Below are 72,089 nucleotides of genomic sequence, written 5' to 3' on the forward strand. Positions count from 1 at the left end.
TAATTGTGTCAGCTAACGACCTCAGTGAAATATTTTCTACTTTTCTTGAATCGGGCGAGCTGGAGTCATTCAAAACTGAAGTATCCGATGCCAATATAATCGCCATAGCTCCCCCCCCCTCCGTTTGACCTTCTTCCTTTTTCTAGCCATTCTTAACATTAAATACAACGTCAAAAAGGGGTTTAAGGGGGACCAAAAATTGCAATTCGTCTACCTTGAAAAGCTTTGTCTAAACTTTAAATATAGCCACGGCAAACAGCTTTAATCAATCTCAGTCCAGCAGCTACTATTCAAAAAGCTTCATTTTTTTTCTTTTTTTTTCAATTTGCCACAGAAAATTCACTATAATTTTCAATCTTCGAATCATTCTTGGCTAATTAATGAACAAAAATACATCAAGGCAGGTAACAAACGCGCGTTAGGCTATTGTTAGCCGGCCACCTTCCCCTCTCCCTTACTGTGGCATTACCGCTGATCTATCTAATAATCCTCGTATTACTTCTTATAAAAAACGGTGCATGAAACGAGAGTGGAGCAAAGCCAATTGGCCCTTATATACTTCTGCCCTAACAGCTCTGTTGTCCTGCTTCGAGGTCCCTTTTAATCTACTGTGCACGAGCGTTTTTCGCCACAAGCCAGAGTGCAACTGAATGAAGCTGAGAATGTGGCTGTCCCCCTTGTCCGGGTTAAACTCAAAATTATAAGTCCAATTTTGAAAGAAGACCGGTCTTAAAGCCGCCAAAAATCGTACTAAACTCTGGCTTCACATCTACATTGAGTGTGGGTGATCCTTGCGAGGCAATGTGTTTAATATAAAAAGTAAGACAAAAGTGGAGTTTAAACGGTACCTTGGTTTGGTTCGATATAATGGTGCCGAGTTCCCTAAAAGTGCAGCACAACGAAAAGAAGTCTTTCATAAGTCTAAATTTGATTCATTAGGGACCAGTGATGTTATCCCAGATTCGTCTCGGTTTTGGGATTATAAAAATATTTTTTTTAGATTGAATATTGCGTCCATTATCATTTTCAGTGCTTAGTTTTAAAATTTTTGCCATTTAAAGTTTTGCAACGTCATGTTATTCCTGTATCAACTAAAAGTATTTTAAATTGTATGCTTAAACTTAAGTCTAAATCCAGTCATCTTGATGGGAATAGCACTCATCATTTACGTTGTAATTGTCCGGCACTAGTCGCTCAGCTCCAGTTACTTTTTCAGTTCTGTTTATGTTTGTCAATGGGGCCTGATTCCCTCCTTTGCAGAACCGTAACTTCTATTCTGAAACGTGGAAGATATTCCTTTGATTGTAGTTCACATAGGCTAATCACTTTTGCTTGTAATATTAGTAAAATTTTTGAATATTTTTTGTTCCCATATACTACTGAGCGAACTGCGAAAGACTGAAACCAATTTGGGTTTCAACCTTGTATTGGGTGCCATTATACGCATAAGCTTTTAGCTTAGATTCTTATGATGCCCAGTCCAAAGGTTATGAATTACATATTTGCGCTTTGGATTTGTCTAAAGCATTTGCCATGTACAAGTGTATTACTCTGTCAGAGTTTGGAGTGAACCCTTCTGTCATACATGTACTTAAATTTTGGTATAGTATTCGTTTCTTCGTTTAAAAATCTGGTACAGGGTACTACGGTAATATACGTAGATAACTGCTGATGATTTTACTGCTGATGATGAACACTGTATATGTGTTCGAAATATCCAGTTAAATAATTTTATATCTATTCACTGTCAATAAAAAGGTTTCATCCCTATTTTGAACTGTTTTACTTACGGTAATATACCAGTTCAATCTGGAGTACGACAGGGTGGAGTGCTATTACCTTATCTATGTAATGTTTGTGCATTCAAAATGCGTGATCAGAACTAGCACTAGCAGGACGACCTGCTAGTTTTAAGCCGAACCAAGTCTATTTTGTCATTATCTGTGCAACGTATATCAATGACGTTTCGGGATATTGGTCTGTTTTTGAATGTTGATAAATACAAATATTTGGTTTTCAATCCCACATCATCACCTCATAATTTGTCCTGTAGATCTTCAGTAATTCGCAATGTTACGAGTTTACGATGGTTAGGGATTATTATTTATTTTATACTCCCTTTTTTGCGACTATGAGTTCTGAGAGACGTTAAAGAAAAGCTGAATTTGCAAAAATTGTACCTAACCATGGAAAATGTTAACGCCGAGATTCGGCTAAAATGTATTCCACATACTGTTACCATTTTGTCTTGTTTTCAAGTGGAATGTATTTGTTACTGAATGAGAATCATTTGCGCCAGATCCATATTGCTTATTTTAGATATTGTAAATTTTAACTGTACCTTCCCACTTCATATCGTAATGCACGTATTATTGAGAAGTATAGTGATACCGACATTATCCAATAGTTTGAGTTGCTTGGTGCTAATATAACAAGACATGCCTTTGTCCGAAACTTAACGTTATCCGTTGTTTTTGTCTGTGATTAAAGTTAAAGTTATCTATATTTCTGTTTATTTGATTTTTCTTCCTTTTGTTGTAATTTACTCCGCTTGTTTTTTTTTTTTTTTTTTTAATTGGGTCATAAACAAATTATTGTTATTATTCCCCTTCGAAAGCTTATGCGACTGCTCTTTCTGTAAAGAATCTTAAATGCCTCCAGGGTATAACTTACAACCCTTGCTCTAGGGGCTGGGGGAGGGGTTGTCATCCTCAAAGACGTAATTTCTGGACTTTTCAACTACGCAATACAAAATGGCTATCTCAGAATTTTTGCTGGAAGTGTTTGGGGAAATGATGAATGATGAGGTATGAATTCTGCCTCTTTTTGGAGTCTCTGTTCATAGATCTTTGTCTCATAACAGAAATTTGATGTGTTTTTTAAATGAAAGTTCACGTGTATATATACGAATAGAAAATGAATTTCATCGACACAGCAAGTTTTCATGCCTAAATTTATTTTAAATGGCTGAACTTTATTGTAGGTAAATTTCAAATAGTAACTCCCTGCGCAACAAGTTCACTGTTAAATTTTGTCAAAATTTTCTTAAATTTCAAGCAAAAGCTGTATGTCTGCTTCCTTTTTATTAAGCCGACGGATGAGGAGGTATTTTTGTCAGTATAATTTCTCATTTTCTATATTTATCACTATAATATCAAGAAGAGTTTCTTGACTCTTAACTTTGTCTAACAACCTTTGAAATGCAAAGAATTTACACTTAAGGTCATTAATTCATTTAAATATGCTCAGAGAGCACTCAGGTCTGCGCTTTACTTCTGAATGTAAAGTTTATAATGCTGCTCTATAAATTGCTCTATGTTTCCTAGAATTAAAATTTTTTGTCTTTTCTCCCCTCTCCCAACAAAAAGAAAAGAACCTTCTCTATCTGGCTATTTTATAGATTTCGAATAATCCGTGGCTAGTTCGTAATCAAGTAATTTTGAGTTTTAGTATTAAGGGCTTCTGTCTTTTGCGCAGGCCAGCTAAAGGTTTTAATTAAATCATTAGCTACGATTGGCATGGCTAGTCCCAACCATAACCCAAAGGCTCAGGATACTTTTCTCAAAGAGATTTAGTTTTATAACATCATTTTTTGGCTTTGCTTCAAATAAATCTTAGTTGTTATTTTTTATCTTAAGAGTTCACTACTTAATATTGTATGCTTCCAATTCACACGACGTAAGTCAGTAGGAGACAGTCTTTGCGGAATAAGTGTGTTTTTATAAATTCCTTTTGGAAATTGTATTGCATATACATGAAAAATAAAGTTGTTGTTTAAATGTAAGCTTCGAAACAATTCACTTGAACCTCCAAATGCCTGCTCCAACTACTTCTAAAAAAAAATTATTAATAGTGCTAAATGTTATTGAGACTTCAAAATAAGTTTCATCGTCATTTGTGAAACTGTTGGATTTCTATATATTTTTTTTTTACCCTATCTTCTTTTAAATCCGGTATTAGATTTTGCAAGTTTAGAAGGGAGCAGGGGTGAGTAGGAAGAGCCGTATAAGTGATGGCCGCCCTATAGGCCTTAAACTGCTGGGAACAGGCAGCTCAAATACCCGCACTTCCCACAGCCTATCATTAGATTTAATTGATTTAATAGAAAGAAGACGTTGTTTGCCAAAGGGAGGATATTTTTACTTCTAGGGGCTGCTTTACAAAAGAGGATGAAGGATTGCTGACCATCTTTAAATACTATTTTGGAGTCAAAAGGTGAAAGGACTAAATGGTACTCCATATACCCTTATATACATTTTACAACTGGGACTGGATGTACATAGAGACTTGAAGGTAAGTTTCTTCGTCTTTTGTGAAACTGTTGGGTTTCTATACAACTTGGTTGTAGTTTTGTAAATCTATCTTCTTTGCAATTCGGTATTTTTCTAATTTTTTATCTAAAAAATTAAATCCTTTTATTCTATGAATACGTTTTTTGCTCTGAACAAAATTTTTTGCTTGTTTTTTTTCACGCACTTATGCAATATTACTCATTTTATTCTCGACTGACAGGGTTAGGATACATAATAAAAAAAATTGATCACGATATCCTATAAAGTTTATAAGAACTGGATAGAAGCAAAACATTTACAAAATAAAATGTATTTCGCTGCTCTTTGAAAAAGAAAATGGATCAGTGAATAAAATATTATGCTTTAAAATCTTCTGAAATCGCTTTTGCTTGCCCTTTCTTATATTATTAGCATGATTCAGTTGTTTCAAATTTGCGCATAAAACCTTAAAAAAAGGCTACTATGAGCCAAACTTGTCAAACAAATCTTTTGAAACATTTGGTACAAAGGAACAAATTCAGTCTGTCATCTATCATAGAGGGGAACACAAACCCATTGAGTTGAATTGAAATTCAGCCTGTCATATGGAAATTAAATTGACTTACTTGACTTAATGCTCCTGCCGAAATGCTTCCGGCGTCGAGAGTGATGCTACATGGTGCCTCCATTTGGACCGGTCTCTTGCAAGGATGTGGACATCCTCCTGAATATTTGCCGTGACTAAGAAGGCACCTGTTGTGTCCTTCCATCTGGTTGGGGGACGACCTCTTGGGCGTTTCCCGCCGTGCAGCACGGGATCAAAGTCAGAAATCGTTCGTGCGGGAGTGTCGGGGGGCATGCGAAGGAGATGTCCGTACCAGCGTAGTGTTCGTTGGGCAAGTTGGACTGAGAAGGGCGTTTGACCAGTTAACGCCAGGAGGTTCTCGTTGCTAACAAAATCGTGCCAACATAGTCCTTAAATGCGGCGAAGGTGTTTTGTTTGAGCTATATTTACGGTGCTAAGCACAGACCGAGTGGCTGGCCAAGTTTCGGCTCCGTAAAGAAGCACGAATTCCACCGAAGCATTATATATGCGCATCTTGGTCCTACGATTGATAGAAGGTTTCCTCCAAAGGGCACTTAGTCTTCCCACTACTGCTGAGGCTTTGGCAATTTGGTGCATTAGATCTTTGAGGATTGATCCGTCATTTGAGAGGATAGAGCCAAGGTATGTAAATTCCTCAACAATTTCAGCTGGTTTGTCACCGACCATTAGGACTGGCGGGGGGCGCGGTGAATTACGGGGTTCATTAAACATTACTTTTGTCTTCTGCCAATTAATCGACAGCCCTATCTTTAAGGCTTCATCAGCAAGGATTTGTAGGGCTTCTGTGAGCTTCGACGGTGAATCGGAGACAAGAGCAAGGTCATCAGCATAGTCAGCGTCTGAAAGTACTCTATCACCGTAATGCAACCCAAACTGGAGGCGGTTTATGGTCTGATTCATAATGTAGTCGATGACACAATTAAGTAGTTCTGGGACAGCAGCACAACCCTGACGGACTCCAGTAATGATTTCAAAAGATGAGCTGTATCTGCCATTGACCTGCAAGCAGCTCTCAGTCCCTTTGTGGAGCCGCTCGAAAATGTTGCAGTACTTCACTGGTAGTCCCGTTGTTTTCAATATGAGCCAGAGTGATTGCCGGTCGACAGAATCGAAAGCAGCCTTGAAATCCACAAAGGCAACATATACTTTTTGTTGAAATTCTCGAGTTTTTTCTATCAGCTGCCGCATTGTGAATATTTGCTCCACGGTGGACCTTCCTGGCATGAAGCCAGCCTGTTGGATTCTTTGTTGGCTTCTGAGGAAAGTGGTACAGCGGTCCAGGAGGATCATAACAATGAGCTTCCCGGGCACAGAGAGGAGTGTGATGCCACGATAGTTAGAGCAGATTCTGCGACTGCCTTTCCGTTTCCAGAGAGGCAGGATGATGGCCGCTCGCCAGTCTTTTGGAATACATTCTGTACGAAATACTATGGAAAACAGTACTTGGAGCCAGAGAAGGGTCGCTGACCCATCATATTTCAGCAGTTCTGCAGGGATACCACAGACTCCTGGGGCTCGGTTGTTTTTCATCCGTTTCAGAGGATTCAAGATTTCTGTAGAGGTGAAGGGGTGGTGCACACTTTCACACGGGGCCTCAGGGGTGTTGGATGCAACTTGAAGAAGGTCAGGGTCGGGTTGGCTAACATAGTCCAGGGTTAGAAGTGAAGAGAAGTGATCCTTCCAGGTGGACAGTTGAGCGTTGAAATTAAATTATTTTTTTTTTTAACTGAATATAAGGAGTGACATTAAAACATAAAATGAACAAAATTACTCCGTATATGAAAGGGGCTGTTTCCTCCTCAACGCCCCGCTTTTTACGCTAAAGTTTGACTCTTTCTCTCAATCTACTTTTCAAAACAGTAAAAAACTTTAAAGTAAAGAGTGGGGCGTTGAGGAGGTAACAGCCCCTTTCATATACAGAGTAATTTCTGTTCGTTTTAAGTTTTAATGTCGCTTCTTAGTTTTAGTTAAAAAACTTGTTTTTTTATTTAGTTTCTGAACGTTTTTGAATTAATGCATGTTTTGATTTTGGCTCTCCGCACATGAATAATTAAAACGAAATTTGTTTTTGGCCTAATGGCTTTCTAATAGTTTTGATAGGACGATTTTGAGAAAAAAGGAGCGGAGGAGGAGGCCTAGTTGTCCTTCAATTTTTTGGTTACTTGAAAAGGCAACTAGAACTTTAATTTTTTACGGACGTTTTTATTACAAAAAAAATATTTGTAACTTACGAATTAACTTACGTCACAAACTTCTATATTCGAATGTTTTTATTACTTATATAAGGGGTTTCTCCCCCTCGTCAATACCTTACTCTTTAGGCTAAAGATTAAATTTTGTCCCAATTCCTTAAGAATGACCCCTGAATCACAAATGCCGTATAATAAATAGTTGAAATTACTAAAAATAGTTTAGCGCAAAGAGCGAGGACTTAGGAAGAGGTGAACCCCACATAAGTTTTAATGCTGCTCCTTACTTTCAGTTGAAAAAACTTGTTCATATTTTTTTTATCGTTTTTCATTGTTTTTTTTTAAATAATGCCAGAAAATCCTGCGCCCTTTCATGGAAATTCTCTTCCCCCATGACAAATTCCTCCATGGAAAGATCTCCCACATAAACCCTTCCCCTCAACCAAAAAAATCTCCCTGAAAGCGTCTGTACACTTCCCAATAACCATTACTATATGTAAACACTGGTCAAAGTTTGTAACTTGCATCCCCTCCCACGGGGACTATGGGGGAGGAAGTCGCCCCCACTGACATAGTTATTAGGTTTGTCGACTATGCTGAAATGGCCATCTCAGAATTTTGATCTGGTGACTTAGGGAGAAAATGAGCGTGGGAAGGGGCCTAGACGCCCTTGAATTTTTTTGGTCACTTAAAAATGGCACTAGAACTTTTAATTTTCATTAGAATGAGCCCTCTCACGACCTTCTAGGACCACTGGGTCGACACGATCACCCCTGAAAAAAAAAACAAAAAAAAAAACAGACAAACAAATATAAACGTATCTGTGGTCCGCCTTCTGGCAAAAAATTCCAAATTCCTGATTTTCGTTAAAATTTTATGACTTTTAAAGAGGTGTTTTCCCCTATTTTCTAAAATAAAGCAAATTTTCTCAGGCTCGTAACTTTTGGTGGGTGAGACTAAACTTGATGAAACTGATATATTTGAAATCAGCAGTATAATGGGATTCTTTTTAAGTAACTATTGGTATCAAAATTCCGTTAATTAGAGTTTCGGTTACTATTGAGCCGGGTCGCTCCTTATTACAGTTTGTTACCAAGAACTGTTTGAACAACTTTTTGGAATTTTGAGAATTATCATTTTACTTCTCTTACTTTTTTTTTTCAGAAAATTAGAGTTCAGTCTGCTCTGAAGAAGGGTCTAAGGTCTTTGATCAGACTATCATTAAAGTCTTCTATTCAATACCATATTTGGTGGAAAAAATGTAAACCCTTTTGATTTAATTCAGATATCTCTAGGATCTTAGCACTTTCATTTAGCAAAAAAGAAAAACATAATGATGTAAGGTCAATTAAGTAGCATCTTTGCAGATTGATCATTCGAAGAACAAAATCGGCGTAATTTCGTCAGAATCCTCGTGGCGGGGTGGGGGGGAGGGCAAAGTTGGATCCAATCATTTTCCTTAATCAAAAGAAACTAACAGTGAAAACTGTAAAATGAGTCTTATATAACCATCAAGGCAAAGACATACTAAAGCACACTGGCCTGTTTCTCTTAGCACTTTAATCATACAGGGTTATCTTAATTTTGGCAATATTTTCGCAGAAAATAAACTTCAGCTGGAAGGGGGTAAACTTGGGTCTTGAGGGGGCAGTTTTCCCTGCCTTATTGCAAATTACATTCCTGAAGATCAAAACAATTACTATAGAGTTCGAAAATAATCATTGATTATGAAGGTGTTTTCTTTCTTTCCCATCATTTTTGGCTCTTAGATTTATCACAAGTTTCACATTTTTTCTGCTTTTTTTTAAATACTCTAAAAATTCGCCGTGCCATCTCAGAGGACGTCGTGATAGCAAACTAAGAAGAATAGATAAAAACACAAAAAAGCTGATGAAGAGTGTAAAGAAAGTTTATACCCTATCTGACAGTAACTTTTTGTTATAAAATAAGCCTACAACTATCATAAACTTGAAGAAATATATTTTATTTTCTTTATAGGCAAGGAGCTCAATTTTTAGTTTGTATCCTGGACTAATGAATACTCTAATATTGTTAACCTATTTGCTTTCAGGACAAAATATCTTTTTGTTATTTAAAAAAATATGTGGATATGCTAAGGTGTATAATATGGCATAAGTCATATAAGAAAAGCAAAGAAATATACCATTAGCCTAGTTTCATCATTCAATACTTTTCAAGAATGATAACCACTGCTGTTGCAATTATTTCCAGTCCTTTTCCCCCTTTTGAGACCAAACACAGGTCTAGACTAACTGGAAAATAGGCTGATTTATTTTTTAAAATCAACTATATTTTGTAAGTAGGCTATCTATGGCCTACCAACAGACAATTCAGATAGCTAAGAAACAAATTTACCTCTTGAATCAAAATTTCATTTTAAGTCTAAATACAAGAGATAGATAATATGGGCTATATACTTGGGCAAAGTTTGAAAGGATAGGCTAGTTAAAATTAAATTTTCAACAGAAAAGAATATCATAGGCCTATTTGGATTCAGGATAAAATTCCAATTATAGGAGTAAGTTTGTTTCTTAGCTATCTGTATATTCTATTAATATAGATGTTTACCCTATTTTGGGGCAAAGGTCTAAATTAGAGGGTATTGAGAAGGAAACAACTCTTACTTCTTAATATGCATTATGGCTAACACATGTTGAATTTAGCTTCACTATACATTACCCCCAACCCCTTTATATGCAAATATATAGCCTAGCCCAAATTGTATATTTCCAATATATATATAAGTGGTGGGTGATTTTAACCTACCTTCCATTGATTAGACAAATCAAATAACCTCACTTTCTAATCAATCATTTGAGCATCATTTCCTTCAAAAATTGCAGGACACGTACCTATGCCAACACATTCAGGAGCCTACATAATTTTGGGATGATTTGACTCCTTCTGTCCTTGACTTGGTAATAACAAAATCTCCTGATGATGTTAGAAATATTGGAATTCTACCTCCATTAGGAAAAAGTAATCACACCATTCTTAAACTGTTGTTAAAATCTTCAGGTGATGATTCTACTCCTCAAAAACAGACCCTTAAGTATAATTACACTAAAGGTGATTATGAGTCTTTCAGAAATTTCATTTTATCATTATGTATCACAGAACAGTTGAGGGAAAATAAATACAATGTTTATGAGGTATTTGAGCTGATTCATGAAGCTTTGGTAGTGGGTCAAGCCAAGTTTATTCTGACTATAGTTTATATTCAGCTCTACAGAAATAGACAAAATCTTCCTTGAGAAATTCTACAAGCTATAAGCAAAAAATTTATCAGTAGCATGAGCATATTAAAATAAGAAGCACTGAGTCATGGATAAGATATAAAAGAGCAAGAAATGGAGCAACTAGGCTTCTTTGGTCAAATCATGAGGCACTTGAATCTTCTATCATTGCATCTGCTCAAAGTTGCTCAAAAAGGTTTTGGAAAAATATAAGAAAAAACCAGACTTCACAGTCCCCATCCTCAACTTTATTCACTGACCCTGAAACACAGACAAATATAGACAATGATAATGAAAAAGCTGAACATTTTAATAAACTTTTCTCATCTGTTTTTACACAACTTCACAGTGATACTCCTATTGATCCTATTTTTTCTACTGATTTCACAATAGATTTTGATGATTCTGACTTTGATGATCAACAAGTGTTTGAGGTACTGAAGCATCTTGACACAAATAAATCACCAGACATTCATGAATTTTCAAACCATATGATCCAAGAGCTTGCAATAGTACTCACTGAACCACTGACATATTTGTATAATCTGTGTCTGGCATCTGGTACTTGCCCTTTGGCATGGAAAAAAGGAGTAATTAAACCCCTGTATAAAAGTGGCATGAAAACACAATTTAAAAACTATAGACCAATATCAAACACTTCAATTTTTTCCAGAATTATGGAAAAACTAATTGTCAAGAGAATACAAAATTGTTTCAAATCAAATCTTCTTTGGCATCCATTTCAACATGGTTTCCATAAAAAACGTTCATGTAATACACAGCTTTTGGAAGTAATTACTGACTTCCATAGAATTGCAGATGAAAGTCTCATGTTTGATTGCATTTATATAGATTTTTCTAAGGCCTTTGATAAAATTTCCATTCTGCCTTTACTTCAAAAGTGTGAGGTATATCACCTTGGTGCCAGAACGTTGAATTGGATTGGTGATTATCTAACAGGCAGGACACAGAAAGTGATTGTAGGTGATGCTTTGTCCTCTGCTGAGATGGTTTTCAGTGGTGTTCCACAAGGTAGTTGCCTTGGTCCAGTACTTTTCTGCCTTTTCATCAATAACTTGCTTCTTGTTGTCCACCATTCCACAGTTAAAATGTTTGCAGATGACATGAAGCTTTCCCACTCCTTGATAAATTCAGATGAAGCTTTGTTGCTTCAAAAAGACTTGGATGCAGTGCACAATTGGTGTAATGTTGACTCCATGTTTGTCAACGAAAATAAGTGTAGGGTCGTCCATTACTTTGACAAAGTAGAACAAAGTTACCAATACCATCTTGCTGGAGATTCAATTTTACCTGTTGAAAATGTCTGTGACCTTGGTGTTCATTTTAATTCTATTCTTAGCTTTGACAGGCATGTCTCTGAAGTAACTCGTAAGGCAAACTATCAGCTATTATGTCTTAGATGGAATTTCCATAAGTTTAATCTCTGTTCATTCATTGCCATTATAAATCAACAGTTCGACCCATACTTGAATACAATTCGTCAGTATGGTATCCATTGAATAAAAAAGACAGAGCAAGGGTTGAAAAAATACAGCAAAGAGCAACTAAGCTTGTACCTTATTCAAAACATTTGCCATATGAAAATAGACTGCACAGGCTAGGATTACCAAGCCTTCAATTCTGAAGGGATAGGACAGACATTATTAACACATTCCATATAATCAAAGGCATTGATAATATAAGTACATCACAGTTCTTCACATTTAATGACACTAACAGGACCCATTATCACCCACATAAATTGCACCCCTGACTTTCAAAAAGGAAAATAGGCCAACATTCATTTTATAGCAGGGTGTGGAAGCCATGGAATGACCCTCTACCTAAAACATTTCTAACAGATTCAAAACAAAACTAGCAGAAACAAATTTTCAAAGTAAATCATTTTTAAATAATTTATAGTATTATTTGTCAGTGTTTGTTGTAGTTGTTATTTTCATTGATTTGTATGTGTGTATTATGTTGTCAGTATTGTCATAATTTCTATTTATTATGTTTAGTGCGACAAGCTTCAAAGCTTACTGTATTTGGTATTAACAAATAAATAAAATAGGCTACATTACACCATTAGTGAAATTATGACATTTCACATAGGCTAACTGACTCACCAATAAAGTGAATATACCACTTGATGCCTTTTTTCTGTTCTTTAATAATTGCTCTACTGCAAATTCAAATTTAAGCACTTTTGAGCTCTTGAAATGATGAATTTTCAAATAATTATGATAGTCATATAACTGACTTGCCAATTAAGTGAACATACCACTCAATGCCTTTTTTTATGTTCTTTACAAATATAATAATCATCCCTACTGCAAATTCACATTTAAGGAATTTTGAGCTCTTAAAAATGATGAATTATCAATTAAAGAACAAGTTATTGCTTGTTTTCAACAAAATAATACTATGTTTTTTCAGTGCTGTCTTTTCTTGGTTGTTTTTGAAAAAACAATGCTACCTTTTTTTACCTTAAATTGCATTTACAGCAAGATAAGATGGACTGCATCCTCCTGTAGAACATCTTGCCATTGAAATGGTAAGGTGACACAATTAGTGGGTCTGATGGAGTGTGGTGTCCCACTGGTACTTCCATTCTGCATTACTCCACTCCAAATCAACTACCTTATTAAAGAATTAATTGATTCACCACTGACAGTCTCATTGGAAAGACTGTTCCAAGTTGGGACAGCGTGTACTGAGAAAAAGTTCATCCTCTCTCTACATCTGGAGGGCTCCTGTTGCAGCTTCAATGAATGGTCTCTTGTCATGGTGGCAAGGGAGGGAATAAAAATGGAGTTAGCCATGGTAGTTTGGTGCATTTTCTTGACAAAAATGACATCTCCTCTGTGCTGCCAGTAAACTAATGTGGGTATCTTCAGGCAGTGCAGACATCCAGGGTAGGGAATCTGTTGGTGTGGGGCACAAAGCTTAGTTGCTCTTCTCTGTATGCTCTCTAGGGCTGCCACATCTCCCTTGTATTGAGGATTTGTAATGGGGCAGTGAATTGTTCATAACAAGGCTAGGTCAGGTTGGGTTAGGTTAAAAAGTACTTAAATTTTAATTTGCAGTAGAGGCAATTATTATATTTGTAAAGAACATAAAAAAGGCATCAAGTGGTATGTTTACTTTATTGGTAAGGCAGTTATATGAACTGTCATAAATTTACCACACCATCTATCATTCTTGTTTTTCTTGTTCTTGTTTTGTTACTATTGATTGAATATATTGGTACAAGGGATAAAACAAGAGAAACATTGGCAAAATGTATTGGATATATAATTTGGGCTATATATTTGTATTTTAGGAGGGGGGTTAAAGGATAGTTGAGCTATAGTCAAAATGTTTCAGCTGAAGTTATTCTGCATATTATGAAGTAAGATTTTTTTAATGGTTGCTTCTCAATAACCCCTAACCCTGACCTTCTCTTCATTTGTTAGGGTAAGACCCCCAGTGCTCAGCCAGTGCCTAATCTTAGTCAGATATACTGATTAAAATTATCTGTTCTATAAATTGACAGCAGGCTTCTAATTACCTTATATCGCAGCTTGGAGCAACCTAAGGATTTCTCCTTGTTGAGCTCCAGAGTTGATGATTGGAGTTGAATTCAGGATTTTTTAATGATCATGTGCACTGTGCTGATCCATAGCACCCAAATTGAGTTAACACTCTCTAGAGGACCACTCAGCATCCAGTCTTTGTTTAAAGATGTCCATAGATTTAGTGGCAACAGTTTTTTCTGGGAGTTTATTCCAAGCGTTTATGATTCTTGAAGAAAAGAATTGAGCACAGAATCTGGATAGGGTAGGCTGCTTAATAAGTTTCAACTGATGACCTTTATTTCTTTAGTTAGGACCAACAGTAGGAAATAATGCTGAGAGCATATTAACACTCATTAACTTATAGGTTAAAATGGCATAATCTCTATTTATCCCATGTACAGGTGTTGGTAGTTTCAGCTTTGCTAGTCTTGTAGAGTACAAATGTTCTGGGATGTCAGGTATCACTTTGGTTTGTCATGTCTCTGCACATCTTCCAACATATTAATGTCTTTTTTAAAATAAGGGGAGGCTAGATACATTCCAAATTCAAGCTTAGGGTGCACAAGCATGAGTGCTGAATTTTAATTCAATATCAATAGTGATTCCAAGATCTTGCTCAGTATTTACTGTGGAAAGTGGGTGACCTGAGAGACAATAAGATCAGAAAGGGTTCACATCTAATCTTGGATATAATGTGTATTGCAGTTAGACAATTTGTGATTGGTTGATGATTAGGACTAGACGAGTTGGCTGACTATAATCTTGGAAAGCATTGGGTCTTTTAAAATTTGAGTTTAGACAAAAGTTAGCTCTACACCCTAGTCTACATAAGTATAATTCTCTTTTATGGCACTTGTCTTGTATTGAGTCCAACCAAGGTAGGTTGACTGTGTCTGTCATTAATATGTGTTGTTCAAGCTTTATCCTGTGTCATAGATTAGACAGCGTTTTTTAAGATTAGGCTCAAGCTTGAAATGTCTGACCAATGATTAGGGTCCACTTTTGGCTATCAGTATGTTTAAAGTTGTGTGTTGTGTATGGCTAAGATATTCAAGCTAGTCACATTTACATTAAAAAGATGTTGACACATCCAATGGTGCAATAATCAAATTTTTAGGTAGCATGATAGAGATATTAAAATGGTTTAGCTTTTAAGGAGCGGATTAGTTTGTCAACTACTGGGTATCTTACCCTATTTTGAATGTGTTTTTGATAAGAAATATAGACCTACATAAAAGATGGACAAGGCTAATAGCAAGCCCACAAAATCTGCATACTTTTGTAGGCTAGGTAAACTTTTAGGGTAAATTTTCCAAATAACTCACTAGTGAAATAGCTAAGAAATAGACATACCTGTAGAATAAGAATTTCATCCTGAATTTAAATATGAAATCCATTCGTATCTGAAATGAACTTTACTTCCACCCCCTAATTTTTAAATCGTAAAGGTCTAGAGTAGGGACTTTTAAGAAAGAAACAAATTGAGAAAACCGTTTTTGCTTCATAACATGCAAAATAATTGGCAGAAAGAGGGGTTGTGGCAAAGCCACAATCCCTCTTTCTTATATTTATTTACCATCCATTTCCAACTTTGATGATTTAGCCTGTATTTTTTATTCCTGGAGAAAATCTTTCAATCCCATTCACATACAGAGAATTCTTCAGTGTGCTTTAATTCCTATGCGTACAAATGCATACTAGTCTCACCATAAAGAGAAGTGACATTAGATGATTTTTGACATGGGGGCTGAAAATCAAGAAGACTGCATCATTAAGAAAAAAAAATCTAAATGTTACTAGGCCTTTTGACACATCTTAGGACCCCCCACTCCGCCTTCAACCCCCTTCTGCAGGGTAGTATTTTAGACCAAATGGCCAGAAGCTAAAGCTTTTTTTTCCAGGACTTGACATGCAGTCATATGTCGTTATCAAAAATTCAAATGGTGAAATGTCATCTGAAAAGTATCAGTATCCTGAAACAATTCAGTTCACCTCAATTCCAGTGAGAAGTGCCAACAATAATGAGCTTTTTGAATATGGTAAAAGTCTTTTAGAAGCAGCAGGCAGTGGAAATGTGCAAAGGATTAAGAGTCTCCTTGAAATGGGAGCACCAATTAGCACTGACTGGGTAATAACAATTTTCATAATATAGCACTGAAAATTATATATGTAAATGTACAAATCTTTAAATTAGCCAACCATTAGCCTATTATAAGCCTAGGAGCCCAGCTGGAGATAAGGAAGCATGTTAAGAAAACAATTCTTAAACCATAAAATGCAGAATAATCACAACTAACAAATTTTGCAGGGGGAGAATCTTTACTTCTTTCCATGTTTCTGTGGTTTTTCTAAGAAATTCATGTATTTCTTTGAATCTATATATTTACAGAGTATATATTCCCATCACCCTAATCAGCAAATATATACCCAGAATTGTATCCTGAATCTAAACATGACGTTCATTTGCATCACAAATGAACTTTTACTCCCATATGGTGGATGTCCTTCCTGTTGCATAGGCGCTCAGTCAAGAAAAAACTAGCTTCTCCAGCTAAACTAGATATTAATTGCAAAGAATCTAAAAATCTTTTAAATAATCTATCAGAGGCAAAACAAGGGTACTGTCACCCGCATGAAAAGAACGATTGGCGGAAAGATGACATCTGTATGTGTTACAGACCAGTCGAATGCATCAGCTGATAGCAAGAAGGACCTTTAAAATTAGCTATGAAAAACTTAAAATCGACTTCAACTCACAACAAGCAAACAAAAAGTGTCCATTAACATTTTGTTTTGGCACTTAGTGAAGGAAAAGAAGTTGTTGCTCAGAAACTCGATCGAGCTTTTTCTAGACGGAATTCCTAAAAATGAGAATTTTTGTGAATAGTAGCAGCATCTAAAGCTTATGTGCTCCTTCACTTAAGAAAAGAAGTCGGAGACAACTCATTGCAAACAAAAATTCAAGAAAATACAGAAAAATCCGACACACAGTTGAAACGATTACCGGAAGAAAAGAGGGTATCTTGTGGTAATTACGAAAAAGGCTACCGTTAGCACGGTTATTACTATAGATATTATCACAACCATGCAAAAAACGGGATCGCGTTCATCCTACCACTTTAGAAAACACGAGAGACAGGGACGGATTGTAAATAATAAAGGTACCTCATATAGGTTTTCACTGTCTCTGCTGAGATGGAAAAAGAAGGAATATTACCCCCAAAAATTTTAGATTTGGAACCACAAAACATGAGTGGGACAGAAGGTTACAGAAACATCTTTTTTGAACAATTGTTGTGCTATATACAAAACACAGAAAAATTAGAAAATATATGTTTCGTTTAAAGCTTCGCTCTTTCTTGTTTTTTTTTTTTTTTTTCTTTTGATTGACAGGGTCAATTTGTAATTGAAAAATAGACAATTGAATTGGCAGATTCTGATTTACCAAAAAAACTTAAAATGATCGATTTTATTTATAATACAACTTAAGTTAAGAAATTAGCTTTTAAGTTATTAACAGCCAGTCTGTCATGAGGCTGATGCTTCAATGTTTAAAAGGTGCTAATCTAATAAACTGAGATCATAATAAAAAGCTATAGCCTACCAAAAGTCTAATATAACCGCAAAAGAGGTAAAATTAGCCACAGCTGGTATCGAATAATATTGATTTTGGACAATAAAAGGGCAATTTAAGAAAACCGAGAGATGAAGAAGAGACAAAAACAAAGAATAAGAAAACAAACATTTGCACTGACAATTTACGGTAACCAGGGGACCCGGTTAGTAACGACGAAGACCACACTGCCTTTCCATCACAAACACCAAAAACAAGAAGAACAATAGGGAATTTTTTAAGACAGTCGGAAACAAATTAGAATGAATATTTCGGCCCTATGTCCAAAAGCCGTCTTCCGCAATACAAATGAGAAAAAACAGCTTACAAGAGGATAAAATCAATAAAACTAAAATGAACAGTTTTTTTCAAAAGAGTTCCAGCATCCTTACCTTTGCGAAGTTCAACCAGGACTGATAAATAAATTGTGATGAAACGAGGCAATTCATTGAAATGAAAGAAATTGATTTAAAAACGCATTTTTAATGCCAGCCTAGCTTTTTTCCGCTGCTGAAACGTGTTTTTAAATCATTTTCTTTCATTTCAATGAATTACCTCGTTTCATCACAATTTATTTATCAGTCCTGGTTGAATTTTGCAAAGGTAAGAATGCTGGGACTCTTTTGAAAAAAACTGTTCATTTTAGTTTCATTGATTTTATCCTCTTGTAATTTTTTTTTTCTTATTTGTATTGCGGAAGACGGCCCTTGGACATAGGGCCGAAATATTCATTCTAATTTGTTTCCGGCTGTCTTAAAAAATTCCCTATTGTTCTTCTTGTTTTTGGTGTTTGGGACCCAGTTAGCTGCAGCCGGTCTGTAACGAGGCTGAGTTTTAACTGTTTAAAAGGGTCAAATCTGATAAAACTGAGACGAGAAAAAAAAACACAAAAAACAGTTCCACTGAGTCTAAGGTATCTGCAAAATGACTAACCAGATTATCCACAACCAGTCTAAAATAAAGCAGATTTCTAACCGTAAATACAAAAAAAAGATATTGTTACAGTGAGACTACACGTTAACTGCCGAAAATCACAAAACAAGTTGAGACGATCAGAGGCAAGACAAGGCAATGTGAAATGATCAGTTGCCAGTATGATGACAATTGTATGTATTCTCAGGACAAGCTGAGTTGGTCAGCAGATGGAAATAGTGAAATAGTTGAGCAGAAGGATTGACCTCATCTTTTAACACGGGACCCAGAGGTCAAACCCAGCTGCAGCAACACAAAGGAGGGCTTGGAATTTGATTCTGGGAATGGAACTATGCGGAAGCGTCTCCAAACTAATCCAAATCAGAAAAAAAAGAAGAAAGAGGGGAACATTACAATCAGCATAAAGAAACCGTTAACAAATTCAACTGTTAATACATCCAGTTTCTCTTGAACGCGGTAATTGGTGTAATTTTGTGTGGATTTTGCTAAAACCCCTAATAATCTAAAGGAAGAAACCACATTTTATATTTACATAATGTATAAGCACTATATAAGCATTTTTACCTTTATCCCCTAATTTTTTCTCTTCTCTTTATTAAAAGCTTTTGACTTATCTATTTGTACATAAACAAATGGTTTTATTTTGTATGTTTGTAGCTTGGCACAAGCCCTTTACACATGGCGGCTAAGAATGGTCATACTGCAGCTGTTGAATTTTTCCTGAAGACAGGCGTGTGCAGAGACGCTCGAAACAAAGTAGATCGAACCCCTTTACATTTTGCAGCTCAGCATGGATACACAGATATTGTAACGTTGCTAGTGAAACATGGTACCGACCTAGATGCACAAGACATGGTAAGATCATAGAGAAACAGAGGGGCCACTTGCAATGAATCTTGTGACTCAATTGCTTTTCATTCTTTTTATTCGTTTAATATTTGGTACAAAAGAACCAATCACGTTTCACACAATAGGTTATAAAAGTAATCAGATTTTAAAAAGCGGGGCTATTTGTCTCACAGGAATAAGAAACAATATGAGTGGTTTGCAAAAATGCGTTACAGATGTAACTCAGGGTATCTAAAGCACATTTTTACTATGAAATTATAGGAAATTTATCCCTCTTTTTCTTTTGTAAGATACAAATATAATCCCAAATTATTATTTATTAATTAAATGTATAAGCGACAAATTAAAAGCCTCTTCTAAAAACAGAAAGTACAGTTACATAAAAGCGCTGAAAATGCAGGAAAGAGAAAACCTTGTTATTATATATTTATTAATTAAGCCAACCTTATTTTGAAAGACCTACACTAGGGCCACATAGGCCCTAGTGGTGGTGGTGACTTGAGAAGCATCCTGTTGTTGGTGTAATTGGCTAGTGGCGGTGGTGGCTTGAGAAGCATCCTGTTGTTGGTATAATTGGCTAGTGGCGGTGGTGGCTTGAGAAGCATCCTGTTGTTGGTGTAATTGGCTAGTGGCGGTGGTGGCTTGAGAAGCCTCCTGTTGTTGGTGTAATTGGCTAGTGGCGGTGGTGGCTTGAGAAACATCCTGTTGTTGGTGTAATTGAATGGAGCTTCCAGAATTTCTTCTCTATGCTCCAGGGAAGGTCTGTAAGTCATGAAATTTACCCGATGTTTACATATAGTATTTGTTATTTGAAAGCAAACTGGCATTTTTCAGGGGGGTGGGGGAGGGGGATAATTTTCTGCTGGGTATTTTCCATGGAAATAATTTTCCGGGGATGGTATTTCCAGGAAAAATTTACGCTTGGAGAATTTACCAAAATTTCTATGCGAAATTATTTCATTTGATTACTTCTCTTTGCTGAGTCAATTTTACATGTGGAGAGGTTAGGGGGAGTTGTCCGAGGGACAACTTCAATGGATTGGAATTGTCTAGAGGATTCTTCCGTAGGGTAGATTTTCCACGAGAGGAATTTTCCGTAGGGGACTTTTGCGCCGGATAAATTATCCTGGGGGATTTTTTGCGGTAGTAACTTTCTGCTAAGGGGGGGGTGTAGGAAAAGTTTTCCACAGAAGGGGGGATAATTTGAAAACAGTAGGAAATTAAAGTGTTCTTCAAATGAAAGTGTGCTAAGAAAAAATTCATCCAGATTCGTCTGCAAGAAATTTTCTGAGGGGATCTTTCAGCGAGAACGGAATTGTCTGGGGAAATTTTCGTGGGGGGAGGGGACATTTTGCCCTTGAAAACTTTCTCTGAGGGATTTTCTGTGATGGGAAGGAATTTTCAATTTAGAGGAGCCGTATTTCCCGGCATTATTTAAAAAAGATCAGAAATAAAATTTAAAAAATTAGTTGTTTCAACTAATAGTAAGGAGCAATATCAAAACCTAAAACAAACAGAAGTGGTTACGTATTTGAGGGGCGTCGTCCCCTTATCAATACCTTCCTCTTTACGCTAAAGTTTGGCGTTTTGTTGCGATTCTTTAAGAACGACAAAATTTAAACTGTTCTGATTAATCATAAAAACAAGAAACTTCTTTAAAAATACTAAAACACTTTAAGAATGAGGTAATTGATGAGGGGGCAACCGTCCTTATATACTTAATAATTTCCGTTCTTTTTAAGTCCTGGTGTTGCTCCTTACTTTCAGTTGAAAAAATTGTTGTTGTTTTTTATACTTAATTTACAGGAAGATAGGCCTTAGCAATACTAATCAACTATTCTATAAAATAGATTGCACTGAAGGCCTTAACAACGCAATCCGTCTTATATCTGGATTTTCAGGGAAATTAATGAATATTAATATCGCGGAAAATTAGAAAAACAAGAACAGGTGAAGCTTTTTCATCCTCTCCCCTTTCTTCCTTACTATCTTGTAATGTGAACGTAACCTTTTTTTGGTATATGTAGAAAATGGTACGTTTGTATAATGTGCTTTAGAAAAGCAGAGAAGGTTAGCACTCCCTCATATAAGGTTTGAACAGCATAAGTATGGTTCACATGGCACTCTCTCTTGCAGAGGGTGGACCACCTTTTTTCTTAGCACAATTTTTTTTTTTTTTTTATGACAATTTGAATAGTGAAATTTGTAATCCCTGTGTAAATATGTGGAGTTTTGTTTTTCTGCAGTCATACAGGCAGTGATATACCAAAGAAGGGTGGGGGCCTCGGACCCCCATGTCGGTAACAGAAGGAAATCACGACAGATATTGATTTAACTAGTCATAAGTAAACTATTCTGGGAAATAAACTAAAATGACTTGTCTGACTGGTTAACAAATCTTTTCTGTATCGAAAAAGCATTTAATTCTGGCTTCGAAAGGAACAGTGGATAAATTTGCGAACGGTGGATTTTGTGTTGAAATGGGAATAAGTGGGATGGCAATCTTTGATATATATCACTATATGTTTTTGGTGGTCAAGCAATGAATCATGCAATTACTTTAGAGTGTCTTGCCCCGTTTTTTTTTTTTTTTTTTTTGATGTTAGGAACAACTTCGAAGTTGATCCATCGTTGGGAACGTTACCGACAGTTAAAAACGAAGAAGACGTTAAAAAAAGTGGTGAAATTTGGTGGATACACCTTATAACGGTGGATAATGTCTAACAGCGTCGTCGAGGACGTAGTGGTCTCTTGCCATTTCTTTTTTCTGCTATTTTTGGAGCCTGATTATATTTTTGCCTGATTTCTGCTGAGCTTTTCTTGTGGTCTTTGTCATTATTTTTATCTTGGATTTTTCTAGTGGTCTATGTTCGCCGGTTTCGGCCAAGCTAAGCCAGTGGTAGTTTGCTATTTGTTTTCCCTGGAATTTTATTTTTGCCAGATTTGGCCCAGCTTTGTTACTGCTCTTTTGCAAATTTTTTTCCCCAGTGAATTTGGCTTGTGGTCTATTTTTGTCAAGTTTTGCAAAGCTTTGCTAGGGGTCTTTTGCCATTTTTTTTTCTCTTGTTCTTTGTCGGTGCTGTAAATACGTTGTATTCGCTGCGAAGTGTTACAATAGTAATGGCAGGATTTATCAGGATCGGAGGAATTCGAGAAATTTCTTAGAATTGGCAGCGGGAAGGCATTTATGCTTTACTGAACAACTCCATAAGCAAGTTTTATTTTCAAAGCATAAAAAAAAACTACGTTTAACGGTCACATTTACAATGTAGGTATGATTATTACTTGGACTTAAGTATAAATCTCTGATTTAAGATAAGTTAATTTTGTTACAATATTGATAGTTAATTGGCCCTTCTTTACGAATGAGGTTAACCCTGTATTTAATTATTATAAATTTAGGAATTTGTGGGCTTTTGTATTTAAAAGAAATTCAAATTTCTCTAGGTCGCTTAATATGCAATGCCAATCCGATTAGTGGTTGTTTGGAATTGTTACAAGTCTTAAAATCATTGTGTAGCTATTCACAGTGTTGTGACTACTAGTATCACGTTTCTACTGTTAATTACAATTAACTATTATTATTATTACTGCTTATTAGTCAACAGTAATATTATTGATGCAAAAATGAATTATGTCAGTGAAAAAAAAATCAAGTTAAAAAAATCCTATTAAAAGTAAAGAATGAATTTGAAACAAGAAGAATTCACTCTGAATGAAACAATCGAACCTAAAATGAACATATATTCAAGTAACAGATAAAGCTAAACATAAAATGAATGAATATTTTCATCTGTATAAGCGGCATAGTCTACCCTCTTCCCCTTTCCCTCCAAAGGCTACGTGCTTGACTGAAAAAAAGAGCTTGTTTATATCCATTTTTCCTTTTCTTTTTTAATTATAACCTAAAATTATATATTATAATATTATCAGCCCATAACTGCTCCACAGATGCTATGTTGGTGTTTTCTGCATTTTCTTGATGCTAGACAGTCATATAAGGACTCGCCCATGGTTGAAGTATTATGGTTTCCCCCTTAGGTGCAAGATAGTAAAGACGAATCCCAGCCCATGGTAATCGAAAATTTTTAAATGCGCTTTGACAAAAAGCGTACAGTGAGTAAGAATTGTCATTTGAACTGGATTTGGGAAGACTAACTACTATTTTGATTAACCTTAATTATAAAAGTCAGAATAGGAGAGACTGTTGAAAATTGTTTTTAATGGGTACGCTTTTAATGGAAAATTTGTCGATCTTGGTTTTTGTTTAGCTTATGTTTATAGTTAGGAAGTAGAAAATGCTATTCCAGCTAACTATTCGCTTGCATCTTTTACTTTGCGTTCTCTCTGACTTTGATCAATGTAGTTGGCTATATTTTATCTATATATATAAAAAAAAGTTGTCTGTCTGTGTGTCTGTCTGTCTGTCAGGTGACGTCATGTTTCTGTGTTGACTGACGTCATCAAGTTAGTTGTCGTCATTTTTGCTACGACGGTGACGTCATTCAAGATATTTAAGACATATGTTCACGTAGAAATCTATTAATGTTTAAGTTTAAAATGACTGATGAACTTACAATGGCAAAAGCCGATGAAGATGCTCAAAGAGTCTATGCCAAAAAACTTGCTGCTGATAGAAAAAGTCAGAAAAGAAAGCGTGCCGAGGAATCAAAAGAACAGCAAGGAAACAGGCTTGAGGCTGATAGAGAAAGAAAGAACAGAAAGCGTGCCGAGGAATCAAAAGAACAGCAAGGAAACAGGCTTGAGGCTGATAGAGAAAGAAAGAACAGAAAGCGTGCCGAGGAATCAAAAGAACAGCAAGGAAACAGGCTTGAGGCTGATAGAGAAAGAAAGAACAGAAAGCGTGCCGAGGAACTACCAGAGCAACGCGGAAGCAGACTTGCTGCTAAAAGAGAAAGTGAAAAAAGAAGGCGTGCCGAGGAATTACAAGAACAGCAAGAAATCAGGCTTGCTGCTGATAGAGAAAGTAAGAAAAGAAAGCGTGCCGAGGAATCACAAGAACAGCAAGAAATCAGGCTTGCTGCTGATAGAGAAAGTAAGAAAAGAAAGCGTGCCGAGGAATCAGAGCAACCTGAAAGATCAATTTATGTCTACTTTCAAAGTAAAAGGGCAAATTTATCATAGAGCAGGGTCCCTTCTACCATTCTCAGGCGAGAATCATAAATTTTTACAATTGTACTTCATCAGTGATAGAAATTCTGAATTGAATGCACGTTGCGAAATTTCTCCCAACGTTGAAAGGACAATCGTTTCCCAATTGCAACATCTTTTCCACGAAAATAATAATTTAGTGCGTCTGTTCAAAACAGCCATCGATTTGATGCCTACTGATACGCATAAGATTGTTATTTCCGCTGACAAAACGCCTCCTGGCCAACATGTGCGTAGATACAATGCTCCAACTATCGACGAAGTGGCAATCGTTATGGTCGGTGATCAGTTTTTATCTCGAGATATTATTCTTCATAAGCGAAACGCTCAGTTGTTAAGAATTGCTGAAACTCATCGATGCTACGATGCCCTACAATATCCTATCATTTTTTGGGATGGAGCCGACGGCTATCACTTTAATATTAAATTGATGAATCCAGCCACTAACAAAGAAATGAATAAGAAATGCAGTGCAATGCATTATTATTCCTATAGACTAATGATTCGGCAGGATGAAGAAAATTATATTTTAAAATGCCGTGAATTGTTTCACCAATTTGTCGTTGATATGTGTGCTAAAATTGAATCAGAACGTTTGCTATATATCCGCCTGAATCAGACCAAGCTCCGCTCTGAACAATACATTCATTTGCGAGATGCAGTTATAAATGACGGTAATACCACAAACGTTGGAAGATTAACAATTTTACCTTCGTCATATGCTGGCAGTCCCCGTCATGTGCATGAATATGCTCAAGATGCTATTGCGTATGTTCGTCTCTATGTTCGTCCAGATTTATTTATTACATTTACATGTAATCAATCTTGGGACGAGATACTGCAGCTTTTACTTCAAGGACAATCGGCGGTTCATAGACATGACATTACGGCCCGTGTCTTCCGGCAAAAGTTGAAATCACTGATAAACTACATAGTAAAACTTGAAGTGTTTGGGTCAGTGCGATGCTGGATGTACTCAGTGGAATGGCAAAAACGAGGTTTGCCACACGCACATATACTAATCTGGCTACATAAAAAAATTACTTTGAACGAAATTGATGATGTGATTTCCGCTGAAATACCTGATAAAAATGTCGATAAGGGGTTACATGATATTATTGTAAAAAATATGATACATGGACCTTGCGGTGCACTGAACGAAAATTCACCATGCATGGCCAAAGGAAGGTGCACAAAGCAATATCCTCGACTTTTAGTATCAAACACAATTACTGGCAATGATGGTTGCCTACAATATAGAAGAAGATCTACTGAAGATGGCGGTAAAACAGCAATAATAAAGAAGCGTAACGGTACCACCATCGAAGTAGATAACCAGTGGGTTGTTCCATATTCCCCGTTATTATCAAAAACATTTAATGCACACATAAACGTTGAATACTGTAACTCCGTAAAGGCAATCAAATACATATGTAAATACGTCAACAAAGGCAGTGACATGGCAGTTTTTGGCTTGCAGCCCGAAATCAAAGATTTCGACGAAATCGTACAATATCAGGCTGGAAGATACATAAGCAGTAATGAAGCTGTTTGGCGAATTCTTTCATTTCCGATACATGAACGTAGTCCAGCTGTTGTTCACTTAGCGGTACATTTACAGAATGGTCAACGTGTTTATTTCACGGAAACCAACGTGCAACAAAGAGTCCTGAATCCACCGGATACAACATTAACAGCTTTTTTTTCGCTTTGCAAAAATGATTCTTTTGCAAAAAAACTGCTGTATACTGAAGTGCCTTCGTATTGCACGTGGAATACTAAAAATAAAGTATTTGAACGTCGAAAACAGGGTAAGTCAGTCGACGGCCAACCTACCATCTTCAAAGATACCACGATAGGAATCTACACCGTTCACCCCAATCAACATGAATGCTTCTTTCTACGCCTGCTTTTGGTGAATGTACCCGGTCCGACATCCTTTGAGTATTTGAGAACTGTAAACGGTACTATACATGACACTTACCGTAGTGCATGCCAAGCTCTGAATTTATTGGAGAATGACCAACACTGGGATAACTGCATCAATGACGCGTGCGAAACGTCAACCCCAAGTCAAATTCGTGCATTGTTTGGCATCATTTTAACAACTTGCTCTCCATCAGCTCCTACAGAGTTATGGGAAAAATATAAGTCAAAAATGTCCGAAGATATACTCCATCGAAAACAGTTAGAGACGTTAGATATGACTTTTGATTTTACATCAGAAATTTATAGCTACACTTTAGTTATTATAGAAGATTTGTGCGTACGTATGGCAAACAAACCTCTTCAGGATTTGGGAATGCCTTCACCTAACCGTATCGCTGCTGTTTCGACATGTGTAGAATTGGATCGTGAACAAAGTTACAATACGAGTGATCTATTGTCGTATGTACAAAATAACATTTCCAAGTTAACGTCGGAACAAAAAGACATTTATGATACGATAATGCATTGTGTCGATAACAACGTTGGAGAAATTGTCTTTCTGGATGCGCCAGGAGTTACTGGTAAAACATTTGTGAAAAAACTGATTCTGGCATCAATTCGATCAAAAAATGATATAGCGTTGGCAATTGCGTCGTCCGGAATAGCCGCAACATTGCTGCCTGGTGGAAGAACTGCTCATTCCGCTTTGAAATTGCCTCTGAATTTGCATTCTACAGAAACTCCCACGTGCAATATTTCCAAATCATCTGGGATGGGTAAAGTATTGCAGCAATGCAAACTTATTATTTGAGATGAGTGCACAATGGCACACAAAAAATCGCTCGAGGCTCTGGATCAATGCTTGAAAGATTTGAGAGGGAAGTCGAAACCCTTTGGCAGCACATTAGTATTGCTTGCGGGAGATTTCAGGCAAACATTACCTATAATACCTAGATCAACTCCTGCAGACGAAATGAATGCTTGCCTGAAAAATTCTAATTTATGGGCACACGTAAAAATATTAAAATTAACTACAAATATGCGTGTCCGATTGCAAAACGATGACTCTGGTCAAACATTTTCAGATCAATTGCTGGCAATTGGAAACGGAAAGCTCCCAGTAGACTCAATTTCAGGACGTATAGAACTACCTGCTGATTTCTGTAATTTAGTGACGTCCAAAAATGAATTGATTGAAAAAGTATTTCCGAATATTCTAAAAAATTATAAAAATAATAAATGGCTAAGTGAAAGAGCGATTCTCGCACCCAAAAATATAGACGTCCACGAAATCAACAATATTGTTTTGACCAAGATTCGAGACCAGGCAGTCCTTTACAAGTCAGTCGACACAGTTTTGGAACCAAATGAAGCGGTTAATTATCCATCTGAATTTTTAAATTCCATAGATCTTTCAGGGTTTCCACCACACGTGCTACAACTAAAAATAGGCGTACCAATAATACTTTTAAGAAATATAAACCCACCAAAGCTTTGCAATGGCACTCGACTTGCCGTAAAAAAAACAATGGAAAACCTAATAGAGGCCACAATCTTGACAGGGCCTTTTGAGGGTGAGGCTGTTCTTATTCCTCGCATTCCCATGATTCCAACGGATCTGCCTTTTCAATTTAAAAGATTGCAATTCCCAATTCGATTAGCATTTGCAATCACCATTAACAAAGCTCAAGGTCAATCATTAGAAAAATGTGGTATAGATCTTAATACTGATTGTTTTTCCCATGGACAATTGTACGTTGCATGTTCGAGGGTCGGTAAACCTGACAATCTATTTATATGCAGCGACAATTGGACAGCGAAGAATGTTGTATATTCGCAAGTTTTACGCAGTTAATTTGTATTGCATCTATCTATCTATCTATCTATATAAAAACGAGTTGTGTGTATGCATGTTTGTTTGTTTGTAAAAAGAGCGTTTGCATATGACGTCATTATTAGTACATACGGCTTTGTATATGCACATACAATGGGAAAGCCAAGAATGTTGTATATTCGCAATTTTTACGTAGTTTGAAACACATATATAAATCTATCTATATTCACAGGTGGGACACAGGGACACAACTACAATGGCGCGTAACTAATATGGCGCGTAACGACACAACTACAATGGCGCGTAACTAATATGGCGCGTAACGACTTACGCGTGCGGGGGGGCTTGGGGGGCCCCCAAGCCCCCCCGCATATATATATATATATATATATATATATATATATATACGAATATGATAAAAAATAGGTCATAGTAGTTTCTTCATAATTAATAGTATCATTTATGGTATTTTGATCCTGAAAAGTTACAGATAGCTTTATAATACCAACTGGATTATATAAGATATTGTTCTAAGCTTTCATCCGTTACGATGTCTACGATTGAAAAGGATAAATTTCAACTGGCTGCAAAGTCAATTTAGTCCCTTCTTTCGATATTCTTTTGTTATTTTTTTTTTTTTTTTCAACGCTGAGGAATAGCCTTTGATCATGTGATTACTGATCGCGTTCTTCTTTGAACATAACGTTTTAAAAGCTTCGATAGGCTAACAACTTCAGCGTTTAATCGATAGCAAAGAAACAAAACCAGAAGTGTTGCTCTCGCAACACTTTGTTTGGCAAAGCCGGACAAAGGTTGCCGCAACACTTCACGTTGCTCAGGCAACGTAGGTCTAGTTCTTCTTCAAGTTTGTATCCTTTTTTCTGCCGATTTATTTTACTTCTGATTAGCTATGATCAAGTTTCCAAGGGCTAGTTGAAAATTGCTAATAAAAATTGTTAGATCACAGCTGGAAGCAGAAGAGGCCTTTAAATTATTTACTTTTTACAATTTAATGTTAAGACCCCCCCTCTTAGGAATAGTTCCCTGGCCCCTATCCTAAAGATTGTACCCGTGTATACCTCTGTACATACATAAATCTACTTTAAGGAGGTTACACCTTTGATTTGGGAGTGGAGGATAAAATTTCAGCAAAAAAGGGAAGTCATAACAAAGCTGCTGGAAAATTTGCAATTTGTTTTATTGTTGAAGGAGGAGTTCTATACATAATACCAATATTATGATTTATAAAATAAAACTTTAAAGATTTAATATTTATTTTTAAATTAATTAGAATCATTATAATTAATTTGTAGTATATATATATATATATATATATATATATATATATATATATATATATATATATATATATATATATATATATATATATATATATATAATTCTATAGTTTAGTAATTATAATTAGCTATTACTTTAATTTCATTATAGTTGAAGATGACACCCCTTCATTGGGCTGTTGAGAATCAGCATCAAGATACAGTCAGACGACTTTTAGAATTTGGAGCAAATACACAGCTAGAGAATAAATTTCTTCAAACACCTTTAGATATCTCCAATGAAAATCTTTCGATAGACATTACCCAAATACTTCTGGTGAGATTTTTTTTCTTATTTAATCCTCCACGAATATTAATCAATTCTTTAATATTTTATTTTACTTTTCTCGTTGATTATGTTTTATATATTTATATATTAGTTTGAATTTTGAAATCTGGGCTAGCTAGTTTGCAAAATTTGGTTCAGTAACAGATTTAGCTTAACAGTAAATTAGGCATTTAGTTCGTCTTAAATTTTGATGTATTGAATATAATGAACCTCATAATAAACCTTAACAAAAAAGGAGATAAATAAAAGATAGATAAATAATGAATAAGAAAATGGAATAAAGATGCAAATAAGTAAAAAATAAATAATAATCAAGCATAATAAAATTAAAAATAATCAAAGAATATAGAAGAAAGAATATAATAAATCTCAAAAACGAAAGATTTCATGTCTTTATTCAATTTTTATGCATTGTTTGTAACAATAAGACGACATTTAGTATTTAGAAAAGAATATTAATTAGAGAATAATTTTCTGAAATGTTCTTAGATTCCTCTAATTATAAACAACCCAGGAAACCCAAAAGAAAGATATTGGGGATGTTTTATAAACCAAATTTATGATAGTTTTAACACAAAGAGATTTAACTTAGACTCGTTGTCACTCGAAGATAAAATCAATTAGATGTATTAACACAAATCATGTCAAAGGATAACCTGAAAAGAAGAATTATTAAATATTAGTCATAAGTGAAAGCACAATAGTTTTTTTTTTCTTCAAATAATTTATAAATTACTTACTGGAAATTTCCTCTTCCATGTTGATTCAAAACAGAACCCGAAAATCCGAAATATCAAGAACCCGAAAAAGAGAAATATCAAAAATTAGTCATAAATGAAATCGCAGTTGTTGTTTTTTTTTCTTCAAATAAATTACTTACTTGAAATTGAAGTTTCTTCCTGCATTCAAAAGAGAACCCGAAAAAGAGAAATATCAAATATTAGTCATAATTTAAAGTACAATTGTTTTTTTAACCACTTATAAATTTCCTCCTCTGCATATTGAAAGTTTCCTCCTCTGCATTGATTCAAAAGATAACCTGAAAAAGACAAATATCAAACATTGGTCATAAGCTAAAGCACTGTTTTTTTTTTTTTTTTTTTTAATAATTTATAAATTATTTACTTGAAATTGAAATTTCTTCCTCCATGTTGATTCAAAAAAGAGCCTAAAAAAGACAAATATCAAACACTAGTCATAAGCTAAAGCACTGTTTTTTATTCTTCAGATAATTTATAAATTACTTACTTGAAATTGAAATCTTTTCCTCCATCTTGATTCAAAAGAGAACCCGGAAAAGACAAAAATCAAACATTAGTCATAAGCTAAAGTACAATTATTTTTATTTCTCCAAATAATTTATAAATTACTTACTTGAGATTAAAATTTCTTCCTCCATGTTGATTCAAAAGGGAAACCGAAAAAGACGAATATCAAACATTAGTCATAAGCAAAAGATGCCAGAACGGATGATATTAGACAAAGTTTCTGTCCCTTGAAATTGGGACAGAAAAAGTTTCTATCAGCTTTTCTCGTAATTCCTCTACTTTGGCTTTTATATTGTATAATGTATCTATCTTTGTCTTTCGAATTATTATTTTTCTCTATCTTAAAAAGGATGCTCCAGCTATACGGATCGCTGGTGAAGAGAAGGGCATGATACCAAATTGTGATGGACGCAAATCTCAGGCCCGAATACAAGAAGTGTTGCAACAGGCTAGGGCCAACTCTGTTGCCAAACCACTCCAAGTTATGTATAAATATTTACCCGGTGGAGGAATGGGTATGTATTTGGTTTTATTGGGATTTAGAAGTAGTGCTATCTAACCCCGACCCCAGGAAACTGAGCCTTAATCACTTTTTAACCTCATTCCTTCTCTCCTTGCTAAGGGTGTTCGGAGGATTTTTTTTTCCAGAGGGGTATAGTGCCCATGTGTTTTACTTTTAACATTGTAACCTCTTGCTAGGAAAAAAAAACTTAGTCCCTGGCTTGCTGCATAAAATCGAAAATCTTTCAAGTTCAGTCATGTTCGTTTTTTTGTGTTAAAAGTCCAGATTAGGGAAAGTGTTTTTTCTTTTTCGCTATTTCATTTCTAAAAGAAAGCGAGTCTGTCAAAATTGTTAAATTTCAGGGGAAAACACCTTTTGTCTAGTATCATTAGCTTTGGCGTGTCTAAAACTAGTTTTAGACATTATATTATATTAGTAGAGAAAATGTTGGTAATTACCTTGATTCTTAATTTATTCATTTTTATGGCACTTTGTATTAACTAAGTGACATATAGCAATCGCAAATTCTGTTGGTCTGTCTGTCGGTCCCGGTTTTGCTATTTTAGGCACTTCCAGGTAAGCTAGGACGATGAAATTTGGCAGGCGTATCAGGAACGGACCAGTTTAAATTATAAATAGTTGTTTTCCCGATTTGACCATCTGGGGGGGGGGCGGGGGAGTGGGCGGCCGGTTAATTCGGAAAAAATAGAAAAAATGAAGTATTTTTAACTTACGAACGGTTGATTAGATCTTAATGAAATTTGATGTTTGGAAGGATATCGTGTCTGAGAGCTCTTATTTTAAATCCCGACCGGATCTGGTGACATTGGGGGGGGGGAGTTCGGAGGGGGAAACCTAAAATCTTGGAAAACACTTAGAGTGGAGGGACCGAGATGAAATTTGGTGGGTAAAATAATCATAAGTCCTAGATACATGATTGACATAACATAAACGGGTCCGCTCTCTTCGGGGGAGTTGGGGGGAGGAGGGTTAATTGTGAAAAATTAAAAAAATGAGGTATTTTTTAACACGAAGGAGTGATGGATCTTAATGAAATTTGATGTTTGGAATGATATCGTGTCTCAGAGCTCTTATTTTAAATCCTGACAAGATCCGGTGACATTGGGGGGGGGGGTTGGAGGGGGGACCTAGAATCTTGGAAAACGCTTAGAGTGGAGGGATCGGGATGAAACTTGGTGGTAAAAATAATCATAAGTCCTAGATACATGATTGAAATACCCGGAACGGATCTGCTCTCTTTGGGGTAGTTGGGGGGGGACAGGGTTAATTCTGGAAAATTAGAAAAAATGAGGTATTTTTAACTTAAGAACGGGCTATCGGATCTCAATGAAATTTGATATTTAGAAGGATATCGTGTCTCAAAGCTCTTATTTTAATTCCCAACCAGATCTGGTGACATTGGGGGAGTTTGGAGGGGGACCTAAAATCATGGAAAACGCTTAGAGTGAAGGGATCGGGATGAAACTTGGTGGGGAAAATAAGCAGAAGTCTTAGATATGTGATTGACATAATTGGAACGGATCCGCTCTGTTTGGGAAAGTGGGGGGGGGGGGTAATTCTAAAAAATAAAAAAATGACGTCTTTTTGACTTACGAAGGAGTGATCGGATCTTCATGAAACTTCATATTTAGAAGGACCTCGTAACTCAGATCTCTTATTTTAAATCTCAACCGGATCCAGCGTCATTGGGGGGGGGGTAGGGTTAAATCTTAGAAAATAATGTAAGCGGAGAGATCAGGATGAAACTGGATGGGAAGAGTAAAAACAAGTCTAAGATACGTGACTGACATAACCGGACCGGATCCGCTCTCTTTGGTGGAGATGGGGGGGGGGTAATTCGGAAAAATGAGGTATTTCTAACTTACGAACGGGTGATCAGATCTTAATGAAATTTGATATTTAGAAGGATCTTGTGCTTTAAAGCTCTCATTTTAAATTCTGGCCAGATCCTGTTACATTGGGGGGAGTTGGAGGGGGAAACCGGAATTCTTGGAAAACGTGAAAACTTTGGTATTTTTATCTTACGAATAGGTGATCGGATCTTAATGAAAGTTGATATATAGAAGGATCTTATGTCTCGCATGCTCCATTTTCGACTCGTATTGGATCCGGGGACATAGAGGGTTGGAGGAGGAAAACAAAAATCTTGTAAAACGCTTAGAGTGGAGAGATTGGGATGAAACTTGATGGGAAGAATAAGCACAAGTTCTAGATATGTGATTGACACAATTGGAACGGATTCTTTCTCTTTTGAGGAGCTGGGGGTGTTAATTTGGAAAAATTAGAAAAATTGAGGTATTTTTAACTTAAGAACGGGTGGCCGGATCTTAAGGAAATTGGATATTTAGAAGGAATTCATGTCTCAGAGCTCTTATTTCAAATCCCGACCAGATCTGTTGACATTGGGGGGAGTTGGATGGGGAAATCAGAAATCTTGGAAAACGCTTAGAGTGGAGGAATTGGGATGAAGCTTGGTAGATAGAATAAGCAAATGTCGTATTTATGTGATTGACGTAACCGTACTGGATTCGCTCTCTTTGGGGGAGTTGGGGGAAGGGTTCGGTGCTTTGGCGATCTGGTGCTTATGGACGTGCTAGGACGATGAAAATTGGTAGGTGTGTCAGGGAGTTGCACAAATTGACTTGATAAAGTCGTTTTCCCAGATTCGACCATCTGGAGGGCTAAAGGGAGAGGAAAAATTAGAAAAAATGAGGTATTTATAACTTACGAGTGGGTGATCGGATCTTAATGAATTTTGATATTCAGAAGGATATCGTGACTCAGAGCTCTTATTTTAAATCCCGACCGGCATTAATACTCTGATTTTCCTTTTAAATCAATCTATTTATTCTTAGAATTTTGTTAGAGCTCATACCATATGAGCTCTTGGCTCTCAGCTCTTCTGGCCTCGTCACAAGTGTCATATGAGCTCTTGGCTCTTGTTTTCTAATCAGTTGTCTTTTGGGTCAGTCTTAGATTTCTTGAAAGTTCAATTATAGCTAAAATTCATTTATTGGAAAAAAGTCCAAAGTGAACAAATCTTGGTTGTTATGCCTTAATATCGTATCCGACATTTTCACGGGTATGAGTTAATTGCCAAATCCGTTTGGTAAGCTGTTCTCAAAGGGATAATCAGCACAATGAGATAGATCGGAAGGATTGAAGTGTGAAACTGCCATGCTGATCCTCCCATTGAATGGCGGTCTGAAAACGATTTTTGGCAATTACTTGAAAACAACTCCCCCAAAGCTGAAAACGATTTTTGACAATTTCTTCAAAAATTACAAAACGTCAGATACGACCTTTAGGTTGTCCTGTGGTGGTCCAGTCGGTATGACCTTAGTTTGGTAATACAGGACCCAGAAATCGAACATTGCTGTAGCAACGCATTGCAGGTCCAACGCAGGGTCCTTAGTAGTCAATAAGCGTCGTTAATTTCATTACTTACTTACTACTACTTACCGTCCTTTAGGCTTAACAATAACGAAACAGTTGAAATAATCTATCTTTGTATAAATTGATGTTAGTACCCGACCAATAAAAGTATTTCTATATTTTTTATAGTTCTAAATTCCATTCTTCTTCTTCTTAAAAGAATATTTAACTGCCAAAAAAAGGCATCTCCGGGTGATCAGATCTTAATGAAATTTGATATTTAGAAGGATCTTGTGCTTTAAAGCTCTCATTTTAAATTCTGGCCAGATCCTGTTACATTGGGGGGAGTTGGAGGGGGAAACCGGAATTCTTGGAAAACGTGAAAATTTTGGTATTTTCATCTTACGAATAGGTGATCGGATCTTAATGAAAGTTGATATATAGAAGGATCTTATGTCTCGCATGCTCCATTTTCGACTCGTATTGGATCCGGGGACATAGAGGGTTGGAGGAGGAAAACAAAAATCTTGTAAAACGCTTAGAGTGGAGAGATTGGGATGAAACCGGAGCAGCCCGCTGTAGGATCTGGAATTTGATTCCGGTGATAAGATTATGCGAAAGTGTCTCCATAACAAACCAAAGAAAAAGAAAGATCTACCATTTGGTGGCACAAGGGAATAAATATATGCCAGGTAATGCGGGACATAAATCTCGATCTCAGATGCCATAGGGACTATATCCTGGATAAGGATTATGCATTGGAGTCACTAAATAATAAAGCAAGAAGAAGAAGAAATAATTATAACTACATATTTGTTCAGTGGAAGTCATATTTGTTAGTCTACTGAATTTGCTCTCCAAGTGTTTAGAGGTTTAATTAATTAAATGTCCCCTGTGGTTATCCCATAGAGGACAGTAGTTGTTTGGATTCAATAAGGCATTCCATGCTTTTGTAATCAATCGCAATAAGTGCTAAGGATTGGGGTCTGATTTCTCCAAAAATTATTTGCATAATCCAGTCTGTCACTCATTCATAAACTTATCTAGGCTAGCAGGGCCGTACCCAGGATTTTTTTTCGGGGGTGGGGCGAAAAAAATCCCTTTCCATATATGACCACACTTTCTATAAAAACCTTATATGCCCGAAGGTCATAACTTACAACCCCTGTCCTGAGGGCTCTGGGGGGGGGGTCATCCTCAAAGAAATTATTCATGTAGCTTTCAACTACACTGAACAGAATGCCTATCTCAAAATTTTGAAGGGATGTGTTTGAGTAAATGATGGGCTTTGGAGGAGAGTTGGTTGCCCTCCAATCACTTTCGAATCTTAAAAAGTGCACTAGCATTTTCAATTTCTAATCGAATGAGCTCTTTTTGAAGTCTTTACGACAACTCCTTCTATACGAAGTGCCCTGGTTTAAAACAAACAAACCAAAACATCATTTTGGGAATCTATGATGTAAATTAGTTGTAAATATATTGTAAATAGGTATGTTTTACTCTTGTATTTTGTAATTAATGTAGTTATCAAGCCTCGGGGTTTTTATTTATTAAATAAAAAAAGCAAGTTTTTTAACTGAAAGTAAGGAGCAACATTGAAGCTTAGAACGAGCGTAAATTGCTGCGTATATGGAGAGATTGTCCCTCCTCAATGCCTCATTCTTCACGTTAAAGTTTTAAGTAATTAAAAAAAAGGTTTCCTATTGTTTTGATTAACCAATCCCTGTTTTTTGGTAGCCGTTCTTAAGGAACTGGGGCAAAAAGCCAAGCTTTAGCCTAAAGAGCGAGATTTCAAAGAGGAAACTCCCTTCATAAGTGTAATAATCATTACCATTATCCTTTCCTGGAAGTTCAAAACTAATATACTCATTCATTGCTGAGTTACTCCTTAGTCATATCCTTAGTCCTAGTAGTACCTTCTACAGAAGTAGCAGTTTTCGTGATAGTAATAGTAGCGTGCAAATATTGCCTTTTTGGTCAATTGATCATCTCCATTATCATTTCCTGAAAGTTCAAAATCAATATTTCCTGAATTACAAAAATCAAAATGAAAAAATCAAAATCAGTCTTTCCTGAATTACACCCTTTGGACCCATATCAGCAATCTGTATGCTCATAACATGCTTTGATTTAGTTCAGCTTTCCCCTCAACGTTTCCTCAGATGTTTATTTCAGTATCCTCAGCCTTAGTAGTAGCCGCTGGATACGGCCTTGTAGACTAGTATCTCTTTCCACCAATGAAAAGCTGGGAAAACTCAAATTATTGTTGTGCTATCTTTCTATTGAGCTAAAGGGGCTTTTGTACCCTCTTATTTATTCTCCCTTTCGTTTTTACATGTTATTTGGCTCCTCCGTTCATTTCTTTTCTCTCGTTTCTATATGTCCTTATATATATATTGTTCCATTTCCTATTTTGTTCTCCGTTACTTTTTTTCTCACTCACATTTTCACTCTTTGTGCCAAACTATTCTAAAAAAAAAAAATAAATAAATAAAACTACTGACGAAATGAGACTGTTATGTAGCTATTGGTTATTTTTTATTATTTTCAGTCTACAACGCTAAGTATTCCTCATATTACTACTACTGATTGCAAACTCTTTTGCAGTATTACGCAGCATGACGCCAGCGCATGGGTGAACACTTCCGCCATTCCAATTCCATTAAAGCTCTTGCCACCTCGCAAGAAATCTCGGAGTTTTAAGACATTTCTCATAATCTCAACCCAGCATCCCAATCATCGTCGTATGGTGAAGTTTTCTGGGCATTAATTTAAAGAAAAGTTTTTCAAAAAAATGTTTTTAAGTAAAGTAAAGAGCCATCAAAGTAAATGACTATTCATTTATTCAAAAATAAAGTGAGCAGAAGTAAAGTCATGTAATAATTTAAACTCAACACTAAAGGAAATAATTATTATTGAATAAATAGAACCCAATAGAAACAGAAATCAAAAAGAATCATCACGTAAAATATAAAGATAAGAGATGCTTGCTTATGTCCACCTGAGATATGTTAAATATGTCATGGTTATTTTATTACCGACCAAGTGAGATTTTGTTGTTGTTGTATCTTCTAGTGTTGCCGTTGGTTCGGTATCGCTAGCATGTTTAAACCCTTAGTACGGCCCTCTCAATCCCTTGTAGTACTTTGGAGTTACTATTGCTATTGTCACTATTGCTTAATCTTCACTTAAGCTAAAGAGGTTTAATGGTTTATTTTAAAGTTAATTTAAGAAAAAGATTTGAACTGTAAAAACAAATACATCCTCCTGTACCCCCAAAAAGGCTATATGACCACGAATGCAGGGAGAAAGAAAAAAAGACTAATAAAAAAAAACACGCACACACTAAAAAAAAAAGGAAATGACAAACAACCATCCGCCACTGACAACCCGCTGAAAACCAAGCTCAGGATAAGTGCCATGCACAATAAAAATGCAAACATACATTTCCGACTTGGCATAGTGCAGTTCAACGCTCGCGGACATTGAAAAAAAATCGAGAAACTAAAACTCTTAGAAAAATTGTCTGCGGGAACTAAACGGGTGGCATTTTTTAGCTGACTCAGCTAGTATGTGTCATAGGTTCGAAGTTCGATCTGACCAATGGAGTGAATGAAACTCAAACGTTCGCATAATTACGAGGATGATACGTAGAATGATCAGAGACAGGAGATGGACTAGTTCTGACGACCGTGGGAATAACACTGTGGGAAAAGCCACTGACAACCCGCTGAAAACCAAGCTTGGGGTAAGTGCCATGCACAATGAAAATACAAACATACATTTCCAACTTGGCATAGTGCAATTCAACGCTCGCGGACATCGAAGGAAATTTGAGAAACTAAAAGGTTTAAAAAAAATTTATGTGGGAACCACACGGGTGACATATTTTAACTGACTCAGCCAGTATTAGTCGAAGGTTCGAAGTTTGATCTGACCAATGGAGTGAATGAAACTAAAATGTTCCCAGAATTAAGAGGTTGATACGTAGAATGATCAGAGACAAGAGATGGACCAGTTCTGACGGCCTTGGGAATAACACTGTGTAGTTGAAAAAAACGAAAAACCATTAATATTAAAGGATGTTAACACTCCAAATCAAATAACGACTCATCAACAGAACTATTATCTTTCAAAGATAAGGTCCATCGCTCATTTGTAATAGAGTGGTATTAGAAAGGAAGAAAAAATGGCCATCCACATAGTGGATCGATAAGAATCGACCCAGAAAAATGTGTTTAGGGCTCCAAAAAATCCAAATATTCCTCTACATCTTTATTTTAATTACACTAAAATGATGCATGAAGGAGAACTCTTTATCAAGAAGGAATACCTAGGAAATGAAAGATGAATTCTTGAAATATGAATTTTAGATAATTGAAAGATGAAAGAGAATACTTCTTCCAAATAAAGATAAGGGCAAAAAACTTAAGGGAAAAGGGACAAAACTTGATAATGCCTTGTTGACATGACCTCATTTTCTATGAAACTGAAACTTGAGAAGGAGAATGACTTATTAAGAAAACAACAATGATAGTCATTGCCGAAACCAGAGTAAATGGCTGTATTGTTTTTTAATGGCAAAATAAACAAAGGCGCTTGTCCTGCATTTGGACGACACAAGTCGATTCTTGTGGCATTCGTTCAGCGCAGTCAGAGAGAGAGAGTAGTGGACAACAAGGGGGGGGGGGGTGGAGGAAAGAGGTTTCGAAGGAAGAACGGACTCTCTGAACCTGTGTGTTAATTGGAAACGCCTGTCACCTAGGTAGGGCAGAAAGTTTATTTTCATAAGCGGTATTCTTCTGGTTCACTATAATTTATAGCGCCCTTTTTGGACCGCCTCCAGATCATCTTTCAGATAGCCCGTATTATGAGCTTGTGGTCCCAAACAGTGCGTGTATATTCTAGGAGGTTGCGTAGATACGTGATTTGAACAGTTTTTAACTGAGATTGGGAGAAACCCAATTGTCGCAAACTAATAAATGAAAGCTCTGGAGTTAGCCCTGAAAGTGACGCCCAGGATTACGGAAACAGGTGTAGTTGGGTCCCTTGGCTCTGGGCAAAGGAGGTATGGGTTCAGTGGTTGAACCTCGTCACTCTCGTTTTTCTTTAAAAATTTTTATCTGTTGGATCGTTTTTGAAACTTTTGAAATATTTGGTTTCTCTCTTGACGACTCTAGGCTGAAGTTTTTGTGTAATTCGCGCACCAAATTGATTTCAGCATAATGGTTATAGTTCCAACAGAACTATAAACAGAAATAGTATGAAGCCGTGTCATTTATCCACGGGGTGTTTTCTGCCTTTTGATTACTTCAAAGGACCTTTCCCTTGAAAAACAAAGAATAATTGCCAAAAAAATTCAGTTTTATACCCCTCCCTCCCCCCAAGAAAATGCTCTGATTTCCATCCTCCCAATCCCATCCTACTTGCGATCTGACATAAATCCACCTATCAAACTAAGACGGTGCCAAGTTTGTGAATTAAACTAGAGGTATAGGGTCGACGTCTATTAGGAGAAATGATTATATATATATTCGGATGATATCAGAATATTCTATGAGAGGAATTTTCTTCTTGATTTGAGTTTTTATGCTGTGTCAAGTGTGAATTCTCTCTTAATTTGTTGTGGAAGTTGCTTAATTGGTAAAGTTTCTGTTTTCCTCTAAAGCCTTACAGGAATATCAACTTTGTGGTCTTGTCCATGAACTAAAAACTTTATGTGTTCTCGTCAGTGTTTGTTTTTTAAAATTCTTTAAAGTTTTTACGTTTTTTCACATAAATATATTTACGTTTTACGTTTTTTTTTATTTCAGTGCGTGCTGAACTAGTTAACAACAAGAAGTCCAAAGCACAAGGACCTATAGATTTCTCTGAATCGGGTGATTTTCCTGAATTAAGCAAACTTGACCATCTTACCAAGGAGTCTATATCAGGTTTGTCTTCTATTGTGACAAATTCGAGCTCAAATAAAGCGTCATTTGTATTCAGGACTGGCCCTATCTGTAACGGACTCAAAGATATGGATAATTTTTGGGCCCTTATTTCTTCACAAGACAGCACTTTATTTTCTTTTTCTTTTTTTTTGCTCTGAGTCAACAGTTTAATTGTATGTTGTTTCCAGCTCTATTTTTTTATTTTTAGGGTCTAATAGTAATAAGGGTATCAACCGGGCCTGGAATCCCCCCCCCCCAATAAAAGCATTCAATTAGCCTACAAAATTCCCCGATGGTTCAACTGATAGTATCGAATTGTCACCAATTATTTATTATTCCTCCGCAATATGCAGATTTCTTGTGTTTTTCTTTTGGGCTACGTTTTGAATGTGCAATAAGTTGGTGTTTAAAAAAAAAGAGTACAGGACGAAACTGATAAATACACACTAAGAGACAAAAAAAAAAGAAAAAAAAAGTCCATTCGGCACCCTTTGTGCCCATTAATGGCTCTGGAGGATCTTTATCCTTTGTTTTTGGCTAATCAATTACATTTGGAGCAAACACTTAGTAATATTATTTATTGTTAACTGATTTTACCGAAGCTAAAACTTCCCTCTCCCGGAGGCTTGTCCTTTGAAATCACATTTTGAGAAAGGGCAAGCATGGTTTGGAGTATGTAACTTAACCTCCTAGAAAAAACATGAGAAATCTTTACTTTTGAGCTAAAATTCTCTTGTTTTAACACGTTACTGTTTTTCAAAGCTTAAGATGCAAATTGAGAAGTTGTAAAAAGAGGCCATAACATTTTGAACAATATTTTATGTAATATGAAAATTGTAATTTGGAACGTTACAACGTGTAAAAGCAACTATCGTATTGACATTTTTACTGGTGAATTCAGACGTTTTGAACTGGTATTATTAGGAGTTTCAGAAACTCATCCCAGGGGTAGGAAACATTTAGGTGGTATAGGATTTATTTACTCAGGCAGGAATAAGGGTGTGCCTAGGCAGGGAGTAAGGCTCACGATGAGTGAGGGAGATGCTAAGTCTTGTCTAGGCTGGGAAAGTGTAAGTAGTATAGTGCTAGTTGCTCATTTTATGACTAAAAAATACAAGGTATCAGCCATAGTAGTGTATACTCCTGTAGAACTGACTGATGGGATAGTAGTAACTCGGGAAATTTGACTTTCAGATACAGGAACAAATAGACAAGATCCTAGGTAGAAATAGGGTAGCAGATCTTAATGCCCAGGTTGATGGAAATTGGGATAGATGGTATCGTAGCCTAAGTAAATTTGGTAAAGGAAAAGAAAAAAGTAACTTTTATAGACTGTTGCAAATTTGTAGGTATAACAATCTAGTTATAACCAATACAGTATCTGGTCATGAAATGGCCAAAAGTGAACATGGTACTCACGTAATGGTAAGACGACCAACCTTATTGATTATGCTATTGTAAACAGAAGACTGGCAGGATCAATACAAAATACTTGAGTATATAGGAGTGTTGTTGTTGATGTTAAAAGTAAAGATCACCATCTAGTAGTGTCTAGGTTTAATCTGAAACTGAGGAAGGTTAACTATCTTCCGGGAAGTTATGATGTTGGTAGATTCCAAGATGAGAATGTGAGAGAAATTTTCCAGGTACAGTTGAATATTAAATTAAAGAGTCCAAAATTGGACAATGTAGAAGACGGATGGTGTCTTAGGGGGAAAGTTAGAAACGCAGCTACGAATTTTAGTGAAAATGTTTTATGTTTAATAGAGAAGAAGAGGGGCTTGTACAACAAGTCCTTGAGTGATAGATCTTATAAAAACAAGAGGAATGTTAGAGAAGTAGAGGAAGCAGTAAAATGTGAATTCAGGAGGTGGGAAGTAGAGCCCATGAATAAAATTGCTGGAGATCTAGAAGATTCAGCCAGGTGGCATAATAGTGAAATACTGTCTTGTCATGCTAAATATTTGAGAAGGAATAGTGAATCTGGGCTTGTTCCAGTTAAAGATAGGAGTGGGGGGGGGCAGAATTGATTATAAGGAAAAAGTTTAAGAAAAATAGGCAGAACATTTTGAAAATGTGCTAAATCATGAGAGGGAATCACGAAAAGGTATAGAAAAGAATGAAAAAGTTTATGACACACTTGAAGTGAAGGAAGACTTATTTTGCATGAAGAATTAGAAATAGTACTAAAAGGATTAAAAATAACAAGGTCCCTGATAGGCTCTGATAGTGTGGTAAATGAGTTCTTAAATTATGGTGGTGGTAAAGCTAGAAATAAATTACTGAAGATTGTGAATGAGATTTTGTAAAAAGGTGAAGCACGTTTTCTAAAAGATAGGTGATAAGAGTCAAGCACGGATACAAGTGGGAGGTGATGGGGGAAATCACTTTCCTCCCAGTGAATTTTTTAAGAATACTTCCTAAATTTTACTGTTGAGTACTAATATACGAGAAATAAGGACTGAAAGTCAATCGTTTTCTGAAAAAAAAGAAGAATTACATCAACGCAATAAAGGTGTTCAAAGAAGGTATGTGTTATAAACGCAAGACTGAAAAAGTTTCTGTACTGTTAGATAGAGCCCAAGGGAGTGCAGATCCAAGACAAGAAGTTAGGACAGTGACAGTTCTGTGGCCTGTATAAGCATCCAAGGATTGGCATCACTTATCACTGTTCCCCGGAGGCAGAAAGACAGATGAAGGGTATGTAATACATATATCCAAATGGAATAATTTTATTTCCATTACTGTACTCAGCAAAATCAAGACTCCCTCACCAACGCTATATATGTTTGCCTCATTGCTAGCAGCCACACAACATTATATGACGTATCCTGACAATAATGCCAATTCATAAGCCAGCACTCTAATGTCTGCCTCATTTGGTGGCACTGAAAAAGCTTAGAGTTGTGATGAAGATACCGGCTTGTCATCTATTATAAGGGTCAAGGTCGTATATCTTTATGCCGAATGACTTTGCATCCTACTGTAAAGAGATTTAAGAATAATGTGTCGCTTCATATCAATCGGGAGTTGGAAATTTCACTCCTCAATTTCTTTCGCCAAGTCTCTGTCAATAGTTAAGCGAGTATATTTCCCTTGGCATGAGACCTGGTTATACTTATTTTTTCTGACAAGTGGAAGCCGTTGCAGGGCACCATAAGGCCAACTATCCTTTCTGACGTACCTCAACGAGGTTCTTTGAGCAGTAATATTATTTGGAAGATGCATTTCCTGCTACTAGGGCTAGGCATACTAGCACCATTTATCACCCCCTTTACCCATTGTCCTTTTTTTCTTGACATCGCATTTTAAACTTGATTAAGTTCTCTTCTAGTCTTATAGAGAAAAATTTTGAACAAAAAATCAAACTGGCTCAAGAGTTTGTTGTCCACTGCATCAAAACACACTGTTTATCTTCTGCTATTTTTCCCCAGCCAACTAATTAGGCCTTTTCTTATTTCGTGCCCCTTTTCTTTGCTTTTGAGTACCTTTGCCAAAGTACCGGTAACAACATTAGAAATAACCCCCTCATCCTCAAAATTTTTCATGTAAACAATGGGTGCGTTCTCGAACATTGTATTTTCAGAGAGGATTTTTCGATATTTTTTTTTTGTCCTGTTTCTATAGGAGCCTTTCACGTTGATGTCCAGACGCTTAGATTATCCATGCATCTTATATTGCAAACTTATAACACCGTGATGGTATCAAAGAACTATCGAAAATATTACAACTCACCAAATCCAACAGGCAACGATTGCGTAACCTTCTCTTTGACAGGGGTCGCCTCTGATTGGCCAACGGATATCGATGTTTAGTGGCCATCACGTTCTCGACAAAGTTTTCCAATGCTTCGTGCAAGTGGCAAAGTGAGCCAGTTGATAAGAAAACTGTAGAGGGGGGGGGGGTGGCACTGCCGCTCATACTTTTTAGACTTAGAGATCCTGTGAATAAAGTTTTTAGGGAAGAACAGTGTGGTTTTAGGAAGGGGAGAGGATGCATCAATGAAATTTTTACTCTTAGACTAATAATTGAGAAGTGCCTGAGTCGTCATTGATTTTAGTCCTTAGCCTCATTGATTATAAGCGAGTGTTTGATTCCACCGATAGAAAAGCTTTAGCGAAGGTCTTATTGTTGTATGGTGGACCAGATAAATACATTAAAGTGATTAGTGGTACTTACTTGTGCTTTACTTGTACCTGGATCGGGGCACAAGCTAAGTAGCTCTCGCTGGCGACAGTATGCGGCAGACTGTTGAATTCCACAGGTTACAGTCTTGGGTTAATTCGGCGATAATGTCGAGCCATGAAGGGTCCTATCTGCAACCATTGCCGCCAATCCAGAATCAGCCAATCGGTTCGAGTCTGATTTGACGGTGCTGAGCCAAGTTTTGGCTTGTCCTCCGTATCGTTTCATCCAATCAAGTGCTGGTTTGCAGCGTAGGCTTTGATCCGTAAAAGTCTCGGCCGGTCTTCGGCAAACATAGCCAACCAGGACAAACGGTGGCGTCGAATGATTGATGTGATGTCGTACTTCTGGTCACATCGTTGGCGGATGATCGTATTTGGGATTCGGTCGCTGAGACGTAACCCCAGTATGCTCCTCGGGCATCTATGTTCAAATGTGTTCGGGCATGTGCCTTGGTGACTTTTAACGGTCACGTCTGGCAGCCGTACAGTAAGACCGATCGGCCTAGGGCAACGCAAATACAGATTTTTCTTTTCCGGTGGATTTCCTTCCTTTTTCATAGTGGCTTCCACAGCTGTGCAAAGACAGCGGAAGCTGATGCAATGCGGCACTGAATTTCTTCGCTACATCCGTTGTTGATGTCAATGTACGATCCGAGATACTTGAATTTATTGACAACCTGAATCTGCCTTTGATTAAGGGTTATAGGGGTGGAGTTTATAACCGAGACCTCGGGGCGCAAGAATAGGCTTGAAATTTGTGGTTAAGATAACCAAGTTGCTTGGACCGAGAATAAATGAAGGTGAAAATGTGATGTTGGATAACGAGAATATCGATCTAGATAGCTTCTCTTACCAGCGTATTTTTATTAGTAAAGATGGTGGGTGCAGTGAAGATGTTGAAAGTAGAATAGTGGCTCGGGATTTTTTTTATTTTTTTTTTGTCAAGAAAAGTTTGGAAGAATAGGAAGATAGGTCTGTGAACTAAGATTAGAAAATTGGAAGCTACGGTGATGACAATGGTTAAGCATGGTTCTGAAACCCAGAAATTTCGGTCATCCCCATTGCAATTCCAGTGGGCATTCCCAGTAGGTAAAGCTCATATAATATGAAAAATCTCAGTTGCCCCATTGCCTGCAAGTCCTGTGGATATGGTCAGTCATAAATCTTATATAAAGTATCCTGACAATGATGCCAATCCATCTGCCAGCAATCTAGTATCTGCCTCATTTGGTGATACTGAAATAGCTTAGAGTTGCGATGAAGATACCGGCTTGTCATCTGTTATAACGGCCAAGGCCGTATCTTTCTTTATGCCGAATGGCTTTGCATCCTACTGTAAAGAGATTTAAGAATAATGTGTCGCTTCATGTCAATCGGGAGTTGGTACTCAACAGTACATTATACTTATTTATAACCCACTTACATAAGAATATAAATAGTAGAGTAAACACAAGCGAAAATCAATAATATTACACACACAAAAACAGAGAAAAAAAACACAATAAACCACCAAAAACAATTAAACAACAATAACATTAAATAAACAATTTTAATGAAAAAAAAAGAATTAAGCCATGATGAGGCGCCAATATGGGTACGCTGTTTCCGAAATCTTTTTGTGTAAACCAGTCAGCTTTTCAGTAATATTCGGGAGGTGAAACTTGTTATCTGTTCAGCTTGTTATCTTAATACCATTTTTCTAAATAGTATTGTAGGTTTTTCAAATGATAAAGAACGTCTGCGAATCGTATTGTAATGGTGATAATTCATACCTTGTCAGAGTTTGAATCACATGGAAGTTTTTTATGAAACAAAGATCTTATGGGCATTTCGTTTTTAATGTACATCCCATATTAAAGGCCCTAGTGGGTTGATGAATTTTATCAGAAAAACAAGGATATTGTAACATTTGGAATTGAAAATCGAGATCAGATGTAGTTCTGTAAGATCGAAGGGCTCTACACCCCTCCTACTTATTTAGCCTTTAATTCCGAAAAAAAGCTGCACATATCGAACTGATTGTTGTAGAGTATTGGAAGAAATATTTTTGAAGCTTAAATTGCGATTTTTAGTGTCCTTTTTATGAGTAAGAATTGATTGGTTGGAAACTAGACCCCCTTTTCACCTTTTTGTCTGGGGCCCCCCACTGTGGTAAAACGTGACCTGGGATTGAAATTGAAATTTCATTTTACATTGCAATGAGAAACATTGTTTTATCAATTTTTTTTGTTCTGAAGGCAAACAAATGCTTGTACTTTTTGTCTTTGTATAAAGTAAGGGCCTAAATGTATAGAAAAGCACTTATTATATAAAATAATTCATGTCTAAATAATAGAAGAAACAGTTACTACGCCATTGTAGAAACAAAAATTTTTCGGACACTACTTGAAAAAAAAACTTGAGATTTTCTTGAAAAATTGATTGAAAGGAAATCTAATTTCTAAAACTATGCAAATGACTCATTTTACATCTAATTAGTAACTGAAAGGTGAACATATTATGTCTCGTTGAAACTAAGATCGCATAAATAATAAAACGCATATAAGTTTAGGGTCCCAAAGACATTTCCCGTTTTCAGTAAATATATTTCAGTAATTTTGTTGAAATGATATCATTAATAATTTGATTGTGTTATATATATGGTTATGTAATTATATTTATTCATATAATTATATGTCATATATAAAGTCTGTTTTGAATAGCCATATATATTTCATGTTAAACTTCAAATGTTGATCTATCAAACAGTTCGAGGTAACAAACTTTTAGTAAGGAACAGCCCTTAACAGTAGTAACCAAAACTCCAAAAAAGAATTTTGATAATAATATGTTTGCCAAGAGAGTTTCCTTATCAAAGCAAAATTTTCTTTTCATGAACCTTTAAGTTACATAGCAAAATCTATTGTAATTAGAATCTTTGAATAATTATTGAAAAGGGAAAAACACCCCCGAGGAGGGGGGGCTCAACTCAATGGGGAAATCGCAACATTTGCATGATTTTTGAAAATAGGAAAAACGCCTCCGAAGGGGAGGAGAGGTCGAACTTAATGTCCCCAAAGCAGAGATGTTGCGCTCGCGTCTGGAAAAATGCTAATTTTTTTGTTTTTCCGACAGGGATGGTCACGAACAAATACATGTTTATTTGTTGATGTTTTTACCATGGTTTTATTAACAGGATTTACCGAACCAATGATCCTAGATTATCAGGAAAGGGTTTGTGCGTGTCGAAATATATAGTTCTAGTGCCCCTTTTAAGTAACAAGAGGTAATGCCACGGGAAAATGCTGATTTTTGGCTGTTTTCCTCGCATAACAGCAGCTTTGGCGTGAATACGATCAACATTATTATCAACGATCAACAAATATCGAAAGGCTGCTTTAAAAACTTTCAGTTTCAGAGGTCGTATTGACGAGCAGTAGCGCATTCGTTCCCATAAACAAGTCCCCGTGTATTCGATAAAAATAAAACTGCTATTACAGAGAATAAACACAGTTAAGCTAACGAATACAGGGTGTTACATAGTTGCGCACCAGGGTTGTAGGGGTGAGATAGGTGGTTCTTCATATATGCGTCTAGGGGCAGGGGTCTTTACAAACTCAAAATTCCACTTAACCAGTTAAAACAATCATATGTGCGTCTGGGGGCAGGGGTCCTTACAAACTCACAATTCTACTTAACCAGTTAATACATTCAGATTTCGTTTTCACTGTCCTTGGTAATTGAGAAATTGAGAAAATATTTTACTATCTGAATTTTTTTGGGTTATTTTAGAGAGTGCTGCGGCAGTGAAACTTTTAGAGTCCGAAGGTATTTTTGTTACACCCGAAGAGCCTAATAATATTGTTTCAAATGCAGTGGCGAGTGGACACAAAGTCATACTTACAGCTGCTGGTCGTCTGGCAATGTCTTCAACTGGAATGGAGGTAAGATTAATTGCTGTATTTCGGTGTTATATGAATTTAATGTATGATAATAAAGAAGAAATCCCTTTCAAATTAAAACGAATGTTTGTTAAAGATGACTAACGACTTACCAAAAATTGTACCCGACTGGATACAAGAGGCTCCGGTAAACGTATCACAGTTCATATAATTGACTTATCAATAAAAAGTGAACATACCACTTGATGCCTTTTTTTATGCTCTTTACGAATATAATAATCGCTTCTATCGCAAATTCAAATTTAAGCACTTTTTGAGCTCTTAAAAATGATAAACTTTCAATTAAAGTATGAGTTATCGGTTGTTTTCGAAAAAATAATACTATGTTTTCTCAGTGCCGTTTTCTCAGTCGTTTTCGACAAAATGATACTTCATTTTCTCAGTGTCAAAATTATTTATAGTTAGGTTAGGTTGGGTTAGGTCAAAAAGTGCTTAAATTTGAATTTGTGATAGAAGCGATTATTATATTCGTAAAGAGCATAAAAATGGCATCGAGTGGTATGTTCAGTTTATTGATAAGTCAATTATATGAACTCTGATACATTTACCAAAGCTTCTTTAACCCTGAAATAACCCAATAGTATAAATTACTATTCAGCAAAAATTCACCCGACTGGGAGCCCAAGTTAGGTTGTAGGACCAACTGGTTTGATCCAGAGGGGAAGATCAGTCGTTTGTTGTTGCAAGGTTTATCTTTAAAACAACCCAAGAAGTTTCTTGAATAGTAATTTCTGGTCGTTTAGAGTTTGAGTTATTGTAGGTTTTTATTTCTTCTGATGATTTCTTCTACTGGGCGTCTACCAATGCCTTCGACTGGAGTGGAGGTGACATTGATTCCTGTATTTCGATGTTATATGTATTTGCCATTGCTGGTTGAAGGGTGGTAAGATATTTTTTGCAACTGATAAACGTGTGTTTATACCTTCTCTTGCTTAAGATCGCTATCAAAAAATCAATTGTACCGGCTTAAAGAAGCTTGTAAAAATTTTAGAAATTTTTGTTGGGAAGAAGAAGTGGGGATGGTATGAGGTTGTAACAGACGCTTAATCTCGGAAGGGTACCATTTCTTATAAGTATCGCAGAGTTAAGCACTTTTTATACATGTTTTGGCCTCCAGGATGAGGGGTATAAATTTCCCGCCCGCTAGATGAACTGGATGTAAATCAATATTGTAAAACTATCCAATATTAGATTTTTTCTACCTGGGATAATAATTCCTGATTTGGATGGAACTGTTTTTGGTGATCATTAAAATGTTTGCAACAACTTAGTTTTTTAGAAAAAAACTGTTTGGAATATAAATCTTTTTAAATCTCAGGCGATTTATTATTTCTATCAATAAATATAGCTATTTTTGTGATTGTTAATTATTATTCAGCAAATGAAAGCTGTATAAGTGAAAAATTTTTATAAAATTTCTTACATCTTTCTTGAGAAATTTAATAAATAGGATTAATGTCAGTCTGGAACTTTCACCCCTTTTCGTGGTGCAACTTTGATGTAGTTATCAAGAGCTGCGGCTACATTCAGTGCACTATCTCAAGCTATTTGATGCACTATATTTAAAAATGGCATTAGTTTTTCCATCGTTCATGGCTGACCTTAACTACAACGCTGTCTATAGATATTATTATGCAATACGTCGGCCTTGGCTAATGCTAAGCACTTTTACAATTGTCTCCATTCCGTGTTATATCTTTCCAGCCTTTAATGAGACAGATTTGGATCCTACATAAAAACAAAAAACTAGCATAACAAATAACGGTAGTGTGGAAAGATCGTGACCCAGTGCCTTACGTGCAACACCGTTTAATAAGACACATTGGAATTTTACACCATAAATAACAGAAAAAATCATAGAATACATTGAAGATGTGAAAGTTCACAAGTTGTCCCCAGGGCAACCTGGGTAGACTGGAACCAAGCCATTCAGTATCATAAACGTGATGTAGTAATTCAGTCCTCATTCAAAGATGCTTTAATTATTTCAGCTGCAAAAATAAAAAAAAGGACTTGACTTTTTAAACATAAGTTCTTTGGAAATAACTGTTGTAGTATTTTAGGAGGACTGTAGAAACATAGTTTTTTGTTTTTTTTTACAGCTTGACTTCATTCTTTTTAATACTGAGACTTCCGAGTGGATAAAAGTTGGTTGTCCTAAAATTAGATTTTCTGAAATTCATTTTCCTTTTCTGAAATGTGATGTCTCCTATTAAATATTTTAGTGGCGAAGACGGAAATTTTGGGTCTTCGTGCACAATGGAATCCCTGGAAACCTCTGCTGTAAAATGCACACTAGAAACCCGAACTGAATGGCAATATGAATTGTATGGAGGAGGGGAGGGGAGTATGCTATTTGCTATTATTGAAACTATGGTAACAGCGTTGACCAAACTAACGACTTTGGTGAGGGGCTGTCATGGTAGACCTTCTATGACAACAGTCTTTCTTGCATTAGCTTTGATGTAAAAAAAAACAACTTTTTTTTCAGGCTGGTTCTCCTCCTGTTAAGAAGCAGATCATTCCAACAATTAGGCCAATTTCAAACTTAGAAAATAGGAAAGTTGTCAGAGTTACTGAGAGTCAATTAAGAGCGCTAAATGGTAAGTTGCCTGTACTTTCTCTCAATGGCGTTGTTTGCCGGGTCATTGGCTCCCTAGATTGAATTCCAATTACCTAGATGATAATTCCGAACATGCAAAACTTAATTAAGTTGAAAGGTATTCATCAGAAGTTTTTTAGGGGAGGGATGTGGATGCAGTGGGTTTTTTAGACCTGTGCCCCCACCTAGAGGCTTTAGGGGTGTGCCCTGACACAAATTACTTGGATAAAATAAAGGATTAAGGTAAGATTTATGGCTGGAGAAACGTTAAAGCTATTGTCACGCTATAAAATAATCACGCAATAAGGGCGATAAACTTTCAAACAAGCAAATAAAAGTCTACACGAATATAGCACGGGGACAAGTTTTTTTAAATAATTTTTTTAAGCGCTTTTTACGTGTTAAGTAATCGAGTCTACTTTTATATTTCATTAACAAAAAGACAAAAAACAGCGCCTTTCACACTACGTCATAGAACCATTCACATTAGTATATCTTAAGACAATGTGTTGCGTTATGTAACATTACGGAACTAATTTTTTCTTTAACGGGCAGTACCGAGTAGACTCAGGGTCAGCTGCCTTGTCAGATCATCTCTGGCCTTCCTATACAGGGCAGGCTAAGAACACAGCGGACGTTGCGAGATGTTAATACTTACTCGAGACGTTAAATTTTTACGCGAAAAGTTGGTTAAATTATCTCTGGCCTTAGTGTACAGGGCTGGCCACGAACATGACGGACGTCAAGAGACGATAAACGTTACACGACACGTTACAAGCAAAAGCCACCAAGTGAAATTTCTTTATGAATTCCGGCGTCCTTGTCTGAAGATGTCTGGTCTTCGTATACAAGGCAGCCAAGCAAACGACGGACAGACAAAATCTCCAACGTTAAGAGAGTCCAGTTACAATCCACTGCGCAAAAAAGAATAAAGTACTGAGCTCTTACACATGAGCTAGTAGGAATGTCCTCAAAATGTCCCAGGAGAATAGCCGGGACCTAAATGGGACAGCAAGTAATGTCTCACGAAGATCAAACTCGTAGTTATCTTCGAAAATAATTCGACATAAAAATTCTTACAGAAAATAATATTAATTGTGTTTATTGACAAAAAGAAATATACACACCAATAACAATGCCCAGAGGCTATAGTCCGTAAGGGATTAGACACGACATTAACAAAAACAATTCTACTGAAATAAGGACAGAAAAATAGGAAAAAAGACGAATGGAGCTTGACTTCTCAACTACATCATAGTTTTATCATATATTTTTTGCCTGTAAATCTTTAGACGTTAATCTTAGACGAGTGCTATTTATTGATTAAATGTTGGTGTTGTTTGCCTGTAAAACCTTAGATGAGCCATAATCTCGTTTGTATTCTTAGAACCAATAAATATAATCCAGTGATAACCTAGTTTTTCCTCTCGCAAGACTCAGCAGAATATTCGCCTCATTGTAACTATTCTAGATGGCCTTGCTAGCTTCTTAGGAGGGAATCTCACGGCTAAGCCTAAGACCACCAATTCACTCTTAGAGACTGAGGCACAAAAGACTTATAACAATTGGAGCCAGTCTTCAGTATAAGATCATAGCTCAACTATGATGAGCAAAATAGCTATCTCAAAATAGCTATCTCAGTCTATCAAGGGACGCACGCTGGGTGAGGGGGGGGGGGGCTCAGCGTATATTTACATGTTTCTATTTATGTAATTTTTTTATTTAGTTAATTTATTAGTTTTAAAAAATATAGCGCAACTTATCACCAGATCTTTGTCATTATACCCCCACATAAATTTTGTTATCAAAATTCTGTCTTGAGGACTTAGCCTTGCTCTTAAATTAACGGCAAAAACAAACCAACTACACAGTAGACCTTGGCATGGATAAACCACTGAAGTAACGGTATAAAATCATTTCTACCTTTTAATCAGGTAATTGCTCATATTATATGTAGCTGATAACTGAACGCGCCAGGGTATATCATATGGCTTGATTTTGCGGGTAATGTAATTGCAAGGCCACGACCCTAAGACAGCATTCAGTTCAAAGAGTATGGATACCATATAAAAGTGGAAACTTACAATAAAGTCGGTAATAAACCTCAACGCCATCTAGCTTTTGGCAACACTTGACATTTTTCAAGCTTTATAATCATTTCTCTGTCATGAACTCTACTCTAAATTACTCTAAATTACTCTAAATTACTAATGTTTCTAATGAGTTTGATGTTTTCGGGTTTCTGATGTTCGTTTATAGTCATTCAGTTTTTGTAGCCTGGTACAAAAATTCCTTCTAGGGGCGTCATTTTTTTCGGAGGACAATTCCCCCCACCCCCCAAAAAATGAAAGAAAATTTGCAGAAAAAACTATTATAACTATAGGTATAACTATAGCCCTTCCTTTCTATGTGGTAATCAGTTGATTACTACTGATAAATAGTCATTGCAGCGCTAAGTCACCCGAGGCTGTCAAATCTCCTTCATCTCGCCCTCTTTAGAGGTATAACTATAGCCCTTCCTTTCTATGTGGTAACCAGTTGATTACTACTGATAAATAGTCATTGCAGCGTTAAGTCACCTGAGGCTGTCAAATCTCCTTCATCTCACCCACTTTAGAGGTATAACTATAGCCCTTCCTTTCTATGTGGTAATCAGTTGATTACTACTGATAAATAGTCATTGCAGCGCTAAGTCACCCGAGGCTGTCAAATCTCCTTCATCTCGCCCTCTTTAGAGGTATAACTCGTGAACGTACCTAAGCATTATTTTAGTCTTGGAAAGAGGGCACCAACAAAGACAATTTCAAGAGGGAAAGCAATAAGAAGATAAAGTGTAAAACATAGCTCTTAGATAGAGAGTAACCAGACTGTTCAAACTACCCAAAGGGGGGAAGGGTGTTTGAAATGTTTTTGAAATGGTTACAATATAACAAATTGGTATTTCATATTATTTACTCGTGTGCTTCAAGTTTTTTTAGGGGCCGAAGCACGGTAGGGGCGTCGTTTGGAGGGGACATTTTCCCCCTCTAATAATGAGGAGAAAAACTTAATATACATCCCATGTCCCTTGACTATCCGGATAGGGACTCATATTCCCCCTCAATAAAAATGCGGGGGATTTCCTGGAGTATTGGAAGTTAATAAAAGAGCCCCCCCCCCCCTCCCCTCTAGGCTCGGTCTTTTGTGATCTAAAGCTGGCAAAGATGTTTATGCTAATCGTAATTCTCATAAGTGTTTTAGAGCCGGGCGGAAATATTGTGAAGAATTGAAAATTTCCATTAATTTTTGTAGAACCCTAAGCTTGTCAAATAGCGATTGACACAGAACGTCAGTTAAGCTAATTTTCAGAGTTGAGCAGACGATTAACACAGAATGCATAATAATGCATAGAATATGGTTTTAGAATTCCTAATTAGTGATGTGGTGTATCCACAAACCGTGTTTTTTTTAATTTCAATCTGCTAAAAATATTTTTCAGGTCAAAATAGTGGGAAAGCGCCGATGATTCACAAAGTTCCACGGCCAGGCTATGGCAGAATTGCCAGTTCAATTGATACATCCACCACTGCTCCTGGAGGACCAATTATATCTAAACCAAATACGGATCATTTAGTCAAAAGTTCAAATGTAGTTTATTACCAGAGGTTAAAAACTGGAACTGTGGTAAATGGTGCAAAACCAGAAATTAGAGTGATTCAAAAGCCTCAAGGCTCCCAAGGGAATAAGCGATTTCAAATTATACCATCGAGGAAAATTTCAGATGTAATGTCAAGCTTAAGTTGATTCTTTTTATCTTTTTTTTTGTGTTTTTTGTGTTTTTCTTTTTTACTTTCGGATCAATAAATTTGCTTTTGATTTGTTGAGGAAAAAAATTGTATGAATTTAAGGAAAATAATATATTTTATAGATAAAAAGTGGTACCTTAGAGGGCCAGAAATATCAGTTTTCTATAACATTATCCCAAAACATGAGAATTAATTTGTGACGAATACTCAGATGTGACCCAATTATTTTATTTACAAAACGTACGTCAGAAACAGAAGTCTTATCTGTCCATTTTAACAGATTTGAACAGACATGTTTTCTAAAAGCTGATTGGATCGTCTTTGTAAAACTTCAAGCGTTTGAACCATATGATTTAACACATGTGATGTCTCTGGTTCTCTGTGTGGGGCACCAGTAGTTAGGTTTTCAGGCAAATTCCTTCTACAAAACATGCTCGTTAAAAATCAATCCGGTTTATTCAAAAAAAGAGAAGGTGTTTATGTGTAAGATTAAAGCTCCATGTACTAATTGCTCGCAGAGTTTTTGTATCCAGGTACCCTTTATTGTATTGTACGCCAAATCAGATACAATAATTCTAAAAGCGTTATAGTACTTAAATAATACAATATGAAGACAGGGGTTCGAGTCCTGATGTCGCTGGTTATTCTGTTTGGAAAGGGAGTCAGCGGTGTGACTCTACAAGCTCAGCCAAAGTCGACCCAGCACAAAATGGGTGCCTGGAGAAACCTGGGGGAAAAACGGGAAGTGTCGGATGATTTGCCCCCAACCCGCACTCCCGGCTGAAGGCAGAGAATCAGCAGATCGGTGCCTGCACTACACAGACCATTAGTCAGCATGCAAAAATAGTTTTTATAATATAATATACTATAATATAATACAAAACATTATTAATACAACAACCAAGGTCGTATCCAGGAGTTAAATACCCCTATTGCCAAAGATCTATAGATATAACCGTCTGTCTTTTTCAATAATTTACTGAAGGTGCAAGCCCCATAGGATTTCAAGCTATTTGCATTTTAATGTAGATTTCCTAAATCAAATTTGTATATGGCCATGAGAACGTCTTCAAGCTTAAACCCAAGACACACTATATTCATATTTGTTGTATAAAAAAGTCAATGTTCCGTAAGACCTGTGTTCTTCGGAAATGTCAAACTTGCGATACAGGAGCGACAATTTAAATAGCTTGAACTTAGTTTGAAAGCTTAGATTAACAACAATTTCCTCCCGAGCATTTCCCATTAATACTATGTCTTTACATCCTTTATGAGATTCATAAGATGTGGGAAAACTACTATTGCAGGCTTACTTATTTTTTATTTCAAAAAAATATGCCCTTAATCTTCTCCATGATTGTTCAGTTATACAAAATGCGTCTGGAATCTGAACGGAGGCCCACCCTTCTTATCCACGGAATAAATTCTACTCGTTTTGGATTTAATGTTACTTTTACTTTCATAATTATGCCGTAGACCAGAAATATTCCCGGCAATCCAGAATGATACGTGCTAATTTAGACATCCACTCCCCTTCCTCAGAACTAATTCTGTATTTATCTGAAGGCTCAATAAGAGTTTGGATGTTTATATTAAAATGCACCCTTCAAGGCATCTGCCCCTTCCCCCTCCTAACTACAAGCTTATATTACAATGTTAGAAAATGTTAGAAAACATATTTGCAACTCTAACCTCGTTTAATCGAGGATTGTCTGCACAAATGATGAGAAATTCAGTCCGTTGAGGTAAATTAAAGCGTTTTTAGAGGTAAATTAAAAGGGACACATGACACGGTACTCGATTCTATATTTTGTTCATTTTTTGACTTTTATTGTACACACAAGTTATATTGATAAGCAAATTTACAAACATTATTAAAGCACTTTAATCGTAGGGTACTGAAATCAATATTATACTGGTAGAAAGGGATATTTTCAACTATTCACGGTTGAATCAAGAATGGTCAACATAAAGTCTGAGATATTTGTCTCATAAAAGTATATCCACGACAATAAAATACATATATAAAAATGTAATTGATTTAAGTTAGTATTACGTACACTATGCTAAGTAAACTTAAATGAACCTGGCTTGAAAGTAATCTATAATTAAAAAATCTTTTGTGCTACCATCTGGAGTGTTTAGGTTTTTTATTTACTATTTTTTACAGAGAGAACCTTTTTGTATACATAATATCAATATACAAAAGAACCACATCAGTCACTTTAGAAAGTCAAAGACTTGTTAGTAATGGCTGATAAATATTCAATGAACAGCAATACTGACTTCACTAAAAAAAATGAAATGGGACAAAAAGGTGAAGAAAAAAGGAAAATAAAGAAGAGAGAGAGAATAAAAAAACGATAAATCAAAGTCAATTCTAAATTGTTGGTTGAACCTGCCTAAAACCATAAGTAGGCGTGCCTTTTTACCTCCCATTCCAGGCAGTCTAATGGTCTTACATCAATTGTAAATTCTTGGTCAACCTACCTGAGACTCTGGGCAGGCGTGATTTGCAAAAAGACAACAAACAAGTATTTGTCCAATAAGAGAGGAAGGCACACTTACTGCTGCCGTTTACCCGTGTCATTTAACCAAACACTTGGAAAACCATAAGTTCTATGACTTATCTACCTTAGTTCTACTGCCCTAGGAATGACACTTGGACGGATAATAGATAGACATATCTATCCATTAACAAATGAACTAACATCATTTTTATACAATCCTAATAAGGGGGGGGGGCACAGTCGTAAATTTGCTTCTCACTCGATTGGACTATCTGTCTTTTTCCACAATTAGACTAGACTTGATGCCCAAAACTATTCGATTTTAATTAATTTAAAAAAAAAAGACAAAGAAAAAAGAACGAAAAGAAAAAAAAATCCTAATTAAAAACAAGAGTTAAGAGCTCATATGGCACTTGTGACGAGGTCAGAAGAGCCAAGAACTCATAAGATATGAGCTCTAGGAAAATTCTAAGAATCAATAGATTGCTTTAAAAGGAAAATCCGAGGTTTAATGCCGGTCGGGATTTAAAATAAGAGCTCTGAGCCACGGGATCCTTTAAATATCAAAATTAATTAAGATCTGATCTCCCATTCATAAGATACCTCATTTTTCAAGTTTTCCAAGAATTCCGGTTTCCCCCTCTAACTCCCATCAGTGTCACCAGATCTGGTCGAGATTAAAATGAGAGCTCTTAGGCACAAGATCCTTCTAGATATCAAATTTCATTCAGACCTGATCACCCGTTCGTAAGTTAAATTACCTCATTTTTTCTAATTTTTCCGAATTACTCCCCCCCCCCCCCCTAACTCCACCAAAGAGAGGCGAATCCGGTCCGGTTATGTCAGTCACCTATCTTGGACTTGTACTTATTCTTTCCACCAAGCTTCATCCTGATTTCTTCGCTTTAAGCGTTTTCCAAGATCCCCCCCCCCCTAATGACACTGAATCCGGTCGGGATTTAAAATAAGAGATCTGAGTTTTGAGGTCCTTCTAAATATGAAATTTCATTAAGATACGATCACTCTTTCGTAATTTAAAAATACCTCACTTTTTATATTTTTTTAGAATTAACCCTCCCCCCAACTCCCCCAAAAAGAGCAGATCCGTTCCGGTTATGTCACTTGCGTATCTAGGACTTGTGCTTATTTTTGCTACCAAGTTTTATCCCGATCCCTCCACTCTAAGCGTTTTCCAAGATTTAAGGTCCCCCACCAACTTCCCCTTCGGCAGATCCGGTCGGGATTTAAAATAAGAGCTCTGAGACATGATATCCCTCCAAACATCAAATTTAATGAAGATCCGATTACTCCTTCGTAAGTTAAAAATACTTCATTTTTCTAATTTTTCAGAATTAACTCTCTCCCCCCAACTCCCTCAAAGAGACCGGATCCGTATCGGTTATGTCATTCACGTATCTAGGACTTAAAATTATTTTTCCCGTCAAATTTCATTCCGATCCCTCCACTTCGAGCGTTTTCCAAGAATTTAGGTACCCCCCCAACTCCCCCCAATGTTACCAAATCCGGTTGGAATTTATTATAAGAACTCCAAGACACGATATTCTTCCAAACATCCTCATTTTTTTATTTTTCAGAATTAACCCTCCTTCCCCAACTCCCCCGAAGAGAGCAGATCCATTCCGCTTATATCAATCACGTATCTAGAACATAGTATTATTTTTACCACCAAGTCTCATCCTGATTCCTCCACTCTAAGCGTTTTTCAGGATTTTAGCATCCCCCCCCACCAACTCCCCCAGTGTCACCAGATCCATTTGGGATTTAAAACAAGAGCTCTGAGACACAATATGCTTCCAAACATCAAATTTCATTAAGATCCCATCTCCCATTCGCAAGTTAAAAATACTTCATTTTTTCTGTTTTTTCGAATTAATCGGCCCAATTATCCCCCCCCCCCAGATAGTCAAATCGGGAAAACGACTATTTTTAATTGAATCTGGTCTGGTCCCTGATACGCCCAGATACGATGCCAAATTGCATCGTCCTAGCTTACCTGGAAAGGCCTAAAGTAGCAAAACCGGGACAGACAGACCAACAGACCGACAGAATTTACGATCGCCAAATGTCACTTGTGTTGTACGCTAGGGTTTATTCCGGGTTAAGTAGATTCTAAATAGATGCCAGTGTCACTTTCACTTTAGTTTCTGGGGTAGTTTATCATTTTGTCATTTTCTTAGAATATCTTGTGGGTTTCGTTTGGGTATGTCAGTTTGGGTATATATAGATTAGGGGAGTGATTTCATCAGTGCAGTTGAATTTCAAGTTCAGTTAAGTGAACCTAAATTTGAGTATATTTTGATGTATTTATGTTTCTAGTTTAGCTATGTAAAATAAACTATGGTAGTAGCCAAGCTCTCGCTTCCGTTCAGGCGTAGGATTGAGAACCAACCAAAGGTACTATATTACCAACAAGATATAGTACATAACACTTGGTTGATACCAAGTTCCATAACAAGACAATAAACTATCCCATTTAAATTATTTACTTAATCTCCTCTCAGAAGGTGATGCTTCAGCCTGCTCTTAAACTGGCTAACATTTTCCGAGAACCTTATAATCGTTGGTAAAGAATTCCCTACTACTGCACAACGATACTACTACGAAGAATTGCTTGTAAACATTTAGTGAAAAATTTCAGGAAACGAACCATACATATTATTGAACACAAAAATAGCAAGTTGATACTCATGAAGTTGGCTAACATTAAGAATCATGAGTTTCCTTTAACAATTAATTTTATCATTTTCACCACTGTAATAATTCCCCAATAGTTTAATAGCTTTAAATTGTAAAACCTGAACACATTTCAAATTCATATAAAATCCCATAGCCATATCACACAACCATTAGGAATGTAAGGCATGACAATACCATGATAATGATTTAAAAGGGCAGTACGAAGTAACTGATTTCTCAACCACCGAATTAGACCAAGCCCTCTATATACCTTAGCTGCCACCTAATCACCATGTGCTTTCCAGCTCACATTTTGATCAAGCTAAAAACTCAGGTTTCTCACCAAAGCTACTTGCTTCAATGGCCTATTACAAAGAAATACTTTTCCACTTAAATCAATTGGACTTCCTTTCCGACTAAACAACACAAAATGAGGTTTTAAAATATTAACTGATAAGCAACTAATCTTTTTAAAAATTAAAATATGCCTCAAAGCTTTCCCCACAAGAATATCAGCATTACATGCAGCAGTTGGCAATACCCTGTAATCGGCAAAAGAAGTATTAACAGACCCGGAACATAACACCACATAGTGTCTATATAAACAAGATGCAACAAATTACCGTAGACAGAACCTTGCTGTACACCAGACCTTTTAAAATTTATTAGAAATAACATTATTAAAACATCCAAGCATCAACCTTCCTGTCAAATAATATTAAAACCCCTTAAAATACTACCAATACTACCTGTAACTTCAAGTGACCGTAGCCTATTAATTAAAATTTCAAAATCAAACGTGTCAAACACTTCTTTAAAATCTATATAAACCAAAAAATCATTTCACCGTTATCCATTGATTTGTTCAGAAAATCAAGAAAATGTTCAATCTAGAAATTGTCTTCAACCTTCCGAAGTCTCCTAGTCTCCTTCCAGAAGTAGATTCACCTTGTAGGCAAACAAAAATAAGGCCTAGATCCAACCAAACGTTCTTTGCTCCGTACTTATATCTAGCACTATCCAGGAAAATCTTGCGCAGCTTTGTAAGATATTCATTTACAAAAATACCAGATTTTGCAAGCTTAAACTCCGATTTAAAGAGAGTATGCACAACATCTTTGTTAGAAAATTTGACGATCACAGAGGCAAATCGACTTTCATCTGTATTCTGAGCTGTAAGGCTGGGTAAATAAAATCGTTTTAAATTAAGAATTTGAATCACTCATAAAAGTACATAAGCCATTTTGCCTTGTACAATACTATGCATTGTTGCTTTTAGGTCAACAACAGGGGCATGTATGGCCCCTACGAATACAAGGGAATCAAGCTCAGATTCTTCTTGATATTCATCAGGTGTATCTTCTATTTTGGTAATACGATTTTCAAGTGACTCAATTTGAGCTCTTTATCCCTTAAGCACTTTACCAATCTGATCAAGTTTTCTTCAACTGATATTCTATCACAAACTTGGGATACTATCTGTTCAGCAGTACCTAGGTTAATACTATTATTTTGTGCTACCTTTCCGTAGAAACTAAATTTTCAACATGAACAGATACCGATCAATTTTCAGAACTTGGGCAGGTTTGCACGGATGAAGTTTATTTTGGAATGCTGTAAGTAGATATCCGGGAAAATCGCCAGCTCCTGAAATGCTTTGTTAATGCTCCGTTCTGTTTCTGTGATGATTCTTTAGGATTTTCCGCACAGAGGACTGTGATGCTTCTTTAGAATTTTCCGCACAGAGGACCAAATTCACTTCTAAGACTGTTTAAAGATCATGGGATCCATAACAGAGACTACAAATTTTGGGGCTTTTTCTGATTGGGTATTAACGACTACAATTATTACTGGCCAAAGAGGGTGTTCATTTCAAACTATAAAATTGGTTATCTTAAGACAAAAATCAAAAGTCTAGTAATTAACTTGCCTGTATGTGAGCAAGCCCCAGGTGTGCAGTGGCTATCACTTGTTTGATAAGTGGCTTGGTCGACTATGGAGACCAGCTATAATTTATGACAGTACTGTGATATTCAAAGCTGCTATCCAGTAAACCACAAAATCACTGACAGTCACTGCAATAAACCTAAACATATTCAAAAGTTAACCCGGCTTAAAATCATATAGATGTTGACAGTTCCAATGCAAAACGAGTACTGAATTCGCAAAGTATGGTCCTGTGGTGGCGCAGTGGGTTTGACCTTAGCTTGGTAATACGGGACCCAGAGATCAAATTATGCTGCAGCAATGCACTGCAGGGCCGACGCAAGGATCTTAGTAGTCAAGAAGCGTCGTTAATCTGATACAATACAATTGCAAAGTATGTACCCAAGGAGCTGTAGACTGGCTGCAGGTATCTGGGGTGCTGAAATTTGACTGCCGGTAACTAGAAGGGGGAGCTGTGAGCTGGTTGCAGTTACAAGGGGTGCATCAGTTCTGGTGCAGGTCCGTCTGTCTGGTCTGTCTTTCTGTCTGTCTGTCTGAATGTCTGTTTGTCTTTCTGTCTGTCCTGTATGTCTGGTCTGTCTATCTGTTTGTCGTGTCTGTCTGTCTGCCTGTCTGTCTCAGTAGTTAATTATACGTTGGCTACAGGTATACCGGGACACAAATGACGACCGGGACACAGGGAATATAAATGACGACCAGGACTCAGGGACACAACTACAACGGGGACGCCAGGGCACAGGGGGATATATAAATGACGACGGGGACACAGGGAATGTTCGTTTAGCAATCATCATCAACGAAACTCAAGGGCAATCGTTAGAAAAATGCGGTATGGATCTGAATACGGATTGTTTTCCCATGGACAATTATTATGTTGCATGTTCAAGAGTTGGTAAACCTGACAATCTATTTATATGGACAGACAATGGGACAGCAAAGAATGATGTATATTCGCAAGTTTTACGTAGTTAAAAATATATATATCTATTTATCTATCTATATATATATATATATATATATATATATATATATATATATATAAATAAGTTGTCTGTGTGTGTGTGTGTGTGTGTCGAGTGACGTCTTGTTTGTGTGTCGACTGACGTCATGTTTATTGATTGACGAAATTACACATCGGGACACAAATGACGACCGGGACACCGGGACATCTATATATATAAAAATAAGTTGTCTGTGTGTCGAGTGACGTCATGTTTGTGTGTCGACTGAAGTCATGTTTGTTGATTGACGAAATTACACACCGGAACATCGGGACACAAATGACGACCGGGACACCGGGACATAGGAAATATAAATGACGACCGGGACACTCAAAGAGAAATTACAAACTGGGACACCGGGACACAAATGACGACCGGGACACAGGGAATATAAATGACCACCGAGACACAGGGACACATCATTAGAATAATGAGGTATAGATCTGAATACGGATTGTTTTTCCCATGGACAATTATATGTTGCATGTTCAAGAGTCAGTAAACCTGACAATCTATTTATATGCAACATATATATATATATATATATATATATATATATATATATATATATATATATATATATATATACTAACTGTTGGGTTGGCGCTTCGTGCCACCCCAACACCTAGTTGATGGGGCGCTTCGCGCCCCTCCAAGCCCCCCCGCGCGCTTAAGTCTTTACGCGCCATATTAGTTACGCGCCATTGTAGTTGTGTCCCTGTGTCCCACCTGTGAATATAGATAGATTTATATATGTGTTTCAAACTACGTAAAAATAATTTTTTAGAATATTCGGAAATACTTTTTCAATCAATTCATTTTTGGACGTCACTAAATTACAGAAATCAGCAGGTAGTTGTATACGCCTTGAAATTGAGTCTACTGGGAGCTTTCCGTTTCCAATTGCCAGCAATTGATCTGAAAATGTTTGACCAGAGTCATCGTTTTGCAATCGGACACGCATTTTTGTAGTCAATTTTAATGTTTTTACGTGAGCCCATAAATTAGAATTTTTCAGGCAAGCATTCATTTCGTCTGCAGGAGTTGATCTAGGTATTATAGGTAATGTTTGGCTGAAATCTCCCGCAAGCAATATTAATGTGCTGCCAAAGGGTTTCGACTTCCCTCGCAAATCTTTCAAGCATTGATCCAGAGCCTCGAGCGATTTTTTTTGTGCCATTGTGCACTCATCCCAAATAATAAGTTCGCATTGCTGCAATACTTTACCCATCCCAGATGATTTGGAAATATTGCACGTGGGATTAGTATATGTACGTGTGGCAAACCTCGTTTTTACCATTCCACTGAGTACATCCAGCATCGCACTGACCCAAACACTTCAAGTTTTACTACGTAGTTTATCAGTGATTTCAACTTTTGCCGGAAGACACGGGCCGTAATGTCATGTCTATGAACCGCCGATTGTCCTTGAAGTAAAAGCTGCAGTATCTCGTCCCAAGATTGATTACATGTAAATGTAATAAATAAATCTGGACGACCATAGAGACGAACATACGCAATAGCATCTTGAGCATATTCATGCATATGACGGGGACACCCAGCATATGACGAAGGTAAAATTGTTAATCTTCCAACGTTTGTGGTATTACCGTCATTTGTAACTGCATCTCGCAAATGAATGTATTGTTCAGAGCGGAGCTTGGTCTGATTCAGGCGGATATATAGCAAACGTTCTGATTCAATTTTAGCATACATATCAACGACGAATTGGTGAAACAATTCACGGCATTTTAAAATATAATTTTCTTCATCCTGCCGAATCATTAGTCTATAGGAATAATAATGCATTGCACTGCATTTCTTATTCATTTCTTTGTTAGTGGCTGGATTCATCAATTTAATATTAAAGTGATAGCCGTCGGCTCCATCCCAAAAAATTATAGGATATTGTAGGGCATCGTAGCATCGATGAGTTTCAGCAATTCTTAACAACTGAGCGTTTCGCTTATGAAGAATAATATCTCGAGGTAAAAACTGATCACCGAACATAACGATTGCCACTTCGTCGATAGTTGGAGCATTGTATCTACGCACATGTTGGCCAGGAGGCGTTTTGTCAGCGGAAATAACAATTTTATGCGTATCAGTAGGCATCAAATCGATGGCTGTTTTGAACAGACGCACTAAATTATTATTTTCGTGGAAAAGATGTTGCAATTGGGAAACGATTGTCCTTTCAACGTTGGGAGAAATTTCGCAACGTGCATTCAATTCAGAATTTCTATCACTGATGAAGTACAATTGTAAAAATTTATGCTGTCCCATTCTCACATGTTCTCACATGTTGTCCCAGTCACAGCAACATTCTTTGCTGTCCCATTGTCTGTGCATATAAATAGATTGTCAGGTTTACCGACTCTTGAACATGCAACATATAATGGTCCATGGGAAAACAATCTGTATTCAGATCTATACCTCATGATTCTAATGATTGCCCTTGAGCTTTGTTGATGGTGATTGCTAATCGACCATTCCCTGTCCCAGTGTCCCGGTCGTCATTTACATCCCCCTGTTTCCCCCGGTGTCCCCGTTGTAGTTGTGTCCCTGTGTCCCGGTGTTTTTAACTACGTAAAACTTGCGAATATACAACATTCTTTGCTGTCCCATCGTCTGTGCATATAAATAGATTGTCAGGTTTACCGACTCTTGAACATGCAACGCATAATGGTCCATGGGAAAACAATCCGTATTCAGATCTATACCTCATGATTCTATTGATTGCCCTTGAGCTTTGTTGATGGTGATTGCTAATCGACCATTTCCTTTGTTGCCGTCGTCATTTATATATCCCCCTGTGCCCCCAGCGTCCCCGTTGTAGTTGTGTCCCTGTGTCCGGGTCGTCATTTATATTCCCTGTGTCCCCGTCGTCATTTGTGTCCCGGTGTCCCAGTCTGTGATTTCTATTTGAGTGTCCCGGGCGTCATTTATATTCGTCAGGATATTGTAGGGAATCGTAGCATCGATGAGTTTAAGCAATTCTTGTCAACTGATTGTTTCGCCTATAAAGAATATTATCTCGAGGTAAGAACTGATCACCGACCACAACGATTGCCACTTTGGTGATAGTTGCGTATCAGGAGGCATCAATTCGATTGCTGTTTTTAAGCAGAAGCACTAAATTATTATTTTTGTGGAAAAGATGATATATATAAATATATATATATATATATATTTTCTTTTTAGTTTTTTTGTAGTTTTTACCTTTTTTAAATTTTTTCTTCTTTTGTATTAATGCTAAAGCCAAGGTTCAAACCTGGAGCCTCTCGGACCTAGAACCTGAAACATAACGCTTTACCAACTCAGCTACTTCGGCGTGAATACATTCGTTTTGAGCAGCTTCCTCGGGTGTTGCCATTGTTGTCCTGGTCGTCATTTATATTGCCTGTGTCCCGGTCGTCATTTGTGTCCCAGTATCCCAGTCTGTAATTTCTCCTTGAGTGTCCTGGTCGTTATTTATATTCCCTCTGTCCCGGTCGTCATTTGTGTCCCGGTCTGTAATTTCTCTTTGAGTGTTTTTTCTTTTTAGTATTTTTTAGTTTTTTACATTTTTTCTTTTTTCAGTTTTCTTTTTCTTCTTTATTTTTCAGCTTCACTATGAAATACATATCGCCGAACCTTTGTTTTTTTAACTAAAATCTGGTAGGCATTGATGACCTTATCCAAGTCAAGATCCCAAACCCAATCATCATGGCTATCATTTTCAGTTTTGATATGTTTTGACTCTCGCTGTCCAGGTGGATCTTCATCTAACTGCGCGGTTTTGCGTTCTTTAGCCTCAAGCCTGTTTCCTTGCTGTTCTTTTGATTCCTCGGCACGCTTTCTCTTCTGACTTTCTCTATCAGCAGCAAGTTTTTTTGCATAGACTCTTTGAGCATCTTCATCGGCTTTTGCCATTGTAAGTTCATCAGTCATTTTAAACTTAAACATTAATAGATTTCTGCGTGAACATATATGTCTTAAATATCTTTAATGACGTCACCGTCATAATAAAAATGACGACAACTAACTTCATGACGCCAGTCGACACAGAAACATGACGTCACCTGATCCACAGACAGACAACTAATTTTTATATATATAGATAGATATAATTCTAAAATTATCAGGTAATTTTCTATTTTGAAATAAAAACTAAAAATTATTGCTCAGACAACATAAATATTTTTGATATTTACATAATAGCTTTAGTGGTTCTGGACTGAAAACTAAATATGCTAATCAAATTGGGAATTGCAATCTTTTAGGTTGAAAAGGCAGCTCCATTGGAATCATGAGAATGCGTGGAATAAGAAAAGCCTCACCCTCAAAAGGCCCTGTCAAGATTGTTGCCTCTATTACGTTATAACAGACATAACACGTCATTTGTGTCCCGGTGTCCCGGTCTATAGTTTCGTTAGTCGACAAACATGACGTCAGACGACAAACAACTTCATGACGACATACAGCTCAATCCTTATAATGACGTCAGTCGACAAACATGACGTCAGTCGACACACAAACATGACGTCAGTCGACAGACAGACAAACAACTTATTTATATATATATATAATATATATATATATATATATATATATATATATATATATATATATATATATATATATATATATATATATATATATATATATACTAGCTGTTGGGGTGGCGCTTCGCGCCCCCCAAGCCCCCCCGCGCGCGTAAGTCGTTACGCGCCATATTAGTTACGCGCCATTGTAATTGTGTCCCTGTGTCCCACCTGTGAATATAGATAGATTTATATATGTGTTTCAAACTACGTAAAAATTGCGAATTTCCCACTACTGGGAGCTTTCCGTTTCCAATTGCCAGCAATTGATCTGAAAATGTTTGACCAGAGTCATCGTTACAGAGACAGACAACTTATTTATATATATATATATATATATATATATATATATATATATATATTTTCTTTTTAGTTTTTTTGTAGTTTTTACCTTTTTTAGTTTGTTTCTTCTTTTGTATTAATGCTAAAGCCAAGGTTTAAACCTGGAGCCTCTCGGACCTAGAACCTGAAACATAACGCTTTACCAACTCAGCTACTTCGGCTTGAATACATTCGTTTTGAGCGGCTTCCTCGGGTGTTGCCATTGTAGGTTCTTCAGTCATTTTACAATTAGAAATTTCTCTTTCAACGGTCTTCTTACAATTAAAAATTTGTCTTTGAACGATATTCTTAAATACCTGTGTCCTGGTCGTCATTTATATTCCCTGTGTCCCGGTCGTCATTTGTGTCCCGGTATCCCAGTCTGTAATTTCTCTTTGAGTGTCCCGGTCGTTATTTATATTCCCTCTGTCCCGGTCTGTAATTTCTCTTTGAGTGTTTTTTCTTTTTGGTATTTTTTAGTTTTTACATTTTTTCTTTTTTCAGTTTTCTTTTTCTTCTTTATTTTTCAGCGTGTCCTGGTCGTCATTTATATTCCCTGTGTCCCGGTCGTCATGTTTTTTACAATTTTTCTTTTTTCAGTTTTCTTTTTCTTCTTTATTTTTCAGCTTCACTATGAAATACATATCGCCGAACCTTTGTTTTTTTTTAACTAAAATCTGGTAGGCATTGATGACCTTATCCAAGTCAAAATCCCAAACCCAATCATCATCGCTATCATTTTCAGTTTTGATATGTTTTGACTCTCGCTGTCCAGGTGGATCTTCATCTAACTGCGCGGTTTTGCGTTCTTTAGCCTCAAGCCTGTTTCCTTGCTGTTCTTTTGATTCCTCGGCACGCTTTCTTTTCTGACTTTCTCTATCAGAAGCAAGTTTTTTGGCATAGACTCTTTGAGCATCTTCATCGGCTTTTGCCATTGTAAGTTCATCAGTCATTTTAAACTTAAACATTAATAGATTTCTACGTGAACATATATGTCTTAAATATCTTTAATGACGTCACCGTCATAGCAAAAATGACGACAACTAACTTCATGACGTCAGCCGACACAGAAACATGACGTCACCTGATCCACAGACAGACAGACAACTTATTTTTATATAGATAGATAGATAGATATATATATATATAGATATATATATATATATATATATATATATATATATATATATATATATATATATATATATATATATATATATATATATATATATATATATATATATATATATATATATATATATATATATATATATATATATATATATATATCTATCTATATATATAAAAATAAGTTGTCTGTGGATCTGTGGATCTGTGGATCTGTGGATCAGGTGAAATAAAAAAGCTAAAAAACTAAAAAAACTAAAAAAAAGGCAAAAACTACAAAAAAAACTAAAAACTAATAAAAAAATAAAAAAGCTAAAAAACTAAAAAAACTAAAAAAACTAAAAAAAAAGTAAAAAAAAGGAAAAAACTAAAAACTAAAAAAAAACTAAAAAAAGGAAAAAACTGAAAAATAAGCTAAAATAAAGGTAAAAACCAATAAAAAACTAAAAAAAAAAACTGAAAAAACTAAAAAAAGGCAAAAACTACAAAAAAAATTAAAAACTAATAAAAAAAATAAAAAAGCTAAAAAACTAAAAAAACTAAAAAAACTAAAAAAAAGTAAAAAACTAAAAAAACTAAAAACTAAAAAAAAAATAAAAAAAAGGAAAAAACTGAAAAATAAGCTAAAATAAAGGTAAAAACCAATAAAAAACTAAAAAGAAAAAAAGAAAAAACTAAAAAAAATTTTCATCTAAAAAACTAAAAAAAACTAAAAAAAATTTTCATCTAAAAAACTAAAAAAAACTAAAAAAGGTAAAAACTAAAAGAACTAAAAAAGAAAAAAATAATTGACGACACTCAAAGAGAAAGCGACCAGGACAAAAGGAATGTTCGATTAGCAATCAACAAAGCACCGGGACACAGGGAGTATAAATGACGACCAGGACATAAGTAAAAAAAAAAACTAACAAAACTAAAAAGAAGGTAAAAACTACAAAAAAACTAAAAAGAAAAAAAACTAAAAACTAATAAAAAAACTAAAAAATCTAAAAATCTAAATAAACTAAAAAAGAAAAAAAAGGAAAAAAATAAAGGAGAAAAACAAAACTAAAAAACGAATGTATATACAGACCGGGACACCGGGATACAAATGACGACCGGGACACAGGGAATATAAATGACGACCGGGACACAGGGACACAACTACAACGGGGACACCGGGGGGCACAGGGGGATATAAATGACGACCGGGACACCGGGACAGGGAATGGTCGATTAGCAATCACCATCAACAAAGCTCAAGGGCAATCATTAGAATCATGAGGTATAGATCTGAATACAGATTGTTTTCCCATGGACCATTATATGTTGCATGTTCAAGAGTCGGTAAACCTGACAATCTATTTATATGCAAAGACAATGGGACAGCCAAGAATGTTGTATATTCGCAAGTTTTACGTAGTTAAAACCATATATATATATATATATATATATATATATATATATATATATATATATATATATATATATATATATATATATATATATATATATATATACATATATATATATATATATATATATATATATATATATATATATATATATATATATATATATATATATATATATATATATAAGTATATTCACAGGTGGGACATAGGGACACAACTACAATGGCGCGTAACTAATATGGCGCGTAACGACTTACGCGCGCGGGGGGGCTTGGGGGGCGAAGCCCCCCCACCAACTAGGTGTTGGGGTGGCGCGAAGCGCCACCCCAACAGCTAGTATATATATATATATATATATATATATATCTATCTTCTATATATATAAAAATAAGTTGTCTGTCTGTCTGTGGATCTGTGGATCAGGTGACGTCATGTTTCGGCTGACGTCATGAAATTAGTTGCCGTCATTTTTGCTTTGAAGGTGACGTCATTCAAGTTATATAAGACATATGTTCGCGTAGAAATCTATTAATGTTTAAGTTTACAATGACTGATGAAGATGCTCAAAGAGTCTATGCCAAAAAACTTGCTGCTGATAGAGAAAGTCAGAAAAGAAAGCGTGCCGAGGAACTACCAGAGCAACGCGAAAGCAGACTTGCTGCTAAAAGAGAAAGTGAAAAAAGAAGGCGTGCCGAGGAATCAAAAGACCAGCAGGGAAACAGGCTTGAGGCTGATAGAGAAAGAAAGAACAGAAAGCATGCCGAGGAACTACCAGAGCAACGCAGAAGCAGACTTGCTGCTAAAAGAGAAAGTGAAAAAAGAAGGCGTGCCGAGGAATCAAAAGACCAGCAGGGAAACAGGCTTGAGGCTGATTGAGAAAGAAAGAACAGACAGCATGCCGAGGAACTACCAGAGCAACGCAGAAGCAGACTTGCTGCTAAAAGAGAATGTGAAAAAAGAAGGCGTGCCGAGGAATTACAAGAACAGCAAGAAATCAGGCTTGCTGCTGATAGAGAAAGTAAGAAAAGAAAGCGTGCCGAGGAATCACAAG

General features: G+C 36.3%; 1 protein-coding gene and 1 non-coding gene across 4 annotated transcripts; both read left to right on the top strand.

Annotated features, from left to right (window-relative positions):
* The first annotated feature begins 8,907 nt into the window (after positions 1 to 8,907).
* LOC136041992 (GA-binding protein subunit beta-2-like) lies at positions 8,908 to 55,541 on the top strand. Of its 3 annotated transcripts, none has more exons than XM_065726821.1 (9): positions 8,908 to 8,966; positions 15,786 to 16,012; positions 19,088 to 19,285; positions 29,664 to 29,828; positions 31,458 to 31,623; positions 40,820 to 40,939; positions 48,898 to 49,049; positions 51,559 to 51,670; positions 55,148 to 55,541. In XM_065726821.1, the coding sequence occupies exons 2-9, from the start codon at positions 15,794 to 15,796 to the stop codon at positions 55,450 to 55,452; spliced, it is 1,437 nt and encodes a 478-aa protein (XP_065582893.1). In that variant the 5' UTR covers positions 8,908 to 8,966; positions 15,786 to 15,793; the 3' UTR covers positions 55,453 to 55,541. The 3 variants fall into 3 exon arrangements, with proteins under 3 accessions (XP_065582893.1, XP_065582892.1, XP_065582891.1); XM_065726820.1 differs by having other exon boundaries at positions 8,941 to 9,065; XM_065726819.1 differs by having other exon boundaries at positions 8,951 to 8,994.
* On the top strand, positions 21,328 to 21,435 carry LOC136041995 (U6atac minor spliceosomal RNA). Its single transcript, XR_010621144.1, has one exon. It is a non-coding gene; the product is annotated as a U6atac minor spliceosomal RNA (small nuclear RNA).
* Positions 55,542 to 72,089: the final 16,548 nt, after the last annotated feature.

This window comes from Artemia franciscana, unplaced genomic scaffold, assembly GCF_032884065.1.
Source record: "Artemia franciscana unplaced genomic scaffold, ASM3288406v1 PGA_scaffold_53, whole genome shotgun sequence".
NCBI classification, from domain to species: Eukaryota; Metazoa; Arthropoda; class Branchiopoda; order Anostraca; family Artemiidae; genus Artemia; species Artemia franciscana.

Coding starts and splice junctions, on each gene's coding strand:
- LOC136041992 (XM_065726819.1), top strand. CDS start 8,958: ATGAAGAGTGTAAAGAAAGTTTATACCCTATCTGACA. Junction 8,995..15,785: donor AGTTTATACCCTATCTGACA/GTAACTTTTTGT, acceptor TTTTTTTTCCAG/GACTTGACATGCAGTCATAT. Junction 19,286..29,663: donor ACCTAGATGCACAAGACATG/GTAAGATCATAG, acceptor ATTTCATTATAG/TTGAAGATGACACCCCTTCA.